We start from the raw sequence: 72,089 nt of genomic DNA, 5'->3' as shown, positions 1-72,089 counted from the left end.
GACAAGGAAGTTAAAAATAGTACAAATTCGAATCTGTCACAGAATGTGGAATAGAAAAGTACAAGAGGTCAGGGGGTCTGACCCCCCTCACCGACTGAGGAGCATGGGTGGGAGGAGAGGGAAGATGAGATGTGGCCAATGCCTCAGGACCAAAGCTTGTTAGTGTAGAGAGGAGACTGGCCCCCAGCAGCCCTGCGCTTTTCCCTCCACATGCCAGCACTGGTTTAAACAGCTCCTTCCTCCAATTCTGAGGTGAACCAGTTTTTAATAGGAGAAAGCACTTTGCAAATGACGTGCTCTTCACCCACTTTTAATGTACTTTAAGAAATTAATATCCACTTGACACACGTGTGACACATGTAACATGACACAACACCGTGTTCCATACGAATTAGGGAAGGGAGAAGAGAGCAAATTACCGTGCATGCTAACACTGGTGGTTGAGCCCGAGAAAGCAAACAGTTGTTCAACTGAGCCCACGCCGAGGGAAAACCACGGATGCAGGGGACACTGCAGCTCACCAAGCCCCATCCCTCCCGAACAACACGGAAGGATGGCTCAATCTCATCACCCCACTTCAGAAACGTAGCTCCATCCAGGTTAGACCACCACAAACATGAGCATCCGTATTATAATCCCTCTTTGCAAAACAGACTATTTGAAGGAAAACAAATCCAAATTGAAACTGTGTGGTTTCCAGAGCAATTTATTCATTAAAATCTATTCAATATGCCATCAACAGTTCTCCTGGGTGTATTGTGCAGATAAATAGACACTGAGAGAATTTAACAAGTTCGTCGTTTAATAAGTCTGAATTCATTTTCACCACATGGTATTGTACACGGTCATCTGTTGAAACAGATTTCTTTTTTAACAGATTAAGTTTAAAAAAGTCATAGATACTGTGAGTTCTGTATAAATTGGTGGATAGTAAGTTAGTTCCTTTGTTTTGACTTATAAGCCTCAACTTCACCGCAGAATAAAGAATGTAGGCCAAAGAAAGCATAATCGGTCACTCGTATAGAACAGTATTGTTTCTATAATTTGAAGCTTTCTGAATGGACGGGTTCAGGCCTGATGTAACTGTAAAAAGATTACTTAATGAATAGACTATATGGAAATTGTACAAAATGTTATTAACTTTAATCATTAATAGCTTAAACAGCACTATGTTACTAATTGCTATTCAAAACCAAAAACCTGTTTTTGAATCCCAAGTGTGGTGTGTGTACATAGCCACGCCACCTTGGACTTAGGGGGTGTGTCAGTACACATTTCAACAGAAACTTTGGCTTTAGGAAAGAGTCACAAACATTTAAAATAATGGCTTTAATTGTCATTTTGAGTATACGGTAGGGGAAAGTGTGCTTTAAATATACATCATACCAGTGATGCTGGCAAGGTTGAGTTAATCCTAATGACAGCTATAAAAACTAGTTTGTACACGACAAGACAATGAGAGAAAAAAGCAATCCCTTTGAAACAAAATTAAAAAAAAAATATGTTCACAGTGGTTTGTATCAACAGTATGCATTTTATGACAATAACATGTACAGACTGAGCACCCTAGGGCTCTCTTTATATTCTAAAGAAAACAAGCATTTACATAATTCATGGATTGAACTAAATTTTAAAAAGATCAATTGTACACTGACCCCTTAGACAGGATAAACTGTCCTGGGGTGTACAGCTTTAACACCATCATTAAAGTTGTTTGCAAAAGGAATAGACAATTAAAAAACAAAACATTTTTTCTTGGGAGTGGAGAGTCTTTCACTTGCTGTTATAACCAGCAAATGCCATTCATTAACTCAAAAAATGGAAGGGGGAGCCCACAAACACACTATTTGAGCAAGCTGACCAATACACATTACAGTTTTAAAAATGAAGGTTATATACTATATGTTACAAGTCCCAACTAGGCAATGTCAAAATGACATCTATTTCTTTGCTTGCTTTGTGATCATACCCCTTGGAGGTGTTACAGGTCTCGTGGCATTCGGCTTCTTTTTCTCTGCAGGCTTTAAAATCTGCAAAGATTCAAAATATGGTGCATTTTAGGAAATATTCTCAACCGCCAATCTTAAGATTTCTTAAATCTCACTCAAATCTTTGTTCAGAAACGTTTTTGGCCATTTAAAACTGCCCCCAAAACTTTGAAGGCCCCACTAACATATTAATATAAGCCAAGCTGACGTGAACATTTTGGTTAAAAATGTTATGATGAACACATTAAATGCATGGACAAATTATTTTGTCTCTGGATAAAATAACAATTTTCTGAAGTCAGACCTTGTAAGTACCTTCAGGCTATCCCTTCTCACACAAAGGAGGAAAGTTCTTTAGAGAGAGCAATGTTTGAGTCTCTCAATCTCTGGGAGCTGCAAGTTCTTCCAGTTAATTGGTAAAACAACATTATACTGCCACTTGACTTCAACGGCTTTATTTGTGTTAATGATTGGGCTAGGTTAGCTTGAAGCTGTATAAGTTTAATCGTAATCAGTGAATGAGAAAAAGATTCAGGCAGACTTTACATGTAAACGATGCTTTTGCGCCAAGTGAAGGCCAAATGATGTCATGGACAATCAACAGGTTTTGTAGAAATGAGAGCAGAGTGGTGGGAGAAGGGAGTAATCACACGGCACATCTGGCACCTGGCGGTTAGTTCTATTCTCACGTACAAGTGGTGATTAATTTTAGCTGAACACACTGATGTTATAGTTTCAGATTTATAGTAAAGAAGACAGGAAATTCTTTTTACCCCACTTAAATAATGCAAAAACAGTTAAATTCAACACTGCAGGAAAGGTTCTCTGATAATTTTTTTCCCTTAAAAGGGGTCCACTCATTACCGAGTTAGGACAAACACTGGTTACAGGAAAGTAAAAATTGAGTCTATTCAACATAGATGAACAGTAGGCAGAAAGTAGTCTCTTTAAATCAGTAAAATTCAGACATCATAATAAGAAGCAATGTTGAAAACATCCTCTACCTGAAAAGAACACATTAGAGTTTCGTCCACACTCATCATGGCACCTGCATTGTCAAATTCTCCACAATAATTGGGTGCAGAAAACAGAGTGACCAACTGCCTCTTTGCAAAAAATTCGTATCCATCTTCAACCACCTTGGAGAGAAAATGTTTTCAGTATAAGTAGGTGTAAATTGTAGGTGAGTAAAACCATTTTTCAGTTTCCCATTGAGTCTGATATCCTCTAGGTCACTTGCAGAGACATTTTGTATGAATAAGCAATACCTACCCACTAAAATCAACAAGGAGAATCTGTGCTCACACACATGCTGTTAAGTGTACATGTAAAATTCAAAATCAATACCTGATGGGCTCTACATATAAGATCCAAATCATGCTTATGGAGAAATTTTGCAACCACTTCAGCACCAAATGTGAAGGACACTCCTCTGTCATTTTCACCCCAGCCTAAGACATCTTTATCGGGGTCAGACCACAAAAGATCACAAAGAAGACCTTGATCTGGTACATCAGTTGGTCGCATAATTCGCCGAATCTGCTCCATAGATTGAAGATCTGGTGATAAACCTATTCAATGAGATGAAAATTGAAGGAAACAGAACTTTAAAAAGGATGTTTGCACTTTAACGGTTCCATTTACTTACATAGAGATGCAATGACTCTAACCTGGAAAGGTTAAATTAAATCCACGGTTAGTATTTTTTTCATGGCTATGCTTTTTTTTTTTTTTTTTTTTTTAAATTTTTTTTCAACGTTTATTTATTTTTGGGACAGAGAGAGACAGAGCATGAACGGGGGAGGGGCAGAGAGAGAGGGAGACACAGAATCGGAAACAGGCTCCAGGCTCCGAGCCATCAGCCCAGAGCCCGACGCGGGGCTCGAACTCACGGACCGCGAGATCGTGACCTGGCTGAAGTCGGACGCTTAACCGACTGCGCCACCCAGGCGATCATGGCTATGCTTTCTTATTTAGCTTTGGTTTAAGGAAAAAAAAAAAACAAAAAAAAAAACTCAACTGAAAAGGCACTAGAATTTATTATATGCACCAATCTGTGGGGCACATTATGTTTAAATGGTATAATAATTAAGATCCAGTGATTTAAAAACAACTAGTCTTCAACTCCTTTGATGATGGTAGTGAACAGTGTACATTCTAGATTTTACTACTGACCATTAGTAAGGACTGGGTGCAGAAGGTGCAGATACTCAGGGGTGATAAGCTTTCCAGGGAACCTGTGCTGTCCAAGGACCATTGAATATATCAGACCAATTCAGATGTAGCTGACTTTCATCTGAGTCTAAAATCACATGCCCAGGGGCTCCTAGCTAGCTCAGTGGATGGAGCAGGAGACTCTTGATCTAGGGTCGTGAGTTTGAGCCGCATCATGAGGATAGAGTTTACTTTAAAAAATAAAATTGAAAAATTTAAAAACCATATGTCCAGCTCTACCAAAACCAGTTAAAAGTATAGGGAGGGCAGGAATAATGGCTTTATTAAAATATATTGTTTTGGCTCTCTGATGGTTATCTAATTTCTGACTATAGATGAAAAGAAATTCTTCTTGCAATTACTACTTCACAGAGCACAACCACTGAGCAAAATCCTTTTAAAATCCAAATCAGGGCACATGGGTGGCTCAGTTGGCTAAGCATCCAAATCTTGATTTTGGCTCAGGTCATGATCTCATGATCTGTGAGACTGAGCCTTATATCAGGCTCTGAGCTCTCAGCACAGAGCCTGCTTGGGATTCTCTTTCTCTGCCCCTCCCTCAGCTTGCACTCTCTCTCAAAAATAAATAAACACTAAAATAGTAATAATAATAATAATAATAATAATAATAAAAAAATAAAAATCCAAGTCATAAAAATTTCTGGAGGATCAAAAACAGACCAAGGAAAGTCTACTCACATTTTCAGTATTCTAGAGGATCTATAGTACAGCATATTAATCGTACTTCATTTTATATTTAAAAACACTTTCTGCTCTATTTTCAAGTCAAACTGTTACAGAGCCTAGAATTCCCTGTAACAAATCAATTTCTTACTTTAGATTTCTAGCCAAATGATCCTGGATGTGCCAGACTGGACCCATGATACAACACATCAGTAAAGGAGAGTTCAGAGGAAGTCATCCCAATGACAACTCATAAATGTCAAAGTGTACACACACCCTTTAGAAGGGACAAAATCTATCTGGAACTAAAATCGGCCCACGAACCTCCATGACAGCAGAATATCTTCTCATCCACGATGGCTGCTATCGGTAAACAGTTAAAGCAGTCTGTGAAAGTTTTCCATAGTTTAATGTTATATCTTCTTTTACCTGTGAAAATTTTAGGATGGTTAAAAAGAGATTGGTGTTCTACAGGTTGATTCTCTCAGGACCATTTCTCCCAAAGCAAGGTGCTAATTACCTTTTAAGTAAACAAAAACCATGCTTTTATTAAAACCCCATTGGAGGTTTTTAGCAGAACTAGATATACTTTAAAATTCCATAGAAGTTTGAGATCAGAATCCCAGATGCAACGATTAAAGATCATTAACCCCCAATAATTATTTGGTAGCACCTACTCTGTTTGAAATCTAGTCTGTTTTGTCCAATCTCAACCCATAAGTAGCTCCTGTGTCTAAACGTAATTATGAACAGATCACACATGTGTCATTCATTACCATCTTCCTTCTGTGGAAGCTTCTGAGAATTAACACCCATCCTATCTCCCACTATCATCAATAGCCTACTGGTACCAGATAATTCCTAGTCCTACATACTCTAGTAGCAGGCACAAATGACTTATAGGGGAATACAGATTTACTGCAGGCACCCCAGGATAACCGTTCCTACAACTGCCACAAAAGCTCACGTTCCCCATAGACACGATGTTATAGGATGGTTATATTCCCTCTACCAGCCCTGTATTCCATACATACTGGAGTCACAGTGTGATCTAGACAGAGCATGTCTTTTAAGGCACTGTTCCCACAAGAAAATCATATTCTGAGTTAAAGACCTACTCATAAACCTTGGAAGCACAAATCTGTCAGAACTGGATTGAGAATGGCCCAATTGTTGGGTGCCTTTGTCTCCTGTACTCTCCATACCAGAAAGACCAAAGATCAAAGCACAATGTTCATTCCTAAAGCCAAGTTTGTCCTTCGTCTCTTTTTTCCTTTCTTATTCTAGGGACATCTACAGGTTTAAAGCTGAATGTTCTTTGAAAATTAGAGACTGGCCCAAGCAGCAGGTTCCTGAACCACACCTTCCACTCTAGTGCAAATCAAGTCGGGTATGGAATTTAGTAGAGTTTGGAATGTAATGTAAATTCAACAAATACTTGACTTCTCCCTCTACAGAGGAGGACTGTCCTTTTTTCTCATGATAGTCTATTTCTCTGCACCTGGGTATAACTCTCACTATGGTTTACCCTGTTTGTATTTCTTGGGAGGTCACTAATTCCCTATGCCTTATCCTCCTTCATTGGAGGTTTCCAAAAGCTGAATAGAATTCCTCTCTACAAAAGGCTGAAAGGGAACCTGTTCACAATCACCACCTCCGATTTCCAATAATGATAATAATGGAAGAACAAGGCTGGGCTGGTCCTGACCTCTATTCATAAAAGTGATTTGGTTCTATCTCCCATTTTCCACTGTATCTCTGAAGGACCATCCAATGGCTCACTTGGATTTTTCCTTTGCCCATATGCCGCATCTGCCAGTGCTGACGAACCCTCTCCCTTCTTAAAGTCTGCTCTGCTCCCTGATTTTTTATTCATGCAACACACTCCAGATTGTCTTGCAGAGTCCTTTGCTATCTTTGTTGCCTCTGAGCATCTTAACTAAGTCCCGGGGCCCTGTTTTCTCTTCTCTCTACATTTCCTCTCTCAAGCTACTTCACACCAGTAGGAACATCTGGCTCCAGAAAGGCTTAGCCTGGATAAATGCCAACGTCTCTTCAAGCTTCCAAATCTGGGGATTCTGAGCCAGAACCCCTAATGCAGTTTCCAATTACTACAGATCAGACCATTCTGGTATCAGAAAAGGGTAACACACATTCACATCTTATCTAACAACAGATACCAGGACTGCAGTCATAAAACTGGGGTGGGGGTCAGGGGGAGAAACCATAGTATAGAAGAACGCTTATTATACTTGTGAAATAAGCCTAGCACTTAAAGCAGTGGTTTTAAATTGTTCCATGAGAGTCTACATTTGAATAAAATTTTAATGAAATTATCGAGTTTTTTAAAAGTCTGCAAACCATGAATTGAAGGCCACCTATGCCAAGGACACTTTTGTGCCTGCAAGTAGACTAGATGGCAAGTTATACCTGCCTGATGGGGGACTGGGGGGAGCATGAGCACAGAGTCAATGAGTCTTGACCAAACAAGAATCAAAACTGATTCCAACCATCTAAAATAACTGTTAAAGTCCTCTGCATTAAATAGAAACTGAAAAGGACATAGCTAGTATCCTCACATTTGGATATATGTCACAACAAAGAGATCATCTGGATTTGAACTTCATCAATGAAAACATCAAAGTACTTGCTGAATAGTGTATAAAAGGAACCTTTTTTTTTTTTTTTTTTTTTTTAATTTGAGAGCGAGTGAGCGCGCGTGAGCAGGGGAAGGGCAGAGGGAGAGAGAATCTTAAGCAGGCTCTATGCCCAGGGCAGAGCTTGTGAGATCATGACCTGAGCTGAAACCAAGAGTGGGACGCTTAACTGACTGAGCCACTCAGGTGCCCCTAAAAGGAACCTTTTCTAAAAAGTAGCAACTATAGCAAATATCCAAAACACAATTTATAAAACTCGCTGCCTTTCATCTCACTACCTTAGGAGTAATAACTGCTTTACTAGTACTTCTCTGATAGACTCACTGTCAAAATTAAACACCTTTCTTGGGTACCTGGCTGCTTAGTCAGGAGAGCATCTGACTCTTGATCTTAGGGTGGTGAGTTCAAGCCCCATGTTGTGTGTAGAGATTACTTAAAATAACAACAATAAACCTTGCCACAGACTCAGTTGCCCTGGTCAGTTCAGAACCCACAAGATTTTTCTTTGGTGATCCCTCCCCACCTCATCTTACCAGATGGGTCTCAGGGCCTTAGACCACCAGGCAAGTATACAATTGTGGGAGAGGGTAGGCAGGAGTAGGAGAGCTAAGTCTAGAAACATAATCTTTCCAGCAGTGCACTTCTAACAAATGAGCTATGTGGAACTGAGATAGAAAAACACATTACAGGGGCGCCTGGGTGGCGCAGTCGGTTAAGCGTCCGACTTCAGCCAGGTCACGATCTCGCGGTCTGCGAGTTCGAGCCCCGCGTCAGGCTCTGGGCTGATGGCTCAGAGCCTGGAGCCTGTTTCCGATTCTGTGTCTCCCTCTCTCTCTGCCCCTCGCCTGTTCATGCTCTGTCTCTCTCTGTCCCAAAAATAAATAAACGTTGAAAAAAAAAAATTTAAAAAAAATAAAAAAAAAATAAAAAAAAATAAAAATAAAAAAAAATAAAAAAAAAGAAAAACACATTACAGGTTATGACTACAGTCTAGGGGAGGGCCACAGGGACAATTCTTCACTGATCTTGTTATCATCACTGGCAAATGCTAGTAACTCAAATTCCTCAACCACCTCTGTCGTCCAAGCCTGAAGCCTCTCCTAGCACAAATAAGCACAAATGGAGGATGGGGTAAGGACTCAACACATTTTTTAAAAAAACATTTTATACTTAACACTACAACAACAAAAACCTCCACCAAAACTGGCAATTTTTAAGGCTTTAAGAATCTTGGTTTTTGTCAATTACAACTCAAAGTGCACCTTCAATTAAACAATCCAAAATGGATAATATGTGTAAAATATTACACAAATAGATTTTTGTTTGTTTTCTAATTTTTCTTTCTCCTTTCAGCACATTTTAGGATAGTAACTGGCATTTCTCCTGGGTACGCATGTGCCAGAAGGAAAAAAAATACAATATCACAAAATTTAAAAAGCAATTATTTGGGGGCGCCTAGGTGGCTCCATTGGTTAAGTGTCCAACTCTTGGTTTTGGCTTGGGTCATGATTTCACGGTTTGTGAGTCTGAGCCCCACATTGGGCTTCACGCGGGTGGTACAGAGCCTTCTTGGGATTCTCTCTCTGCCCTTCTTCCCCCACTCTCAAAAATAAATAAACTTAAAAAAATAAAGATAAAAAGCAACTATTTGTGTATTTCAAGATACCATTTGTAAGAAATATCCAGAAAAGGCAAATCTATAGACAGAAAGCAGGTCAGTGCTTGCCTGAGGCTGTGCTGATAGTTGCACAACCTTATAAATTTACTACAAATCACTAGGACAGATTTTATGGAATGAAATTATATCTCAACAAAGTTGTTAAAAACAAAACTATCTATTTGGACAGGTTCTCAGAATTGTACTAAGAATTAAGTTATCTGTGAATTTTCACAAAAAATGATCTTAAAGAAGTCATCACTGAGACCATTACTTCTTAATCTAATAATCACATCATAAAAGAATCTAGGGCATTATTATACTGCAGCAGCAGTTATTTTTCTACCCCAAGAACGAAAAAACTATGATAAAAACAATTAATAGAAAACACGAGAGACTGTAACATTTCATCTAAACAGTCACAAATCCTAACAGAAGTTATGTGATAGTTCAATTTATGACCAAGTATCTCAGTTTAAGTAACTCTTCCTTAGAGGTAGAAAGTACTTACATTCATCATAAAATCCATAAATTCTATTGATGCTGGCACATTCATGGTTTCCTCTGAGAAGAAAAAAATTCTCGGGATATTTGATTTTGTAAGCCAGTAAGAGGCAGATAGTTTCCAATGACTGCTTCCCCCTGTCCACATAGTCCCCAAGAAACAGGTAGTTGCTTTCTGGCGGGAAACCACCGTACTCAAAAAGTCGAAGCAAATCATAGTATTGCCCATGGATATCACCTAGAAACAAGAATTGTGTTACACAGTAACTTCATACTTCTTGTTCAATCCACTAACAAGCTCTGGAGAGACCATCTTTAAACACTCCCTGCATAATGGGATTGATCTGTAATAATGAGAGTTAAATTTGATGGCTAACACTAATTCCCAATCTTGTATTATATTTCAGTTCATTTCAGTTCAAGTGAGCTTTACTGAAAATTTTAGGCATATGTATATGTCCAGAGTCTCACACAAAACTCAACTAATTAAGAATTAATTTTGTGGAAAGAATTATTAATGCCCAGACAGGCCTTTCTGCCAAGTAACATCGCTTTCCTTTCAGGTCGGCTGATCGATATCAGACCTCTGGCAACTCGGTCCGCAGGGACTGTGTCAGCAGAACTGCTGCACTGCTGCTGAGCCCTGGACTGGTGTGAGCAAAGGCACATACACAACACCCACCAGTTCATTCAGCTCTCAATTTCTCCCTGCTAGATAACGCCAAAGAGCATTTTACTTTAAAAACATCCATATAAGCTTTATCAATGTAGTCAAATATGCTAGAATATAGAACATTACTCAGATGAACTTCAGTTTTTATACAGATTATCTGCATCTATCATGTAGAAACAGATGACAAATGGCATCAAGGAAGGTCTATTTTTAAGCATAACCAGTCTTACTTTAAGCTTAAATAGAATTCCTATATATTCATATAGTTCAGACCTTTTCTTAGCTCTCTATTCAGTTTCATCTCCTTTCTGTTTATATTCCTTTAGTGAAATAGTTTTTAGAAAATCTGAAGCACATCTAAGTAAACTAAATCCATTAATGGTATTTATTCAAAAGCTAAAATTATTTATTTTAAGTAGTTCCAGGTTATTCATAAACAGCAAATGATTCTGCTGGGTAATACAAGCTCATCTCTATATCCTTGAGTCAATCAATCATATAACCAAAAGCTGTTCATGTGCCAAAACCTACCACATATTTTGAGTGGCGCTTCAAGTTCTAGTAGGATAGGCTGACTGAGAAAGATCTCTCGGGACTTTAAGCACAGTCCTCGGATTTCATTCTCCTGTAGCTGGACATTCTTACCAGGCTTGGACCCTCTCACTGCAGAGAAGAAAAACTCCAGTTAGTCAAATGAAGTCAAAATCCAATTTACCAGAAAAATTACAATGATCTGAAAAGGCACAAGTTTTAATGAGGAGTCAAAAACACAGTTTAACTGGCTTTCTGACTTGACTCTATTTTCTCAACACTTATAAAGAACATGGTTTTAATGACTAATTACAACTATAAAATCTTAGACAGGATTTCATCATTTAGTTACATCTTCTATACCAAGTTAAGACTTCTTATGCTGTCCTGAACAAGGAGCCACGCTCTGTATGAATACTGTTAGAAAAGGTCTTCCTTGCAGAAATCAGACTCCCTGTGGCACAGCTCGAGGCCTCCGTTTGCATCCAAGCCACACAATTGGCTTGTTCACCTGCAGCCTGCCCACCAGGCCATTGCTTTTTGCCTCCGATCTTGTCTTCTCTTCTCCAGCCTTATAAATGAATCAGTATGTGTACAGCAGGGGGTTTCAGAGATTGTCATGTTACTGAGTTGCTTCTAAGAATTTCTTGTTTTAAAATGTGAGATTGGGGGGCGCCTGGGTGGCGCAGTCGGTTAAGCGTCCGACTTCAGCCAGGTCATGATCTCATGGTCCGGGAGTTCGAGCCCCGCGTCAGGCTCTGGGCTGATGGCTCGGAGCCTGGAGCCTGTTTCCGATTCTGTGTCTCCCTCTCTCTCTGCCCCTCCCCCGTTCATGCTCTGTCTCTCTCTGTCCCAAAAATAAATAAACGTTGAAAAATGTGAGATTGGTAATGCTCAGAAGCCTGCCCCTATCAGTGCTTTTCAAAGGGTGATAGGTAATCTATTTTCTTAAGAGTTCTATGAAAAAATGTAGGTGTTGTTTGCATTTCACTGAAACACACTTTAATGTTCATTGTACATATTTTGCCATGCAACCTCGGAGTCTGCATCTGTGAATACAATCATGACCTTACAGGGCAAAGGATGTCCATGAATGATGTAAGGAAGGTTTCCTAGTAATCTGAACAAATAAAAAGAAAAGGGAGAAAAGAAAACATGGTATAGTACTAGGTGTTGCCCACATCCAGGCATTCTTGTTGGAGTTCTGTTCACTATCAAAGTTGAGCACTCCAGCTCCGTAACAGTTAATTTATCAGCAAGTGGGCAGGAAATGAAATTTTGTTTTGATTTCAGTTGTAACAGATTAGACAGTCACTAACTACAGATTAAAGAATTGCTAATTTTACCTTAACTTTACAGTTATCCAGTGGCCTGGTTAAATACAGGGATTGATTATCCTCAACTTGCAATCAGTCCTAATACTCGTTTTGCATAAAAGACTAATGAAAGCAGGCATTCTATGAACTACAAGCGAAGCAAAAACAAAGAACCAGACTAAATATAGAATGTTACGTCACATCCCTCCACCATTAAGCCCAGTATAAAATGATTTAGTTTTAGCAAAACCACAAAACCCATCAGATTACATTATTGTTGCTAATTTAGGGGTGCCTGGGTGGCTCAGTCAGTTAAGTGTCTGACTTCGGATCAGGTCATGATCTCACAGTTTATGTGAGAGATCAAGCCCCATGTCGGGCTTCCCACTGTTGGCTGGAGCCTGCTTCGGAGCCCCTATTTCTGTCTCTCTCTGCCACTGACACTCCCCCTCCGCTTTCTCTCTTAAAATAAACAATTATAAATAAATAAATAAAGGTTGCTAGTTTAAATTTCATCAGTTTTGGAGGCTTTATATTCCAATTACAAAATCATTCAGTCTAATAGCTGAATAAAAACAGTAAGTTTAACTGCTTTGTTCTGTAAATATCTGATGTTACAGAGTGATAAAAATTACAAGTAAAAAACCCGATTGTCTGTTGAGAACTTTTTTCCATTAAAAATGTCTGTGTTAATTGGGTGCTCAGTCGGTTGCGTCCAACTTTGGCTCAGGTCATGATCTCACGGTTGGTGAGTTTGAGCCCCGCAATGGGCTCTGCACTGCCAGTGCAGAGCCCACTGGGGATTCTCTCTCTCCCTCTATCAAAAATAAATAAATACACTTAAAAAAAGACTATGTCCAAGTTTGAGAAATCCTGTCCTAGGCAAAGCCATTCTTCAACCTGAATAGCCACTGAAACCCTGAGTTCTCTGAAGAAACAAGTTTGAGCAGAAATGGAACACTGTGTGGAGGGGGTTTTATTTTTTTCAATGAACGACAGTAAACAAGAAAAGATGACAAGAGGGAAGGGCCAAGCTCTTGAAGCACACAATGAAGAGAAAACGTTAAGGGTGAGCAATGGACTGGGAGCCGGCCCCAAGTTTCTGTATGTTCTAGAGCCTGAGCAAATCACTACTTTGAACCCCAAAATATGTAACTCAAGTAAACAACTGCCAGTCTCCTTCTGATACAAATATTACGAAATGAGAAGCAACGAAGAGGAAAGCTCAGTAATGATAACGTTTGAGGGAAGATATGGAATAGACACACATATAATACTACAGCAACTGAGCAACAAAAAATGGTTTTTCCAGGACCACAGTAATTTTCTCTCTAGATACACACAGTGAAGAACTCAAGAAACGCTCCTGATGGAAAGACGGTGGGATTCCTGTTTCACTGGCCAGAAAACCCCAATCATTAGCAATTATACCACAAGTCAGCCAGAAGTTTGGGCAGACAGCCCAGCAGGAAACTTTATTTTTGGCTAGGAGGGGACTCCTAGAAGCTTCTGGTTTTCAACCTCAATCTTTTCAGCAGAGCCCTTTAAGTCCTCCAGAAGAGTATGCAATAATAACTTACACCTATATGGAACAAAAGCTATACTTTTTATAGGAGAACGCTATAATAATAAATCAGTGCCATCAGATTAAATCAATCTTGCTAATATAAATTTTACTGGTTTTGAAGGCTTCCCACTACAACCTTCAGACATAGTTTAAGTTTTCTTGTTCTGTTTTCCTGTTTGTCCTATGAGTGGAGTGTATAGATAAGTAAAAAGCAATATTGCCAACATTTAAAAATTATCCTCTACGTGAATAAGGATTAACTGCAGTTTTTCCAGAACAGATCAAGAATTTATATCTGAAGGACAGTGCTCATTAAAAATAACATGGCCCTGTGGTGCCTGGGTGGCTCAGCTGGCTAAGCCAACTGAACTCATGGTTGGTGAGTTTGAGCCCCGCATCAGGCTCTGTGCTGACAGCTCAGAGCCTGGAGCCTGCTTCAGATGGTGTCTCCCTCTCTCTCTGCCACACCCCCCCCCCGCCCCCAACACACTCTGTCTCTCTCAAAAATAAATAAACATTTAAAAAAGATAACCTGGTCCCAAGGCTTCTTGAATTCCCTACAATTAGCTCAAGGAATAACATTATAAAAACGGAAACTCTGCAAAAACCACCATCTACCAATTGGCAAATACCTGTTCATCCTTCAAGGACCGCCCTGGAGAGCCTCTTCTGTCTACCTCCTCTCCCTTCATAAGCCTACTTGCTTTCTGAAATGCTCTCACGACACCTGGACACCACTCAGCACACGTCATACTTAGTACTTTGTACTGTGATTGCCATTTCGCTTTCACCTATTCATCTGAGCCTCCCGGCAGACTAGAAGCCCCAAGACCACACCACTTGCTCAGCAGTGTACATGCCACGGCCAGTATGTGGCAGGTGCTCAAAATTTGTTGTGTGAATGAAACCTGGATAAATCTCTAAGTGCTGATGACTTGTGGTATCAGAATTAAACACGCGTACCAGACTACATACTTTTGATTAGTTAAAAAAAAAACCAACAACCCGTGTCTGTTCTTTAAGTTAAAAATCAATAGTCATTTTCCTATCAGCCTTTAATAGAGCATTTTTCTAGTTGTAAAAATCCAGGATTACTCTTAAATTTCAAGTTGAAAATGATAACAATTAGAAGATAAAGATTTCAAAATGTGTTTTAGCAAACCAAACGCACACTGGATATTTCTTAAAAATGGCCATATGGCAGGGGGTGGGGGGCGCCCAGGGGGCTTAGTCAGTTGAGCTTCGACTTTGACTCAGGTCATGGTCTCGCAGTTTTTGAGGACTGGTTTTTGAGTTTGAGCCCCGTGTCAGGCTTGCTGCTGTAAGCGCAGAGCCCACTTTGGAGTTTCCCTCTCTCTCTGTCCCCTGCTCTCTCTCGCTCTCTCAAAAATAAAAGATTTTTTTTCAAAAATAAAAAAAAAGATGGCCATATCGACCAATAGCACATAAATCTACTTCATTATTTTCGACGTCCATCAAATAGAATTACTTACTAGTTGTAGATAACATTTACTAAGCACTCACCATGTGCTGGGCACTGCACTAAAGGGCTTTACGCTGCCATTTAATCCTCACAGCAATCCTATGAAGTTAGGCTCTCACTTCTGTTATAGCCTGGGAGAGGTTTAGTGACTTGGTCCAAGGTCACAAGAGCTTTTAAGCACAGCGGGCCCCAAAGAACTCTAGGTCTAGTGGTGCTTCTACCATACTACTTTCCTCCCAACTGAGGATTTGTTCTTCTTTAACTTCCAAACCAAAGGAGCTTTTATAGGACAAACTATCAAAACCCTAATATATGGTCACTGCTCCCTAAGAAAGTTCCAAGATGGGATATAAAATCATAAGGCATCCTTACAAATGAGAAGCATTAAATCAGAACTAAATTAGGCAATCTGTTAAAACTGTCAATACTTATTAACTATGCTTCAAACATTCAAGAGAATAGGTGTAGAGTATCTACTATGTGCCAGACCCTCTGGCGGATGCTGGGGATACCCTGGCAACAGGATGGACAGGAACCTTAGCCTTTCTCTTGTGGAGGACATGAAAAATAAGACCAACTAGGTAACTGCATCTTGTTATAAATGCTACAATGAGAACTCCCTCCCCCCCCCCATAAAGATTATAAAACTAAAAGGTTTACCTTAAGGGTGTCTTCAATATCATTAAAAACACAAAGGCTTTTTAAATAAAAATATCTCTATTTTATCACTAGTAGCTACAAAGAGAATTACAATGCAGCTCTACTCAATAAACATCAGTCGATACTTACCTTGAGGTTTAAAGCCCTCACTGTACTCTGTGCATAGTGGGAGAAAGGTTCATAAAAAAAGAGACCCTAGGTGGAAAATTCAAGACTTGTCACCCCATGTCACCTTAAGTAGTAGCCAAGGTAAGCTCAAGTAGTAAATATCAAATTATTTCAACAACTGCCAAAGGAATCCAAAATATTCCAACAAATAAGAATTCCACTTTCCAGATGGAGTGTTTCTCATAAAGACAGATGCTAGGTATTGCATGGAAATCAGTAGGTATTGTGAACATGTATAGGTTAGTGACCAAATACATTAATTTAGACCTTAAACATACAACTTTGTAAACACTTTTCCCTTTACCTGGCTAGAAAAAAAGAATTCTGAAAAATGCATCATGGCTGTTAACAGCAAAGGCTGTTCTGTAAAAACTTATCTATTTATCTGGCAAATCACTAACATGAGCATATGATAAAAACTTCCATGCAATTTTATCAAACTGACAAAAACTTGAAATAATAAAAAGAATGTTTTCGGTGATTATTTGCAACACCAGCTTTTTCTTACAAGTAACACTAACTTTTCTCACAGCTTGCCAACAAGCAAAGTAGAGATGAAAACTATGCAAGGAAATTTAAGACTACTTTGGGATTATTTATGAATAATAAAAAGTATTCTTCTTGCTCTTTAATTAGAAGTCCCTTAATTGTTGAGGGGTGCCTGGGTGGCTCAGTCGGTTAAGCATCCGACTTAGCTCAGGTCATGATCTCACAGTCCGTGAGTTAGAACCCTGCGTCGGGCTCTGTGCTGACAGCTCAGAGCCTGGAGCCTGCTTCAGATTCTGTGTCTCGCTCTCTCTCTCTGCCCCTCCCCTGCTCATGCTCTGTCTCTCTCTGCCTCAAAAATAAATAAAAACATTAAAAAGAAAAGAAGTCCCTTAATTCAAAGTCTTACTGAAGGAATGGCATACACAAAAAAAGCCCCAGATGCATTACAATGAAGTTTTAGAATCTATGAATGACACAACCAGCAGAAAAATAAGCCAACACAGATTTTGCTGTTTTAAGATAATCTTATTAAAGCAGGTGGTAATCATATTCACTGCAGTGCAGAATCAATAACTTCACTAAATAGAAGACAGATTTAGGAAAGGAAGACTTCAAACCAAGACAAACAGGGAATATTTGCAACATTAAAACTTTCCCACAAACAACTGAATTCTTTTCTGCAAAAAATAGAAAAGACAAAAATGTTATCAAGAATCCTTTGGTTTTATTGCAAAGTCACCAGGAGGAAGACTTCCCACTTTCGGGCCATCTTAAAACTGTTTCCTCACTATACCCTCCCCTCATTGACTTTCCTAACTGCTGCCCTTATACTTTGGCCATTTTTAAAAAAAATTATTTTATTGAAGTATAGGTGACACACAATGTTACATTAGTATATACTTTGGGCATTTAGCGGTGATACCAATTTTCTCAAAATAATCAGGATATAGTTGCAAAACACTTATCTACTTGCTCTCAAAATATTTTGAGTTTTCTACACCTAGAGTGAGCCCAGTTTATTGAAAAGCATTTATCTTTTCAGTCTAACAACCCATCTTGATAAAACACTACTAACTGGACTCGAGGTCTGACCCTACATTTTATGAGTGGTTTTCATTTTCATAAGCCTTAATATCAGTGACACCCATTCCACTCTACACAAGGGATGCCTGCAAATCTTAGAGCAGTGGAGAATTTGGGAGATTTCAGGTAAATCAAGACCACTAAGTAAATCATCTGTTCCTACATGCTTTGGATACAGGGGTCTGATCCTAAAACTTAATAATTCATCCCAGAGTTCCATAAAGTCCAAAATTATGAAATCTTTCCTTATTCATCATGAATAAGATTTTTCCACAGTTTTGAAGCAATTCACATCAGAATATGGTCTCCTTCACATATCAATCTTTAAGGTCTCCTAATAGCCCTGATTTGTAAATGAAGTGAATGAAATGGTCAAGTTGGTATAAAATCAGTACCAACCACTGCCTTGCTTCAGGATCGGTAATCCTCACCTACCTCAAGTAAACTGGCATTGGCACACATTTTTGCAGAACAGGTCAAAGATTATTATAGGACTGCAGCGTCAAAGACATAAAACAATCTCACCAACTAAACTCTACTTCGGCAACAGATTACTAATGCGTGGCCCAGCACTGTTTCCACCTCACCAGCTTGGGAGAAGGAAAGCCTGGCCTTTGCTCCCGTGGCTAACATTCCCTCAAACACAACATCATGACGCACACCATCCTGTTAAGATTTCACTGATGCCTCCTGCTACTGACAAACAAGGGGACACTTCAGGCATAAGGAGAGCAATCCTTTCCATGCTGTGGGTTAGGACTGGTGCAAGCTTCAGTTCGTGTCTCCAAGAGATCTTTCCTCTCCTGCCTCACAGGAGAGGGTGAGGCTTACTGCAGACACGCAGTAGCGGGGACAGCAGGGAAGAGCAGAGGTCTCACAACACAGACTTCTTGTAAATTAGGGAGTTAGTGACACAAACTTGGGTATCACTGTCTTTATCAACAAAACGCCCTATGGTAACTGCTTCCAAGAAAAACCTGTATCGTTAAAAGCATGACCTATTAAAAAATAATAAATGCAGAGGTCTCATTAGAAAAGATTACTTTTGTTTTCTTTGATCAGAATTTTACTAACTGTATAAACATGTTTCATATTACACCAAAGAGCTAAACACATGGGGCACTGAATTTTAGAGAGTATCTGAACACTCATTATTTTCAGATGAACTCTTACACATCAGAGGATTAAAGTAGTAGGTGCTTTCTGAGGGCTGGGGCAGAAGTCATTATTTAAACACTAAAGTAAGTAGGACAATTATGCAAAGCCTGACAAAGTCTTGCAGTCTGACAATGGCCATCTTCAGAGCCAAGATGCTTTTTGCAAATCAAGATGTGAAATGTTACACTGCCTGCTATGTAAGAAAAGTACCAGCCATCACTGCTCCCTGAACCAGCTCACTTACAAAGTTAAAACTCTGCCCTCTCACTTTTCTCTAACATGGTAGGAATATCAGACCAAATCAACACCTGACTTATTTTCTCTCTAAATCTCCCAAGTTTTAAGGTACAGGCAATTAAATAATTGAACATTAGTTAAACTACGAGTTTCAAGTTTTATCACCAGCAAGGCAAACAGCCTGGATAAAGCTTCCGAGATGCATCACATAAATGATGCCTCAGCTAAGTAAAAACAACTTAAGAGTTTAGAGTAGAAAACAACTGCCAAGCTGTACTCTAAATCAACACGCTGTTTTTCTTAAATAAGACCTCGCTTTGAGTTGCCTTGTCAGTACTATTACTGAGCCACTTCTCAACTAAGCTTGCACAGTCTTTGACCTTTTTATTTTTTAAGTTTATTTATTTTGAGAAAGAGAGAGAGAACACGCAGGGGAGGGGCAGAGAGAGAAAGAGAGAATCCCACACAGACTCCACACTGCCAGTGCAGAGCCCGACCTGTGGCTCCATCTCAGGAACAGTGACATGAATGCTAGAGTCTAGAGTCGGAGGCCTAACTGAGCCACCCAAGCGCCCCCAATCTTCCACCTTACATGAACATACAAAAAGAGATCACAAAACTCCTATTCCATTGTCAGATATACTTACACCTTAATTAAAATTCTTAGGGGAAAATGTTTTGGGGGCATTACCCCCCAAAATCACAAAACTTATTATCAACTTCTAACATACATACATATATATATATATATATATTCACACACATATAATCTCCTCCCTCAATGGATCATCTTCAACCATTTCTCTGCCAAATTAACACTGATGAGAAAAAAGGGAATTTAAGCATATAGTACTGTGCAGGTAGCCCATTCTGAAGGCATTAAGATACAATGTTTTATATTAATTTCAATGAAAAATGAAATAGTAAAAAAAATCCAGTTTTCAAGTGCAACATAACATGTAAAGAGGAACTATTAAGAAATGATTGATCTCATTTTAGATGATCTAAGTTCATCAAGGTAAATTTCTTAGCATGATTTTAAAAATAAGATTGAAATGAGAAAATCTCTTATGTGAATAGAATTACAGGCAACATAGATCTTAAGTTAACAAGACTTAAATGGTTTTAAAGTTCTGATGATTCTAATCAACACAGATTCCAATTTTTGTTTCCTCAGTGAAATAAAGCCCATCTAATCTAGAGACACATAACCCTGCACAGACAGAAGTTAGATTTAAAATGAAAATATTTAATAAAAAGTTCCTTTCTTACTGCAAACAGTTTTAATTGGTTTCTGTGGCCTTATATAAATCAAAGGACTATATTAACTAGCATGAAAATACAGTTCTTATAATAAATGTCAAGTACTTAACGAGTGACAAGTTTTTCACACAATGCACTGACATTTCAGGGATCCTTATACACATTCAGTGAGGTTTTCCTTTAAGAAGGTATAAAAGTAAAAAAACAAAACAAAACAAAACAACAAACAAACAAAAAACCCCAGCACGGATTAAGATATTCCCAGGGGTTTCATTTTAAATGACTTATTTAAAAGACCTGCAAATCCTAGAACCAGAGTTACCCCAATTGTTCTTAGTCTGGACTCCATCCCTCAAGCATTTACAGTGCACTATTTTAAGAGGACAGTATAAAGGCAAAAAAGCAGTGAAAACTCAGCCAAACCTACATTATCCAGCGCCCAAATCAAGAAAGAGATTTGAATTCTCCCAAAGCCTCAGAAAAAGACATTAGCATTAGACCTGGAGGAGGTGGGGTGGGGGGATTCACTTCCACGACCCTCTTTGAAATCCAAACTTCATCGGTCTCCCAGGTCAGTATCAATCGACTGTCAGGCACCTCAGGAGTCTCAGGTCAACCAAAATCCAAGCTTTCTTTTAACCTCTGCCTAACCGCTGAGCAGCTCCTTCCTTCAGACACAAGGTGGGTTGAATGTAGCAAGTTCTAACTCCTGGCTGCCTGGGTTTGAAACCCGACTGTCACTAATGTGTGACCTTGGTCAAGTGACTTAATGTCTCTTGTGTTTTAGTTTCTTCTGAAAAACAGGAAAAAAGACCAGCACCCACCTCTCAAGGTTGTTGGGAGAATGAAACTGCTCTATGTCTGACACATAGTAAGCGCTTTAGAAACGCTGACTATTGCCATGAACGTAATTATGAGATGAATGCAAAGCCTCATTAATACAGAGCCTGGCACAACCGGAAAGATAACGAAACTGTCACCATCGCTGGTTTCAGGTTCAGTGGCACGTTCAGAAAAGAGCGCGGAGACCTCTTCAAGATAAGGATAACTTAAGAAGAGTATTTGGGAGGGCAGGAGGGGATGGGTTCCAAGATCCTCCGGAGATATGAACATTCGTCACCAAGTAATAAGAAATGGGCCGCCCGACACCAGCCCCACACAAAAATAAGCAAGACAGGAAAGAAGCCCCCATAGCCGTTGGAACCCACAGCCCCATCAAATTCCCTTCCGAGAGGACGAGTACCAGAAAGTAAGGAACACGCCGTCCTGCAGGTCGGACCGGGTCCCCCAGCCCTCTCGCCTCCAAAGACTGGTCCCGTTTGCGGGGCGCAAGGGGGTACGGACCGGAAACGTGGGGGTGGGGAGCGGAGTTTTCAAATCTCTGGGAAGAAGGCTGCACCTCTGAGCAATGAATGAACGGGGCCGGGAGGGTCTGCGGGGTGGGCCGAGTGCCGGACCCCGGCCGGCCTCCCTCGGGCTGCAAACCCTTGGCGCCACGAGCCAACTCGCGGGGCTCACTCCCCTCGGCGCTGCAAGCCCAACCGGCCTCCCAATTCCCCCTCCCCCGCGAGCCCCCGGGGCGCCCGCCTCCCCTCAGCCCGTCTGCCGACCCCTTCACCTTCCAGCAGCCGTTGGATGATGCTGTCGATGTTGAGTTTATCTATATCCGCCATCGCCTTCCCACCGCCGACCCTCCCGCAGCGGCGCCGCCGCCGGCTCGCGCCCGGGACTCACACCTCCTTTCCCACGCCACGAGCACAGAGGCGGCGGTGGCGGCGGTGGCAGCAGCCGCGGCGGGTCCCCCCCCCAACCGCCCCGCTCCCTGCTTCCTCCTTCTCTCCCCACTGGAACCACGAGAAGAACAAGATGGCCGCCGACTCCTTAGCCAGTCTCGGTCGGCGCACGGATGCGCGCGGCGGAGTGCAGCGGCCCGGCCGGGACTTCTTTATGGGCCATAGGGCGCGCGGGAGGGGGCGGGACCAGAGCGCGGGAAGGGGGCGGGGCCAGAACGCGGGAATCGGAGAGGACGGTTGAGCGTAACCGCGCTCCCGCGCGGGATCCCTCCGCCAAACGGGCCGAGCAAATAGGCCCCCTGGCGGGAGCGGGAGCTGCAAAGTTGCACGCGGGAGTTGGAGATGAGGCGGTAGACGCAGGTGTGCGTTCCTAGGTTTGCAGTCTCCGCCAGATACTGTTCATTAAGCTAGATGTTTGCAGACTTGGCCATGTGGAAGCCCACCGGGAGAAATCGGGGGTCCTGGGATTTACCTCCTAAGATAAATCTGGGGTGGAGGTGAAGACCGCATTAAAGAGAAGTAGGTTGATTTATTTTGGATTCAAATTTGATGGGATTTGGGGGCAAGGACAGGTTCATTTGGCCACTAATTTAAAAAGTCGTCTCCCAGATAAATCAAGAGGTTAACAGTTTTTCGTTCTGAGCGGTGGGATTATGGGTATTTGTATATTTTTGTGTATGTGTGCGCTCTGTAACTTTTACGTTTGGGAGAAAATGTTTTTTATCCACTCAAAAATTTTTCATCTTTCCTATCTTTGGATTATCTTTCTTGAACTCGGGAACTTATATAATCACCGGAACGATTACCCTGATGTAAACCAGAATGAAGGTGAACAAGCGTGTGCGAGCAGATAAAGGGAGAAGTTGCAGAATTCCCGCGTCGGAGCTCGAGGCCGGAAGAGAGGAGCGAGTTTGCAGAGGCCGGCAGTGCAGTCAGTCCTGTCCTCTGCAGACATCCTAGGAAACTTTGGCCCGTTCCCCTCGGCTTCCCAGTCTTTCCAAGTGCACCCCTCTCCAGGAAGCCCCCAAAATATGCCTCCTCCGAGGGCTCCGTGTCGCCTTTAGCTAGCTTTGGAAGTGCAGCCCACACTTAGCAAAACATACGCTCTTTCCTGACCTTTACACTTGCCTGTTTCCTCCCGCAGCATTTTACAGTTTGCAAAGCTCTTTCCCAACCCCTGAGAAATTAATTTTGTTTCCCAAGGCATTCGGGATGCACATCCCATCCCCAAATGCCACTGAGGTTATTGCACCACCTGGGCATCAATCCTTGCGGGTATGGGTGTCCTCCCTGGGCCGGCTTCTTGCACGTGGACTTGTGGTCCCATTGCTGCTGGCGGGGTGGGGGTGTGGGGGTGGAGGGTTGAAGTTCAGGGTTCCCCCTGCTTGACTCAGCTACCAACTCCACTTTCCCCAGTCTTAAGCTCATTCCCTCGTGCTGTAGCTCTGTCCACCAGAAGATACACAAGTGTCATTTTTCAGCCTAGGGCACAGGGCCCAGTTGGTGACATTCAGAGTCGATGCCCAGCACTGTTGTGAACAGCTGGCTGTTGAGGTCAGGGTGGCTCTTGCTGGATTCTAGGAGACTTTGGGCTCCTCCGGGGCAGGGTGCATCATGGCAATGGCAATTAGCACAAGAATATGAAAGACAGCGATTCATTCATCAGACAAATATTTATGGAGCACCTACTCTGTGCCAGGCATTGTTCTAGGCTGGGAAGCAGGGGTGAGTAAGATAGACAAGGCCCTTCTCATGGAGAGTCATCTAGTAAGCCAGACAGACAATAAACAAAGATGCAAATAAAAATGTCAGCTTCTGATAAGTGCAGTAGAGAAAAAAAAACTAAACACTGCACTCATTTTCTTAGTATGTGCCAAAAATGATCTCATCAAATCCCCAGGACAATCATCCCCATTTTACAGATGAAGAAAGTGAGACACAGAGAGGCTAGGTTGTCTTCTGAAGGTCACACAGCTAGTAAGTTACAGAGCCAGGGCTGGGACTCAGGACAGCTAAAAACCAAAGCCCTTGTTCATATGGAAAAAGTCACCATTGTGAATGCACCACACCAAGCACAATCCTGACACGTCAATGGGGAACCCAGTGAAATGATCTAAACATGTCTCTACCACAACAAGAGTGCCATGATTTTCCACTCACAAAATGGCAGGTATGTTAATATCTGTTGACAGGCAGGAGGAGGACTTCAGACTGGACTGGGACATAGGGAGGGCCTCTATCCACGTGCCATTCTTCACTGGGCAACCCCCCTGGAGCCCAGTTTTGCTGGCATGTGTCTATGCAAATTAGCTGGCTTAGAGCCCAAGAGTGGCATCAGCTCACAAAATAGGTCTGAATGACTCCCAGAAACCAGCTCTTGGAGGAAAGAGCTGATTGGCCTTTTTCTGCCATTATCGATACTAATGGTCTCCCAAAGGACTAGCAGACAAGTATTTGCCTGAAAGGCTACTGTCTCATAGGTGGAGTCTCCTCTCTATGCCTCATTTTGCCTATCTAGAAAATGAAGACAGTGGATTAAAATGTGCTTTTTGTGTGTTCTTCCTTGGGTCCACAGAGCTTTTTTTATGGAGCTGCTGGAAATGATGGGGAACTGATGGGGTTCTGGTCCCTCATCCTTTGCATCAGCCAGAGCAGAACCACACTACACGCTAAACGATCAATGTTAAATATCACTACTATTATCTTTTATACATTGAGTTTCCCATGTAAGAGGGGCTGTGGCCAAAATGTTTGAAAACTCCAAGGTATTTCTAGGGATACTTTAGCTTCGAGGAGAATTCAGGCACCATGAAATAATTAAGCCCAGTGGATGGGGACCATGGTGAACTGGAGAGCCCATACCCCATCCACCTAAGGAGCAGCCACTTTCACTTTCAGTCTGTTGAGGCCATGTGGGAAGCATGCCCAGTGTGGCCAGATCCTCTGAGTTTTCAGGAGAATTTAGGCATATGGGTTTTTATGTGAGATGTTCCAATTTTTAAATTGGTTGGTCATAAACTCAAATCCTAAAACACTATATGAGACTGAGAAAACCTATCTGGACTACATTTGGCCCTTGGCCAATAATTTGGAACTCTGTTCTAGGATGTTGGGGGTGAACTCTTTTCCCTCCCTTATCCCAATTTAATGAGCATTAGGATTCTTGTTAAATGATACAAAGAAACAGTGTTGATGAGGTTTGCCAGTACATCTGGACCCCCCGCCTGGATATTCTGGAGGTTTTGTGCAAAGTCGAGAACCATAGGAAAAAATATGGGTGAAAACCTTTGACAAAGTCCACAGTTTTGTCTCAATATCCTGTGGTATTACCAATAGACACTGGTATTCTTTTTGGCAAATGTTCACTGGGGCCTTACTCTGTGTCAGGCACCGTGTGAGAAGCAGGGGGACACAGCAGTAAGCAATCCAACATAGTCTCTGCCCTCATGGAATTCTCAGTCTAATGGAGAAGATAGACGGGAACAGAGAAACCAATCAAAGAAGGTAATTTCAGAGAGTGGTGAATTTTGTGAAATAATTAGAAGAAGTCATGTCACTACATAAGAGAGGGACTCTTGGGATTTGACATTTGAATCAAGATCTGAAGGATAAGAGAGAGAGTCATGGAAAGAACTACACAGGGAAAGAGAGCTTTCTCAACAGAGGGAACAGCAAGTACAAAGGTCCTGAGGCAGGAACAATCTTCCAGCTTTGGAAGATTGAAAGATGGTCAAAGGGTCTGGAGGATAGTGTGAGGGGCGAATGTTGGGAGGGAGGTTGAAGAAATGGGCAAAGGCCAGACCACTCAGGGCTTAGAAAGCCATGGAAAGAAACTCAGATTTTATTCCAAGCCTAGTGAGAAATCACTGTAGAGTTTTAGTGAGAGCAGTAACATGATCTAATTCATTTTTAAAAATAAGCTTTTTATTTTGAAATAATTTGGAATTTACTGAGAGTTGCCAAGATGGTACACAGTTCGTGTATACCTTTCACTCAGTTTCCCCTTAATGTTAACATCTAACCCAACCATGGCATTGCTCTTAATTTTTTAAGACACCTATATCATAAAGAAATGTTGGATCAGGGGCGCCTGGGTGGCGCAGTCGGTTAAGCGTCCGACTTCAGCCAGGTCACGATCTCGCGGTCCGGGAGTTCGAGCCCCGCGTCAGACTCTGGGCTGATGGCTCAGAGCCTGGAGCCTGTTTCCAATTCTGTGTCTCCCTCTCTCTCTGTCCCTCCCCCGTTCATGCTCTGTCTCTCTCTGTCCCAAAAATAAATAAATGTTGAAAAAAAAAATTAAAAAAAAAAAAGAAATGTTGGATCAGAAAATACATAACAGGGGTGCCTGGCTGGCTCAGTCGGTAGAGCATGTGACTCTTGATCTTGGGGTTGTAAGTTCAAGCCCCACGTTGGGATGTAGAGATTACTTAAAAATAAAATCCGTAAAAAAATATTGCATACATTATTACCCAGAGAGCATTTTCTCCTAAATATGATCTGACTTCGTTTGAAAAAGACCCCTTTGGTGTCTGGGAGGATAATGGACTAGTGGGGTAAGGGTGGGCGCTGCAAATCAGGGAGGGGGCTGATGAAAAATATGGAATCACTGCTCTGAGCCTCCTTTTCCTCATCTGCAAGATGGGGACAATATCACACATCTCAGAAGGTTGTTGTGAGAATGTACCTTCAAATGTACTTGGGGAGACAATAGTTACAAGATGGCAATGAAGATGCTGATAATAATAGCATATTTTTTGAGTACTTTGTGCTAGTCCCTGTGCTCGGGGCCTTTCACGCATGATTAGGGAGAGCAGATTCTTTGGGATATTCCCACAAGCCTCCGGTGAGGGGGATTTACATGGGTCTTTCAAAATCTCTCGAACCATCCTTGGCCCTCATGGAGTTTATGCGGACGTTGGGTGATGTACTTCCATCTGGACTTACTCCACAGGGAAATTAGGATGATCATCACCTGTTAAACATTCCTTAGCTTCACAAAATAGCAACCTATTCCGGTATCTGGAGAGTGGACTGCACCGTCATCTGGAACTAAGTCTGGCAAAAGAAGGCTCACTTGAGAGTAGGGTCTTGCAACCTGGGCACTATTGACATTTTGGGCCAGATCATTCTCTGCTGCGGGGGCTGCCCTGTGCAGCATCCCTGACCTCTACCTGTTAGATGCCAGAAACATGCCCCCCTCCCCAATAGTGACATTCGAGAATGTCTCCAGGTACCACCGTGTGTCCCCTGCAAAGTCAAAATCACTCCCTCTCCCATCCCCCTCATAGGGGACCACTGCTTTCAAGCATTTCGAAGCCTGTGACAAAGTGGCTTTGAAATTGTTTTGTTATTCTGTAACTTTTAACCCTATGTGTCACGTGCCTTGCCAGACGAGCTTCTTTGACTACTAACGGCCATCAGCTATTCAGAATTTACTACGTATTAGGCATTGACCTAACTTTTGCGTTATACGTATCTTCTGGTTTCATTCCCACTTAATCCATAGAATAAGTCATTATTTCCATTTGATACATGGAGAAATCAAGGATCAGAGGGGTTAGATGGCTCACCCAAAGACACGCAGCTAAGAAATGACAGAGCCTGGATTTGAACCCAGACTTGTCCAACTTGAAGGGCCACAATCTCTAACCACTCTGTCACGCTGGGCCTCTGAAGACAGGGTGTTCGAAAATCACGTGGAGAAAAATATTTTTTAAACAATAAAATGTCATGCTAGTATCAAGGCGGAGAAGCAGAATGGAGAGAACTTGTTGGACTCAGGGATTGGAAAAGCCAAGTTCTAGGGCAAAGTGCACATGTGTGCGGCTTTGGGCAAGTCACTAGCTTGACTTCCTTGGTGAGACATGCTCCGTCAGCCCAGTCCCACCTTCCCCCACGTGGCGAGATGGCCCTTTGAGGACCAGGCAGTGCCGGGCCCTTGCATACAAGTTCATGTTTACTTCCAGCCTCGATAATGCTGGGAGCCACAGCCCTCCCTCCTTTTTCAATTGAGATGAAGTTCACATAAAATGAACCATCTTAAAGTGTACAATTCAGTGGCCTTTTGTACATTCATTGGGTTGTACAAACATCACATCACCTCTATCTGGTTCCAAAACGTTTCCATCACCCCAAAGAGAAAGCCCGTACCTGTTAGCAGTCATTCCCCATTTCTCCTTCCTCCCAACTCCTGGCCACCATGAGTCTGCTTCCTGTCTCTCTGTTTTTGCCCATCATGGACATTGCATCTAAGTGGAATCCAGTGCTATGTAACCTTTTGTGTCTGGCTTCTTTCACCGAGCATCGTGTTGTTGAGGCTCATTGACATTGTAGCAGATGTCAGTACTGAATAATGTTCCCTTGTACGGATATGCCAACTTTTGTTTATCCACTCCTCCATTGACAGACTTTTGGGTTGTCACAGCCCTCTTTTTTCAGATGAGGGACATGAGGCCCAGGAAAGTTAAATGACTTCACCAAGATCACAGAGTAAACAGAGAAGCTGGCAGGTCTGGATTTTATTTTATATTTTTAAAGTTTTTAATGTTTATTTCTGAGAAAGAGAGAGAGAGAGAGAGAGAGAGAGAGAGAGAGAGAGAGAGAGCACGAGAAGGGGAGGGGCAGTGAGAGATGGAGACACAGAATCTGAAGCAGGCTGTCAGCACAGAGCCAGATGCAGGGTTCGAACTCACGAACCACGAGAACATGACCTAACCGACTGAGCCACCCAGGTGCCCCTGACAGGTCTGGATTTTAAACCATGGAGACCAAACTGTCTTTTACCTGTTTTACCTGTATTGTACATTTTCTAACTCTGGTTGATGATGAAATATTTTTAAAGAACTATTTAAAGCTTAGAGAAAGTACAATTTGGTGATAAACTTTTTTTTGTTTTGTTTTGTTTTTTGGTGGGTTTTTTGTTTTTGTTTTCTTTTTGTTTTCGTTTTAGTGAACTATTTAAAGCCTAGAGCAAAGGTTGGGTGACTCTGTTCACACTCTGTAGTTCATGAAAGTTAACATTTGGCCATTTTTGATTTGGACTTGTTTTTAGGTAACAAAAGAAACGAAACATTACAGTTGAGACTCCTTTGGAACCCCTTCTCCATTCTTCTCAATCCTTCTTCCTCTCCCCAGAAGTAGCTAGCCCAAGATGGTTGTGTATGTAGGTGACTATGTTTTTACCAGTTTACAATGTGCAAACTAACAGTCAACAAGGAAGAAAAACAATAATTTTGACTCCAGGGCAAGTGGAATGTATTTTCATAAAGCCAGATTTATTCCATTTAAAAGATTGCCTTTGATTCGGAGTATAGGGCTTTCCAACTTTATTTATATTAGAATGTCCTTCCCAGTATGAAATGTCCTTCCCAGTATGAAATGGTGACGGTGACAGATAGCTATTTTTTAAATGTCCCATTTGGCAAAAGAAAGAAAATCCAATACTGGGAGGGGGGGAGAAATAACTTGGGCATGTTTATGCAGTGGTGGAAATGAATGAAAGCAAGCTACATGGATCAACATGGATCTATTTGGAAAGTAATGTCAAGAGAGCAAAAGCCAGTTGGGGTAGGATTAGGCTACTATTTACGCAAAAGTTTAAAATGACAAAACTGGGGCGCCTGGGCGGCCCAGTCGGTTGAGCGTCCTACTTCAGCTCAGGTCATGATCAGACGGTTCGTAAGTTCAAGCCCCGCGTCGGGCTCTGTGCTGACAGCTCACAGCCTGGAGTCCGCTTCTGATTCTGTGTCTCCCCTTCTCTCTGCCCCTCCCCGGCTCGCACTCCGTCTCTCTGTCTCTCCCCGACCCCCACCCCCTTCTCTGCTCAAAAATAAACATTAAAAAAAAATAAAATGACAAAACGATATTGTACATTTAGGACAGTGTTTTTCAAACTTTTGGGGGGGGGGCCCACATTGTGCTATAAGAAAGGTATTTTATGACCCAATCCAGTACACATACACACAGATGTAAAACTGGAAGAAAAGTTTCACAAGACAATAATACTCGCCTTAGTACATATGATACAGTCTTATTATTTTTAATCCTGTCTTATCCTAGCCTATCCTAATTTTTAAAATGCTGAATTGATTTTACAATCTACTAAAGGGTTGCAACCTGCAGTTTGAAAACAGTGGTTTAGGAATTTACAACACGATGTGGTAAAGATACATGAGAAGGATACATATATTCAGGAAAGTGTTACCATGTAGTAAAACCATAAAGACCCGTTCATGAAACGCATCATATTTAGGAGGAAAGGAGAAAGGAAGGAATTGGGGATGGGCCCACATTGGGTGCAATTTTCTCTCTAATGTTTTCTTTCCTAAATGGGAAGATGGTACATGGGGGCTTGTTATATTACTGTGTTTATTTTATTTTTTTATATATTACTATTTACAATCAACTTCATTTAGGGACAACTTATGTACAGTAAAATGCACCCATTTTTAAGTGTATAGTTCCATGAATTTTGACCGGTGAATACACCCATGTAACCACCACCCAGTAAGATATAAAATATTTCCATTGCCCCTGAAATTTTCTCCGTGTCCTTTTGTGGTCAATCTGCCTCCACCCCTGAACTCCGGTTCCTGGCAAGGACTGATTTGCTTTCTACCATATAGATTAGATTTATCTTTTCTAGCATTTCAGCTGAATGGGATCACACAGAGTGAGCTCTTTTTGTGGCTGGTTTCTTTCACTCGGCATAATGGTTTTAAGATTCATACTTGTTGTGTGTGTCAATAGTCCATTTCTTTTTAGTTCTGAGTGGTATCCCTAGTATGAATAGATAAGAATATGTTTATCCATTCACCTGTTGGGAGGCACCTGGGTTGTTTCCAGTCTGGGGACTTAATATCATTTTTTAAATGCCTGAGATGGTTCATTAAAATATTTATTTATTTATTTATTTATTTATTTATTTATTTATTTATAAGTAGGCTTCATGCCCAGCACGGAGCCCCCCATTAGACTTGGATTCACGACCCTGAGATTAAGACCTGAGCTGAGATCAAGAGTCGGACGCTTTACCAACTAACCCACTCAGGCACCCCAAAAATAAATATACAATTTGAGATACTTTAAAAAAAATTTTTTTTTGTAACATTTACTTATTTTTGAGAGACAGAGAGAGATAGAGCACAAGTGGGGGAGGGGTGGAGAGGGAGGGAGACACAGAATCCGAAGCAGGCTCCAGGCTCCAGCTGTCAGCACAGAGCCTGTCGCAAGCCTTGAACCCACAAACCGTGAGATCATGACCTGAGCCGAAGTCAGACACCCAATCGACTGAACTGCAGTTACTTCATAATTCCCTGATCACTAAATCTTTTTTATTTTTTATTTTATTTTTATTTTTATTTATTTATTTTTTCAACGTTTATTTATTTTTGGGACAGAGAGAGACAGAGCATGAACGGGGGAAGGGCAGAGAGAGAGGGAGACACAGAATCGGAAACAGGCTCCAGGCTCTGAGCCATCAGCCCAGAGCCCGACGCGGGGCTCGAACTCACGGACCGCGAGATTGTGACCTGGCTGAAGTCGGACGCTCAACCGACTGCGCTACCCAGGCGCCCCACTAAATCTTTTTTATTTTTTTAAAAATTTTTTTTTCAACGTTTTTTATTTATTTTTGGGACAGAGAGAGACAGAGCATGAACGGGGGAGGGGCAGAGAGAGAGGGAGACACAGAATCGGAAACAGGCTCCAGGCTCCGAGCCATCAGCCCAGAGCCTGACGCGGGGCTCGAACTCACGGACCGCGAGATCGTGACCTGGCTGAAGTCGGACGCTTAACCGACTGCGCCACCCAGGCGCCCCACCACTAAATCTTTTTTAAAACAAACAAACAAACAAACAAACAAACAAACAAACAAAAACAAACAGGGTTGCCTGCCTGGGTGGCTCAGTTGGTTGGGTGTCTGACTTCGGCTCCTGAGAAAGCTTTTACGAAAGAAAAAGAGGGGCATCTGGGTGGCTCAGATGCGTCCGACTTCAGCTCGGGTCATAATCTTGCAGTTCATGGACTCGAGCCCCACATCAGGCTCTGTGCTGACAGCTCGGAGCCCGGAGCCTGCTTCGGAGACTGTGTCTCCCTCTCTCTCTGCCCCTCCCTCGCTCATGTTCTGTCTGTCTCTATCTAGAAAATAAACACTAAAAAAAAAATTTTTTTTTAAGGAAAAAGGAAATGCAAAGAACAAAAAATCATGATAAACTCTGTGACATCCCCTCCCCCTCATATTATTCTGGCAATTTTTCTGGTGTCCAACCCCAGGTCCAGCAGCAAGCCAATGCTTCCCTGCCAGCATGCTGGAAAACCACTGGACGCAGCCCATTGTGGGAGTTGAAGATGGGGCCCTGGGCAAAGAAACCAGTGCTCCCGAGAGACCGTGTTGGTTTCAGCACCAACCTGGCTTCTTCTCCTAAAAAATATCGACTGCAGTTAAGGGGCTGCTGGCTTAGCTTAGAGAGCCTTCTGTGGATCTCGAATTTGTGTGGCCTGGTATGCCTGGCCCTCTAGCTCCCTTGATGAGAAGCTGAGCCACACATTGATGGTTTCTGGAATAAGTGCTTTCCGCTAGCCTTTCCATCTGCCCACACGTTGGCCTCCACCCAGCCTGGCCAGGAAGCTCTGTCCAGATTTTGGGGCCCTCCAGAGCCAAACCAGAGCAGGCTCCCAGGGCCTGCCCCAGAGCAAATTGTCTTTTCTGCCTTTGTGTGTTCCAAGCTTATCTCCTCTCACACCACAGCCCTGTAATTAGAGGAACACTGTGGCCTCAGAGCCATTTGGGAAACAGAGGCCAACCTTGGGGAGGCCAGAGGGGCTGTAAGGAGGTGCAACACAGCCAGTTCCCCAACGTTGGCCACACTGTCCCTGAGTTCCCCTCCAAAGGCTCTTTCTTCCCTGCCATTCCGAAGTCGGCTTGGCTGGTGCTTGCCTATTACCTAGAGTCAAACCCCAGTCTGTCCCCTTAGTAGCTGGGTGACCTCGGGCAAGTGACATCTCTGAGCCTCAGTTGTGTCATCTGTGAAGTGAGAATAGTGCCAGATTGGATGAAATTATGTATGTGGGCTGCATCTCATGGCACCTGAAACACAACATGATGGGCTGTATTTTCCAAAATTGGCCATGACAATATTTCCAGTCCCACTTGCTCTTCTAGAACCTTACCACTCCCCTACCAAGAGATGGAATCCAGGTTCCGGCCCCTTGAGTCTGGGTGTGACCATGACCACATCAGAAGTCGCTACGCGGCTCCCCAGGCCGTGTCTCAGAAGGTAGGATAGTCCATCTCGCTGTCTCCTGGCCTGAAATAAGTCAGACAGAGAAGGACAAAGACTGTATGTTCTCATTTACATGCTGAATCTAAAAAAGTGGAACACAGAGGGAGTAGAATGGTGATTGCCTGGGGCTGGGGGGAGTGGGGGAAGTGGGAGATGTTGGTCAAAGAGCACGAACACCCAGCTCTGAGATAAGTCAGATCCGGACATTGAACGCACAGCATGGTGAGTACGGTTAACAATGCTGTATTGTATCCTTGAAAGTTGCTGAGAGAGTAGGTCTTTAATATTATCACTATACACACACACACACAATTATGTGAGGGGATAGAGGTGATAACTAACCTAATTATGGTCATCATGTTGCAATATATACACGTATCTAATCACTTCTCCACCTTAAACTTTTGTATGTTATATCTCAATAATATCTCAGTCAAGCTGGGGAGAAAAAGGTAGTAGGGCTTCCCATGACTCTCTCTTTCTCTTGGGACACCTGTTTTGGGAACACTGCCACTGTGCTGTGAGGAAGCCAGGCCACATGCGGAGGGCCCGAGTAGGTGTTCTGGCCACAGCCCCAGGTGAGGTCCCAGTGAACGGCCAGCACCAACCATCACGCATGTGGGTGAAGGGTTTTCAGATGATTCTAGCATCCAAGTGGCCCTCTGAGCTCTCCCCTCCCCCCGGTTGATGCCAAGTAGAGCAGAGAGGAGCTGTCCTCATGGAACGCTGCCCAAATTGAGGATTTGTGAGCTGAATAAATGATCGCGTGATTGTTTTAAGCCACTATGTTTCAGGGTGTTTTGTTATACAGAAATAAACAACCAGAATACAACAGCCACGATAAACCTCATTATTGACGTCTCTCTTTTGCTCACACTTCCCACTCCTCATTCATCAGCAAATGCAAACACATCCCAGATTCAAGCCCAAGCCACCATCATCTCTTGCCTCCGTGCTCTCCGTCACATCTCCAGCCTAGGTCCCCGCCACCTTCCCCCTTGCCATCGGCAGACCTTCTGGCCTCCTTGCGATGCCTCAGACATCTCAAGCATGTTCCCGTCTTAGAGCTGTTCCTTAGACAGAAATGCTTTCCCCCCAGATGATTGTTCCCTCGCTCCATTCAAGTCTCTGCTCAGCTGTCACCCTGTCAGAGAGACCTTTTCTAATCACCCTGCCCCAAATTGCCCTCCTTTGCCAACCCTTCCATCTTGTTTCTCCCCTTACCTAGCTCTATTTTTCTCCATGTCACTCTTCATCATCTGTCATTGTATTGTGTCTTTGTCTGCTTATTTTTTGTCGCTGTTTCTGTCTGCAGGGGTTTTTGTCTGCTTGGTTCACTGCTGATTTCCCAGTGCCTGGCATACACCAGGTGCTCACTAAAAATCTGTTGAATACACAAATGAATGGAAACTACTAACATTATAGTTGCAAAATGGGGATAATAATAGTTGGGGGCAGGAATCAGTGAAATGATACAGGTGAGTGCTTAACACTGCACTTGGCTCTGAGTGGGTGTGCATTGGAAGGTTGCTATTTACCACTTGTCACAGGTGGGGGTGAGGCCTAGGGGACAGCATGTGGGGACAGTGAGGAGCAGCGGCCATCTGTGGTGCATCCCATGGAGTGAAGCAGGCCTCTGCCTTGCCCTGAAGTGTCCATCACTGCAGGATAAGAAAGCGATCCCTGGGGTCTGGGGTACTCTGGCCTCGCTGCTTTACAGGCTAAGGAAAGGAGAGCACCGAAGGGCTATTCGGGGCCTGTAAACCTTGTTTATTTTGATGGTAGGAATGGGACTAGGGGACAAATGGCTCTTTACTGATTTTATTTTCCAAAGCCCCAAATCAGCATTACAATATCAGCAACAAAATTACAAATTAAAACCACCACCCATATTCTTTCTCTGGTTTTTGTTTGTTTAGTAGTGATGTTCAAAAATAAAATCGGAGCACCTGGGTGGCTCAGGTGGCTAAGCGTCCAACTCTTGATTTCAGCTCCGGTCGTGATCTCACGGTTTGTGGTTTCAAGCCTCGAGACGGGCTCTTTGCTGACAGCTGGGAGCCTGGAGCCTGCTTCAGATTCTGTGTCTCCCTCTCTCTCTGCCCCTCCCCCGCCTGCACTCTTTCCCTCTCTCTCTCAAAAATAAACAAACATTAAAAAAAAAAAAAAAAAAGAGGAGGAGGAGGAGGAGATTTGGACACAGATGGGTGCAGAAGGAAGACTTGGAGAAGACACAGAGAGAAGACGGCCATCTATAAGCCAAAGGGAGAGACCTCAGAAGAAACCAACCCCACAGACACCTTGAGCTTGATCTTCTGGGCCTCAGAACTGTGAGAAAATGAACGTCTGTTGTTTAAGCCACGCAGTCGCTGGTACTTTGCTATGGCAGCCTGAGGAAACTAACACAACATGGTAAATATTTGGAAAATACAGAAAAGTGGAAAGAATAAACTCACACATAATTCTACCACCCAGCAAGCCCCCAGGAAACAAGGGGCACTGACCACTCTTCCTACCTCCTCACTCGGGATGGGGGAGACATTTCTGGCCTGTTGCCTTCAGAAAGCTGGGAGGGATTTTGTATTTGACGCAAACCGGCTGGCATTTGATGTTTTCAGCTTGCTTTGTGCTTTTTGTTAAAAGGAGATGCTTCTTCTAAAAGGTGATAAAATTCCACACCGCAGAATTTGAATGTGACCTGATTTAGAGTAAGGGTTGGCAAACTTTCTCTATAAAAGGCTAGATAGTACATATTTTTGACTTTCTGGGCCAGTCTCTGTCACAACTACGCAACTCTGCCATGGTAACAAAAGCAGTCACAGACAATATATATGAATGGGTGTTGCCAATAAAACTTTATTTGCAAAAGCATGTGCCAGAACCATGGCCTTTGCTGACAACCCCTGGTTTAGAGGAATGAGTTTTAATTTCAAATTTTAATTAGAAACAATTATCTTAAGGAGAAGGTCTCCATTGGTGCTTATAAGTCTTTAACAGTGTCCTAACCCTGATAATCTTTTTTTTTTAATGTTTATTTTTGAAAGAGAGAGGATGAGGAGAGGCAGCGAGAGAGGGAGACAGAATCTGAAGCAGGCTCCAGGCTCTGAGCTGTCAGCACAGAGTGTGATGCGGGGCTGGAACTCACGGACCTCGAGATCATAACCTAAGCTGAAGTCCGACACTTAACCGATTAAGCCACCCAGGTGCCCCGATAATCTCTTTTTAATAACGACAAATTAGACCTCAGGTCCAGTCCTCATGAGTGAAAATATTCTATTAGAACTTAAGGAAATTGTTTTGTCTTCGACCTATATGTACAGTTATCTTCTGTTTATGGCGAGTGACACTGGATTTCCATTTATGAAATCTTTCTTTTTTTTAAATATTTATTTATTTTGAGAGAGAGAGAGAGAGAGGAGAAGCATGAACAGTGGAGGGGCAGAAAGAGAGAGGAGTGGGGAGAGAATCCCAAGCAGACTCCGAGCTGTCAGCCCAGAGACTGACACGGGGCTTGATTTCACAAACTGTGAAATCATGACCTGAGCCAGACACTTAACCAATTGAGCCACCCAGGCGCCCCTCCCCTTTCTCTCTCTCTCTCAAACAAACAAGCAAACAAACAAAAAGCTTTAAAATAGATTTTCAGGGGCGCCTGGGTGGCGCAGTCGGTTAAGCGTCCGACTTCAGCCAGGTCACGATCTCGCGGTCCGTGAGTTCGAGCCCCGCGTCAGGCTCTGGGCTGATGGCTCAGAGCCTGGAGCCTGTTTCCGATTCTGTGTCTCCCTCTCTCTCTGCCCCTCCCCCGTTCATGCTCTGTCTCTCTCTGTCCCAAAAATAAATAAACGTTGAAAATTAAAAAAAAAAATAAAATAAAAAAAAAATAAAATAGATTTTCAATACAAAACTTTCAAGTTGATTAAATATGCTTGATATGTAATAGTCCAGAGGGCATAAAGATATGGCAAACATTGTGAAGAAATTCGGAAAACACTGGCCTTTGACATACCCGATACTTTTATTGTATTTGCTCTGCCTAAATTTCAGTCTTTTGATCTACTATTCTGACTAGGTAAACAAGTATCTTAGTCCAGTTGGGCTACTAGAACAAAAATATCATGGACTGACTGACATATAGACAACAAATACATATTTCTCATCAATCTGGAGGCCAGGAAGTTCAAGATCAAGGTGTCAGCAGGTTGGGTGTCTGGTGAGAGCCTGCTTCCTGGTTCACAGGTGGCTGTTTCCTTGCTGTGTCCTCACATAGCATAAGGGTTGACGGAGCTCTGTGGGATGTCTTATTAGAGCACTAATCTCATTTAAGAACCTCCGTTTCTTTATCTGTAAACTGGGATAATACTGGCACATGCTTTGGTGGAGAGTGGAGAGTTAGATTCAGTAAGGCAATTCATGCAGAGGGTTCAGAGTTTGCCTGGAAGCAGCAAGAGTTCAGTAAAGGGTAGCTGTCACGATAACTATGTTGTTTCAGAAAGATAAAAGGAAGTTCAGTGCAATAATGTAAGAGTAGTGGACTTTGAGCCAGAAAGATTTGGTGTAAATATGAGATTGTCCATTAATTAGGCCAGTCACTCTGGACACATTAAACTTCTCAGCCTCAGTTTTCCTTATCTGAAAAATGGGAACAAGGTCCAAATGAGGTTATATATATGATATCTCCTATTTAGGACTATTCAGGACTCTTCATTCTCTATTCAAAAATAAATATTTAAGGGGCACCCGGGTGGCCCAGTCGGTCGAGTGTCTGACTTCAGCTAAGGTCATGATTTTGCAGTTTGTAAGTTTGAGCCCCACATCGGGCTCACTGCTGTTAGCCTGTCAGGGTAGAGTCCGATTCAGATCCTCTGTCCCCCTCTCTCTCTGCCCCTTCCCCCCTCAAAAAAGAACGCATTAGAAAAAAATCTCTTTAGAGACACCTGGGTGGCTGAGTTGGTTAAGCATCTAACCCTTGGTTTCGCTCAGGTCATGATCTCATAGTTGGTGAGTTTGAGCCCCACATCAGGCTCTGTGCTAACAGCTTGGAGCCTGCTTGAGATTCTCTCCCTCCCTCTCTCTCTGCCCTTCCCCTGCTCCCTTTCTCTCTTAAAATAAATAAGTAAATTTTTTAAAAAGTTAGAAAATATTTATTGGGGCACCTGGGTGGCTGAGTTGGTTAAGCATCTGACCCTTGACTTTGGCTCAGGTCTTGATCTCACAGTCTGTGAGTTCAGGCCCCACATTGGGCTCTGTACTGACAGTGCAGAGACTGGTTGGAACTCTCTCTCTCTCTTTCTCTCTCTCTCTGTGCCTCTCCTGCTCGTCCTCTCTCTCTCTCTCTCTCTCAATCTCAAAATAAATAAATAAATAAATAAATAAATAAATAAATAAATAAATCTTCAAAAAAATATTTATTGGGCATCAGCTATGTCTGCTGTTTTGGATTCTAGGGCCATGGCTGGCAGTAAGCAAAACAGAACCCCTTCCCCATTCCAAAAAGATATAAATTATTACCTTTAGGCAGCACTTGGGGGAAGGTTGGGGACAATAGACAAGGTAAGTAAACTATATAGAATGTTATAGAGTGATGTAATGAAGGAAGGGGGATAGACAATTGGGACTTTTATTTGAAGAATCCAAAAACCCAAGTCAAGTGGCTTAAGTAAAAAAGTTAAATGCTTACATGAATGAAGAGTGCACGCATAATTAAAAACCATTCAGGAGAGGCCTGGGTGGCTCAGTCGGTTGAGCGACCGACTTCAGATCAGGTCATGATCTCACATTAGTGGGCTCAAGCCCCACGTCGGGCTCTGTGCTGACAGCTCAGAGCCTGAAGCCTGCTTTGGATTCTGTGTCTCCCTCTGTCTCTGCCCCTTTCCTGCTCACGCTGTCTCAAAAGATAAAATAAATAAAACGTTAAAAAAAAAGAAAAAGAAAACATGCAGATGTGGCTTGATCCAGGAGCTCAAATGATGCTAACAGGGCTGGTCTCCCTACGCACTCCATCTCATCTACGCACTCTCATCTATGCACTCAGTTTAGCTTCTTTTCGTGCTAACTCCACTCCCTTCATCAGATGCTGCCCAGTGGGTGGAAAGATGGCTGCTACCAGCTCCCACTCTCACAAGTCCAAGACCAGTGGAGAAGGGAGCCAACTCTCAGTCAACAGATGGAACCAAAGTCTTCCTCTGACTTTTCAGTGATCCAAACTGGGTTGGCAATCACTGTGGCCAGTGGCATGTGAGGCTGTGATTGGCCAGGGTTGGGTCACATGACCAGCCTGGGCCCTGGAAGTGCAGTTGCCAGCATGTAGAAAAAATGGACCACTGGTAGGAGGAGGGGGATGTCCTGCAGAAAATCGAGGTGTCCTTCCCTAAAGAAGGGTGAAAAGATGGGAGGGGGTGGGTGAGGTGATCAGTAAATGGTGGTCGAATTTGAAGATAGTGGTTGGCCTCCTTTCTCCCAAGTTCTAACCCGGTTGTCCTTGGCTGAGTCAGAAAATTATTTCTGAAAATTGTCCAGCAGTTTCTGACGTCTCTTGCCAAAAAAATGCAACAGTCGGAATATAAAGGCCCAGCTGCTCAATTAATGGGCCTGGCAGGAAGATGGACAGGTGTGTGTGCTGGTGAGCACAGGGAAGAGAAGAGAGGGAAGAAGGCCGAGTTGGTGGGGGGGGGCGGGCAGTTCCAACCCCTGTTCATCTTCGGCAGCCTCAGGGGTGATCTGACATTGACGGATGTATCCGCTGCTTGTTTTTAGAGAAGGCAGGAGGCACCCGGGTTAGAGCAGAACAGGGGTGGAGGCCTCTGACAGGTGACAGAGATAAGAGGAGGGCTGGACTCCAGGAGCCCAGCAGGACAGCCAAACTCATCAGGAGTCAGCCTGGTAACTGTCTCCTCCTTGCAAGGCTTGAGAACTTTCTCCGGTGACCTCCAGGTAACACAGTTTCCCCCCTCTCCCCCATGTGCCCAGAGCATAAAAAATAAAAGACAAAGAAAGATGGGTACCATAGAATTCATTGTGGCTGCATAGAACAGAAACTCAAGCATATACTACTTTGTCTCTCATATAAAACCAGGTTCACGGGTGGGCAGCTCAGGGCTTGTGGGGGAGATCCGCAAAGTCATCAGAGACCAAGCTTTTCTGGCTTTTCCCTCTGTCCTCTTCTGAATTGGCTTAAGATCTCAAGGCTGCTGGAAAGTTTACTTTGCCCGTTCGAGGAAGGAACAAAGCAAAGGGCATGAATGTGTGATTCTATTAAAGTAGGAGCACAGATACTCCAGTGCACCAAAAGGGCCAAGATGGAGTGTTAACACTTCTTTCTACTAGCCTCACTTCCCATCTTAGTGTCTTGCAACTGGCAGGTGTGCAGTAAATATTGCTGAGTGAATTGTGTCTTCCACAGCAGCAACTTCCTGCTTGTATGGAAAACTGAACATGCAACAACCACACCTGAGATTTATCGCACCCTTGACTTCAAATCAGGCACAATGCTTACGGAAGCACCTTGCATGCATCTTTTTATTTATTAGAATTGTTTTTTAGTTGTGGTAAAGTGTGCTATTTTTTAGTAATGATTTTAATGTTTATTTATTTTTGAGAGAGAGGGAGACAGAGCGTGAGCCAGGGAGGGGCAGAGAGAGAGGGAGACACAGAATAGGAAGCAGGCTCCAGACTCTGCGCTGTCAGCACAGAGCCCAACACGGGGATCGGACCCACGAATTGCGAGATCGTGACCTGGGCCGAAGTCGGATGCTTAACCAACTGCGCCCCCCAGGTGCCCCATTAGTAATGATTTTAAACATCTGGGCTCTGAGGCCCAGAGAGGTTAAGTGACTTGCCTGAAGTCACACAGGAAGTGGTGGACCATGGACTTGAACCCTCGTTTGCTTGACTCAAAAGGTCCTTTTCTTAACTATTAGGTGATCTTGCTTCCTTGATTCTGAAGAAGCTATGTCAGGAACTGTGTGCTGGAATATTCATTGCAACGTTATCAGATATCACGCTTACGAGAGGCTTATTTTGTGCCCAACTCTGTTCTACGCGTTTTATGTGCATTATCCTGTGTAATCCTCCCCAACAGTCCTACGAGGTAAGTACTGTAATTATCCCAGTTTACAGATGTGGAAGCTGACTCACAGGGAAGTTAAGTACGTAGCCCTTGAGTGGCTGAGCTGGGATTCAAACCCAGGCAGTCTGGCTGCTGAGCCCGTAGGACACGCTGTCCGTGCGTCCCCGATATCCTTTCAGCAGCCACCTTTCTGTGCAAGCCCATCTGATTCTTCAAACCTCCCGTGCCACACTTGCACAACCCCAAGAGTGAGGACATTTTGCAACCTTGTCACCTCACCCGCCTCCCTGGAGTCCCGGACCTCCTAACCGCCCATACTTGGACTTGGCTCTGTCCACCAGGGCTGGCTCGGCAAGTGTGGGGGCGAACCAGAAGTGCCAGGGGGTTCACGTTTTCTGGGAGCATCCCTCAACGGATGACTGACGGGAGTTCTTGCTCTGGAAGATAAATACCCAGCTCCCTTGCCTCCAGGACAACTCGGAGGTATGTTCTATGGTTCCCAGTCCTCCCCAGCAGGAGTGAGCTCCAGCTGCCCACGGTGGTAATTTGCTTGGTAAAGTGTCCCTTTGTATTAACTTCCCTCCTCTCCCTGTCTCCCTTTCCTACTCCCTCCCTCATATGTCCTGGAATCACCTCTCAAATAAGTCATTTGCAGTAGAGCCCTTGTCTCTGAGTCTCTTTACAGGAAACTCAAACCAAGTAGTATCTAAAGTCCTAACCATTACACGCTGCCTGGACATATCGATGTTGTTTGTAAGTGCGAACAAGACCAGCAACTTAGAAAAAAACCCGGAAGTCGCCTAAACAGGGAACTGGCTAAATCAAAATCAATCCTATCCCACTTTGTATTTTATTTTATTATTATTTTTTAAACGGTTCTTTATTTTGAGACACTGGGAGAGCAGGGGAGGGGCAGAGAGAGAGGGAGAGACAGAACCCCAAGCAGGCTTTGCCCCGTCAGCACGTAGCCTCACACAGAGCTCGGTATCTCACAAACCATGAGATCATAACCGGAGCTGAAATCAAGAGTTGGACGCATAACCGACGGAGCCACCCAGGAGCCCCTTACTTTATTACTTTTGACGCTCTGGGCATGGTGTGGGGAGAGAATGGTGTTAACTGGGAGTTGCCAAGGGAAGCTCTCAAGTGCAAGTGTGTATGTTGTCATGTATGCATGTGCGAATGTCTGCCTGAGTGCGATGTTACATGGGCACAGACCTCTCAGATGAGCCGCTACCACACCATAAAAACTCGCCTGAAACTTCAAGGTCATACAGTCCAGCCAAGAGCAGGCAAACGTTGACTAGTGGACCAATTTCTCTTTCCAGACAGCCTAACAGGAAGGGCATCTATTGATAAGATCAGCACAAACGAATTTGCCATTTGATGTGAATTTGCAGAGTTCAAGCCAGAGTACCTCCGGCTCTGGGTTTTCTGTTTTTGTGGGTTTTGAGGGGGAGGGTTTCTTTCAAAAGGCTGGAGGCTGGAAGAGGAGTGTGTGGAGGAAGGAAACGGAGGCAGCTTAAACTAGAGACTGTTGTGGGGTTCTTGTCAACGAAAATTTTGCATATGTTTTTAAAAAATGTTTCTTTTTTATTTTTGAGAGAGAGAGAGGGAGGGCACGTGTGAGCTGGGGAGGAGGAGAGAGGCGGGCAGAGGGTTTGAAGCAGGCTCTGTGCTGACAGCAGCGAGCGCCATGTGGGGCTCGAACTCACGAACCGTGAGATCATGATCTGAGTAGAAGTTGGATACTTAACCAACTGAGCCACCCAAGTGCCCCTAAATTTTACATGGTTTTTTTGCCAAGTTATTTAGGGGTACTTTGCCAGAGCCTGACTCAGAGAGGTTACTATCCCAGTCTGAGGTCCAGGATCAGGCATTGGTCAGGCCTGGGATCTGAAATGTCAGCTGAGCTCAGGCAGTTAGGCATCAGACTCTTGATCTCAGCTCAGGTCTTGATCCCAGTGTTTTTATTTATTATCTTAAAAATAAATAAATAAGTGAAAGTTCAGCTGAACTGGTCCTTCCACCTGAGATAAAAGACCACGCCTCAGACCTTTCTCTCTCCTCTGAACAGAGCCCTTTCTCAACACCAAGTCCTTAGTGTACCTCATGTCATCTTATCCTCACCACAACCCTATGAAGTATAAGCACTCTTATTATTTTCCTATTACGGATGAGGAAAATGGGGCCCTAAGAAGCCAAGTGACTTATTTGTTCAACGACACCCAGCCTTAGATATTTGGCAGAGCTGGGATTTGAGGCAAAGTCTACCTTCCTCCCAAGCTCTCGACACTTCTTAGCAGCTGAGGGAGAATGTGTGAGTCAGCACTGCTGCATAACAAATAGCCCCAAGATTTCGGCGGCTTGCAACACACACACATTTCTTGTTCTCATTAATGTTTGTGCTTCTGCTGGGCTCTGCCCCATGGGCCTTCTTGTTCTGTGCCCTAAAGGACATGTCCATTCCTGGGGCGGAAGGGAAGTACAAGAAAGAAGGAGAAAACTCTAGCAATGCCCTTTAAAACTCTCTCTTGGAGGTGATGTGCAGCAGTCCCCCTCAAATCCAATTGGCCAAGTCAGTGGGGGCAGTGACGGGCAATCCTTTTATAGGGAAAGTGGGAAGGGGTGAAAAGTGGAGAACAATAATACAATCTCCTGCCTTTTTGGTCACCAATATTAACTTCTCTCCCATCACTTAAAATACCATCCAACCCCCTCAAGAAAGACACCTCAAAAAGTCACATACAGCCATGATGGAAGGCTTGGAGCATAGGACGTGATGGTCTCTGCTTCATGTGTTAAGAGAATGTTGTCTTTGAAAACCTCTTCTGCAGGGCCTTGTACCACCTGGGAGGGATGAATAGGCTGTCACTGTTTCAACCTCCTGTCGGACAAGCTGGGGAAAGGCATTTCAGCAGCGGGAGAGCTAGAAGACCAGCCAGGCCGGTCGTAGCAAGAAATAACAACAGCAACAAACATATATTGTGCACTTCCTATGGGCCGGGCAGCATGTTAAGGACTGTGTTTCATTATATCCCCACAGCAATACCTTTTTATGATTTGATCCCATTCATTCGCATTATCAACTCATTTTACAGATAAGAAGGCCAAGGCTTGGAGAGCTTGAGCCCAGTTTATAGAACCACTTGCTTAACCATTGAGATAACTCCTCTCATTGCTTAGTCTACATGGTGGCTTACGGTCCTGAGATATTAACCCTTCAATTTCTATAGGTGCCATCTCACTTGTAACGCCTTTAGTGGCATCTGAGGCAGTCGAACACTCCCACCAAGCTCTCCCAACAGTCCCACTGGTCTACAAGTTTAGTTGCTTTCATAATGAGATACCAACTAGTAGTTACTGAAATAATATAGGAATGTATTTCTCTTTTATATAAATGTACAAATAGGCAGCCTTGGGCTAAGTGGCAGCTCTATAATCATTAGGTACCCAGGCTCCTTCCATCTTGTTTTTCTTCTGTTTCCAGCACGTACCTCCCTTTTCGTGATACAGTATGGCTGCTATAGCACCTGCCATAACATCTGCATTCTAACCATGGAGACCTTATAAAGGGGAAATGAAAGGTATGTCTCATACTTTTAAGCATACTTCCTAGAACTTATACACACAACTTCTATTTGCATCCTATTGGCTGGAAGGTAATCATATGGTTATATCTTGCTGCAATGAGGCTATGATGAAGTATAATCTCTATTCTGGTTGGCCTTGTGCGGTCTTATTACTAAAGGAAGAAGGGAGCACAACATCGGGGAAAACTTTTTTCTTTAAGTTTATTTATTTATTTTGAGAGACAGAGAGAGAGAGAGCACACGCAAGCAGGGGAAAGACAGAGAGAGAAGGAGAGAGAAAATCCCAAGCAGGCCCCACACTGTCAGTCCAGAGCCCAATGCGAGGCTCGAGCTCATGGACTGTGAGATCATGACCTGAGTGGAAATCAAGAGTCAGATGCTTAACTGACTGAGCCACCCAAGTGCCCCTTGGGGAAAACTTTCTAAAGAGGGGCTCACCAAGTCTGTTGGTGAGGTGCCCCAAACTGGTTAATAAATCAAACCACTACTCTTCCAATATATGCCCCAGATTAATTTAAAGCTGGGGCTGGGCCTTGCAATGGGTAGAGCAGAGAAAGGGGTGTGGTCTGGCCGGTTTCTCCTCTGGCTCCCAAATTCATTACACAAAATCCCTCTTTAAAAGGCTGTTTATGAGACGGGCTTGCATTTCTCTTGGGGCATTTGCCCTTTACCCGATGCCAGCAAACTTTTCAAAGTCTCCTCTGACCACACTTGACAATGAGGTGAGTCCCCATGAATGGCTTTTTGATCTGTCGCTGTACAGGGTTAATCCCGTAAGTGATGGGTTCAGATGGCTGCTTTGCTGCTTGCTTGCTGCCCATGTGACCTTGGGCGAATAACTTCACCTCTCTGAGCCTCAGTTTTTCCCTCTGTAAAATGAAAGTCACAGTAGTGCTTGCTGTATACGGCTATGTCAGGGGATGGATGAGATGACGACGGGAAGTGTTTAGCCTGCTGCTTGGCCCTGAGCACTCAATACAATTGAATGATTATTACTTTTCTCAGCGAATTTTTAAAAAATAGAGTGTCTACGGGGCGCCTGGGTGGCGCAGTCGGCTAAGCGTCCGACTTCAGCCAGGTCACGATCTCGCGGTCCGTGAGTTCGAGCCCCGCGTCGGGCTCTGGGCTGATGGCTCAGAGCCTGGAGCCTGTTTCCGATTCTGTGTCTCCCTCTCTCTCTGCCCCTCCCCCGTTCATGCTCTGTCTCTCTCTGTCCCAAAAATAAATAAACGTTAAAAAAAAATTTTTTTTAAAGTTTTTATTTATTTATTTATTCATTTAAGTAAGCTCTACACCCAATGTGGGGCTCAAACTCATAACCCTGAGATCAAAAGTCACATGGTCTTCCTCCCAAGCCAGCCGGGAGTCCCAAGAACAAGTGAAATTAATTTTAATTTAGCCCAATATATCCAAAGTGTCATTTCAGCATGTAATCAATATAAAGAAAAATATTCATGAAATATTTTTTACCCCCCCCCCATTTTTTAATGCATTAGGCTTCAAAATCCATTGTGTATTTTATACTGACAGCACACCTCGGTTTGGACCAGCCACATTCAAGGGCTCAGAACCACATGTGGAGAGTGGCCTCGGTATGAACAAGATAAACTTATCCTTCCCTGGTTTTGTCTCTGTGCATAGCCAAAGAAACATTATTGTACATCCAAATTGCTGGGACCTTGGCTGAGTCTATCTGCTGGAAGCTTTCAGCATATTCTTAGGTCACCGATCTCTAGAAAACAGAAAGTGAGGACATCTCCAGCCCCCACCAGCTTCCTCCAATCTCAGGGTTGCTGCCTCAACTACTGTCTTCTAGAGGCCCAGCAGAAAGGGTTTGATGCAGCAGCAAGTGCATATGTAAATGTACAGGAAAACGTCTGTAAGATTCTTACCAAATTGTTGAGAGGAACGTCAAAGCAGACTTTGTAGTAATGCCCCTGAATTTTTCCATTGAGAATGCATTCATGTGTTACTTATTTAAGCAAAAAATGAGAGAGAAAGAAAGGTAAAGGAGTGTAACCATGATTTGGAGTAAGTCTCCAAGAACTTGAACAGAAAACAGGGCAAGCGTGGAGACGACAAGATGGACCTTGGTACCAGCTGCCTGCATTTGCAGCCAGTCCTGCCATCTACCCGCTGGGTGACCTGGGGCAAGTTTCTTTCTTTTCTTTTCTTTTCTTTTCTTTTCTTTTCTTTTCTTTTCTTTTCTTTCTTTCTTTCTTTCTTTCTTCTTTCTTTTAATATTTATTTGGGGGGGAGGGGCAGAGAGAGAGGGAGACACAGAATCCGAAGCAGGCTCCAGGCTCTGAGCTGTCAGCACAGAGCCCGATATGGGGCTCGAACCCATGAGCCATGAGATCGTGACCCGAGCCGAAGTTGGAGGCCCAACTGACTGAGCCACCCAGGCACCCCTGGGGCACGTTTCTTATGCTCTCTGGGCCTCAGTGTCTTAATAAAATGGGGAAAATCAGGGGACATATGCCCCTGGGTCGTTTTGAGGATTAAATGCGTGAACACGGTAGGGTGTTGTGATCATGCCTGACAGAGAAAGTACTCAAAAAATGTTTTTGTGGTTTTTGGTTGGGAGAAGGTAGCAGGAAACTCTCTCAGTGAAGACACACTGAAGGGGGATCTGGATGAGGAGTCTGGATCTGCCGTTACCTAGTTTGTGTGAACTTGGGTCTCAGTTTTATGCTAATACTAATTCTAATATTAACAACAGCAATGTACGTGTTTGCGTACTTACTATCACCCAGGAACCTCACGTGTTTTATTTCGTTGGCTATTCACAACATCTCTCTGAGGCAGATGCTATTATTATTTCCCTTCTCCAAATGAGGAAACAGAGGCTAAGAGGTGTGAAGCAGCTTCCCCGAGGCCACACGGCTACTAAGGCCCAGAGGAGGGATTTGAATTCAGGGCTGTCTGCCAGATAGAAGAGCCTGAGGCGATGCCCACTGCACCACCCTGCCCCATCTGTAAGGTCTTTCCCAGTTTTGCTGGTCTGTGATGCTGGGAGGTGAGTTGCATGCTGGGAGCTAAGAGTTCTGGTTTCAAGTGCTAGTTCTGTTGAGTTTCTGGACCCCAGAGTGGGCCTGTCAGTTTTGTCATCTGTAAACTGGGGCCAAGAAAATGCAGCACCCTGCATTTGAAGGTTGTCTTGCCAGCTTCCTTTAGACCTTTGCTACCTCTTTTTATCTTCCCAAACACCTCACTCATGAGGTCACGATGAAGATCACAGGATGTAGGTGGAAGGTCTTTGAGATGCTTAAATAGCACCAGGCTTCTAAGCCAGACTACCCAAGAGGAGGGGGAAGGAGGAAGTTGTAGGGAGAGAAATCCAAACCTGATTACATTAAAGGATGCATGTGGGGTTTTGAGAGAACAGTGACTTTTGCACAGAATCTCCGGAGGGAACGCACGGGCGCACACACGCATATGTCCTCATGTAGGCACACGTCTGAGACACCCTGGAAGCTGACATTTGGGGGATGGGGAACAAGGAAGTTGTTAAATTATCCAGCTGTTCTGTCTAAATATGTTGTACATCTGGCGGCCTGGAAACCTCTGGGTGACTTTTCACTTTACAGTCACCGTCTTGCTGTTTGGACTCAACCTTAGGGCTCTAGAGGAGGAAATAGGAAAGATGAAAAGAGAAACATGGGTAGGTTGGAGGCAAGGGGGAGGGGGGGGAAGCACAGAGAGAGAGAGAGAGAGAGAGAGAGAGAGAGACAGACTGAGAGATAGATTTAGACACAAACATACAGAGACAGACAGAAAGACAACAGGAGAGAAGCAGACAGGGGGAAGTGGGGGGAAAGAGAGTGAGGGAGAGGAGACCCAAGCAGAGAGACGGAGAGAGATAAACACAGAGACAGAGAAATTCACACAGAGGCAGAGACACAAACACAGGAAGAGATAGAAAGATAGATGAGATAGAGAGACTCACTCAGAGAAAGTCAGACCCGGACGTACAGGGTAAGAGAGAGAAAGAGACAAAGATTGGGAGCAGAGAGACCCACACACAGAGATGGAAGCAACACGGACACAGACACTCAGACATACTCCAAATGACAGATTCGCGTGAAGAGTTGGGCTGCCTGTCCAAGGAGGAAGTAGGGACAGAGCTGGAGAGGGACAAAGAGATTGAGATGGCGAGAGACAAACGCACAAATGGAGCAGAGAATAGAAAGAGACAGAGAATAAGAGAAACGCTGAGAAAAAGGCAAAGAAACAGAGATCCACAAAGAGAAGAAAATAAACCATTCGAACAAAAAGAGCCGTCAGGATCTGTTCTGCCAAAAAATCTTGGGAGTCAGAATGTGTTGTGTTAGGGCCTTAATGCAAAACATTAATCTCTTCAGAGGAAAGAGTGGGCTTTAAAATATGGTTTTCATGCAAGTAATTGCTCCCCAAACAGGAAATTATTTTATTCATTTTTTCCTTTTCTTCTTAGAACACCAGGACCTTCTGAGGAGCAACCAAAGACAGCATTTGAGTGTTTATCTACTTTCCGCAAACATCTCGCGTCAGCGGTTTCTTTTTAACAGGAGGAAAAAGTTTCTGGACAAGAATGAGGCCTCTTGATGAATGCTGTGGGGGCACAGAGTAGACTGCCATGTAGAAAGTGCTAGAACAGGGAAAGAAATCCTCCTGCACTTCTCAGGCTGATGGGGGATGAGTAGTGGCTTCTTAAAGTGCTCTCTGTGAAAAGGAGTTCTGAGGCCACATCTCAGGAAGGAGGATTGCTGTGATCCACAACTGATGTCTGTCACGCTCAGGGTGGCCATATCTCGGGAACATGGTCCAAGATATTGACTGGGTGAATTGAGATGGCCACCTTTAAACTGAAGCAGCCACTTTATCCTCAATGCTGCCTTCATGTCTAATGCATGGTTTTCTCAGTAACTGTTTTTTTTTTTTTTAACGAATTCTTTAATTTATACTTCTTTGGATGTGAGTTCATTTGAGTCTGTCAGGTCCTACAGCTCAGTGATCCCTCCCAGAAGTGAGTGGCCAGGGAGTGCTGTGAGGAAGGCAGTGCTGTTTCTGTTTCATACACGCGGTCAGCAAAGAACTCACTGGCAGGGTGACATTTGAGCCAAGACTGAGGCAAGTGAGGGAGCAAACCATGAGGATATCTGGGGGACGATGTTCCAGGCAGTGGAAACAGCCAGTTCAAAAGCCCTGAGGCAGGACTGTGCTTGACATGTTTGAAGAACAGTGAAGAGGCTGGGATGGCTGGAATGAAGGGAGTGAGAGCCAGAGCAGTGGATGTTGTGGTGAGAGGTGCCTGAGACTAATTCCTGTAGGGCTGCACGGTCGTATTACAGGCTTTGGCTTTGACCCTGAGCAAGATATGGGCCATCAAAGGATTTAGAGCCTAGAATTGACTTACGTTTTAAGAGGATCCCTCTGGCTTCTGGGCTAAGAACAGACCAGGTAGAAGGAGTGAGGAGGTCACAGCGTTTCCAGATGAGAGGTGATGGTGGCTGGGTCAAGGGAAAAGGAAGGGTCCGAGAGGGACCCTTCTCCCGATAGGGAGAAGTGGTCCGATTCTGGATATGTGTTGGAGGCAAGAGATGGCAGAATTTGCTAACGGATTGGATTAGGTGTGGGATGTGAGCGAATAAGAGAGTCAAGGGTGATCCAAGAGGACAAGAGAGTCAGGATGATCCCAAGTTTTGGCCTGAGCAATTTAAAGGATGGAGCTGCTACCACTCCCTGAGTCTGGGAGGGGCTAGTATAAGGCAACAGATCAGGAGCTCAAGGTCAGACATGGATTCTGGGGTGAGATCATGGAATTCAACTGAAGGCGTACTGGCTGCATCAGGAGATTGCCCTTTCTTTTTTGCTCCTTCTATGGCCTCTTGGCATGTCTATATTTTGATTCTTCCTCTTCTCTTTTCAAACAAGTTTTCTCTGATTATTTTTTCAACATCCCTCAGCATGAAAACATTTGACTCTACCCTGATCTGACTGGCTACTGCCTCTCTTAGTGTATGGTTTAGAGCAGCAATTTTCAAATTGTGTGCCAAGGCACCTGGGGGTTCTGCAGCAAACTCATAGGGGCACCATGTAATATTTTACATTTTCAAGGCAAATACAGTGATAGTTGACATCTCCCCGATGCCTCTTGAACTACTAGCTCAAGGTAGCTCAATGCAGTTTCAGCATTAGATTGCACGACATTCCTTTCCATGCCGCCATATCTTTGTAAGGTGGGTTTTCCGTGGTTGTTGTAATAAAAAGCAATTGTTACTTGAAAGTCAACCTGGAACGGGAAAGAAGGTGTTGCCCAATCTGCTGCCAAGGTTTGAGAATTCACGCAGTGCCCCAACATCCCATTGACAGCAATTGTGATTAAGAATGAAATAAAAAAATTTTCTTTCAATTTATCTTTTCAGAGTCTAAGTTCTTAGGCCATAAATTCTTATGAAATTGTTTGGATCTAGCTACTTAATACATGGAACTGTTACCCATTTCTTTCCACTTAGCGCTTCCCCGAAAAAATGATGGAGAAAATAGATGCTTGCAGGGGAAGCTTGGGAGCGCCTGCTCGGGACAGAGTCTCTAATCGGTTACTGGCCAGCCAATGGGTTGTCTAGCTTTGGATCAGGTGACCATGACTGATCCAATCAGGTGTCCAGTTGGTCTAGGGCCCGCGTCCTGAGGAGGGGAGTGTGGGCGGGCAGGTGGGTAAATCACTTCCCTTAACCACATCCCTGACGCCAACTCGCGTGTAAACTGCAGAAACCTTACTCTAAGTCTCAGCCTGAGCCCTGCTGGTGTGGGGGAATTGTAAGATCCCAGAACTTGGTCACCTTTAAGACTCTTTCGATCCTTGAGGATCCATTTTGGCGCCCATCCCTCGTCTCTGACACGCCTGGCACACATTGTGGTAATTTCTATTTTTCAGCTGCTGAGCCTTCCTGAATTTGGGACTTGCCCCGATAATGGCTCTCACAGGGGCAGGCGGCGCCCACTCCCAAGGAAGCAGAGGTTGGCGAGTCCTATCTGAGCCTCGCCTGCAGCTGGCTCGACCCGTCAGATGCCCGCACTGAGGGTTTTGACCGTGGAGTCGGCAAAGCGGCAGGGACAGGGAGAAATTGAGGGGGGCTGTGTGGGTGGTGTCGAAGCGGCAACACCGTCTATGTTCCGGGGCCAGCAGCGAGGTTGGCAGGAGCGTCGGTCCCTTGGCCGGCCTGGCCGGGTGGGCAGCACCAGCCGCAGTGGGAGGAGCTGTGTGTCCTCAGCGGCCTGGTCCGGGCAAGTTTCTGGCCGTGGGCCCTGCTGTGTGCCTGCCTTCTGTTTGTGCCTATTTTCTGACCTCGTTCTCCAGCCTTCCTGGCAATTGTGTGAGCTCAGCGCTCTCCCTGTCATAAATTCCCTTTCTGCTGAATTTAGTCAAGAGTCTGCTTCTGTATCTGGAGTTGCTACTAAAAACTGAACTGATTCTGGAACCCACTTTATTCATTTGTTGGTTGAAAGAAAAAATGATTCTGGCATATATATAATATATTTGTCCCGTCTAAAGGCACTAATAAAACAAATTCCCATGTCTGCACCCACCAGCCATGAAAGAATAGCTTATGTGTCTCAGAAGTAGGGTGATCTTTGTTTTTTGAGTTTATTTATTTATTTTGAGAGAGAACGCGCATGAACGCGTGTGTGCGTGTGTGCGCAAGTGGGGAAGGGGCAGAAAGAGAGGGAGAGAGAGAATCCTAAGTAGGCTTGGGGCTGTCGACACAGGATCCAAGGTGGGGCTGGATCCCACCAACCGATCTCAGATCATGACCTGAAATCAAGAGTCCAGTGCTTAACCAACTGAGACACCCAGGCGCCCCAGAAATAGGGTGATCTTATGTTCCGGTTTGTTTGGGACAGTTTTGGTTTGTACCTGTGATATGCCATAATTATAACTAGCATCCTCCCTTTCATCCCCAAAGTATGCCAGTTAGGCAACAGAATACGTGGTCACCTTACCCAGATGCCTCCTGTGTGTCTCCAGGATAGTCCCCATCCTAGACTCTTCCTTCCCTCAAATAACCACCATCTGGAGGTTTGCTTTAATTATTCTCCCCTTTTCTTTACAGGTTAAGCACCAAAGCAAGAGCGCCTGGGGTGGCTCAGTCGGTTAAGCGTCTGAATTCGGCTCAGGTCATGATCTCATGGCTGGTAAGTTCAAGACCTGTGTTGGGCTTTGTAATGTCAGCTCAGAGCCTGGAGCCTGCTTCAGATTCTGTGTGTGTGTGTGTGTGTCTGTCTGTCTCTCTGTCCCCCACCCCCACTCGTGCTCTCTCTGTCTCTCAAAAATAAATACACATTAAAAAAAAAACAACACCAAAACAATGCACTGTTTAGTTTTACCTGTTTTTGAGCTTTATATAAACAGAATCATACTGCTCATTTTTTGTGTGTGACTTGCTTCTTCCACTTAGCGTTAGGCATGTGAGATTTATGCTTGTTGCAAATTGCTGTCGTTTGTTTATTTTCCTGCTGCATAATATTCCATTACGTGAATATGCCACAGTTTATCCTTTTTCCTGTGGAAGAGCATGTAACCTGTTTCCAGGCTTTGTCATTATAAACAACACTGTGAGGAATGTTCTTGCATGTGTCTTTTGGTGGACACCAGCAAGGGTTTCTTCAGGGCTTACCCCAAGGGAAGTTGCTGGCTCATTATTGTGTACATAACCAACTTTATAATTTGTTTTTGCCAAACTGTTTTCTAGAAAGGAGGTTATCAATTATATTAGTTTCCTAAAGCTGTTGTAACAAATTTCCGCAACTTTGGCGGCTTAAAACAACAGAAATGTATTCTCTTACTTCTGGAAGCCAGAAGTCTGAAATCTGTATTATCAGGCTGAAATCGAAGCATGAGAGGGACCCTACTCCCTCTGGAGTCTCTAGGGCAGGATCCTTCCTTGCCTTCTCCAGCTTTTGGTGGCTCCAGATGTTCCGTGGCTTGTGACCCCATCACTCCAATCTCTGCCTCCATGAGTTCACGGTTGGATGGTGAGATGGACATTAGTCAAATGTTGTGACAGAGGCAACTCTTAGGTGTTTCTAGAGCATTTGACCCAGCAGGGGGAGGTCAAGGGAGGCTTCCTGGAGGAGGTGACATTTCAGCTGAGACTTAAATGACTAGAAGAAGTTAGGTAGGTGGGAGGAGTCAAGGAAGTGGGAGAGGGTGTCTCAGGAAGAGAGAGCAGCAAAGGTAAAGGCTTGGAGTAAGAAACAGCATGACATATTGAGAAGGTGAATAGTTTAATGTGGTCAGAATGAAGACGAAGGCAGCAGAAGTGGGAAGCTTTGCAGTCTAAGTTAAGGAATCTGAAATGAAATATGAATTAAAAGGTATATATTTCAAAGGATTCATAATTATGTGCTTGAGGTAAAATATTCAGCCCTACATTGGAAATCAAAAGCCCCCTGACCATCCCAACTGTCCCAGGAGATGGTATCTAATAATGTTTGGGGGTACATCTTTTTTTTCCTTTTATTTTTTTAATGTTTCTTTATTTTATTTACTTATTTATTTATTTATTTATTTATTTATTTTAATGTTTCTTTCTTAGAGAGAGATAGAGTGTCAGAGTGTGAGTGGGGGAGGGGCAGAGAGAGAGGGAAACACAGAATCAGAAGCAGGCTTCAGGCTCTGAGCTGTCAGCGTGGAGCCCTATGTGGGGCTCGAATTCACAAACCACGAGATCATAACCTGAGCGGAAGTCGGACGCTCAACCGACTGAGCCACCCAGGCGCCACAATTTTTTCCTCTTAAAAATTGAGCTATAGCTATATATAGGAAAATGTCCAACTGTTAAATACAGATGGGTGAATTTTTACCCACATTTTTATTCACATAATTATACTAAGATCAAGATAACAAACCAGCAAGTTTGGGGTCTTTCTAGATTTTTTTCTTTTTATGAACCAATAATCATGTACATGTACCTGAATACACTAATAGGTATGAATTTATACTGAGTATACTAATACGCAATATAATTTTATGAATATGCAATTATCTTATTTTTCAAGAATGGGATCATCCTTAACTTAATATTCTGCAGTATTCTTTTTTCACTTAACATGGACTTCCCCCTATCAATATGTAAAAATTAAGAGACAAAAGGCGATTGGTTCATTTATTTACCCGTTCACTCAACAAATACTTTTTTTGAGGTTGTACAGTATGTTCAGCTGTCTGTCATTGAAGGGCTTTAAACAGAGGAGTAACATAAAGAGGAACAATAGAATCAGTTTTACTTTGTAGATGGATCATTCTGGAAGTATGCTCTCCCTCAGTCCCTTGGGTGAAAGAGGAGGGGTAAAGCAATTCCCCACCGTGAGTGGCAGCTGCATTTTTCTTTTCATATTTTAAGTAGTTTTGAATAAGTACTACATTCAAGGGCTTCAACATTCAAAAGAGGCGAAGGGGCATTTAGTGCAGTCTTCCCTCTATCCCATCCCCCAACCACTCATTTCGGTGCCCAGAGACAGCTGCCGTCACTAACTTTCTTATGCATTTTTCCAGAGGTAGTGAAGGCGCACATGAGCAAACATGGCATATGTTATTGTTTTCTTTTAGTCTTTTTCAAATTTGCCTCTTCCTACTCGACAACAGCTCTCGAGATCGCTCCTATCAGTGCATACAGAGCATCCCCCAGGGTGCCAAGCCGGCTCAGTTGGTAGAGCATCTGATTCTTAAGCTCAGGATCATGAGTTTGAGCCCCATATTGGGTGTAGAGATTACTTTAAAAAAAAATAATAAAGCTTTTTTTTTTTTTTTTAAAGCATCCTCATGCTTTTGGTGGCTGCATAGTTGTTTTCTACTCAGTGGAAGGACAACTCCTATTGTCAAACCTTGCCCAGAAGCCTGGTATCTTTTATCCCCTGCCAGACGTCTCTGTGCCCCCAGCTGGCGGACACCTAGGTGGGCTGGGCTCTGAGAACTGGGAATATTCCTTGGCCTGACTGGGGAGTAAGGGGTGCTAGTGCCAGGGGGCCCCCGGGAGACTTTCAGTGTCCCACTCTCTCTGTTACGTTGAGAAGCCACCCTGGCTCGTGTATAGTCTTTGCCCCTCATTCCTGTGTCCAGGTGCATCACCAGTTGACCTGCGTGTTATCTTGCCCACGTGATGTCCCTCCCACGTAAGCAGCTGTTCCGTGGCCGTCTTAGAGCCCCAGGCCTGTGCCCACATATTCTGCCAGATAAGATCACCCTTGGTCGTGGATGAAATACTTATTTAATGAGTGCCTATGTGCCAGGCTGCCTGGTAGCCTTTTACAAGCTAATTCTCATAACAGTCATGCCTAATAGGTACTGTTGTTCCCATTTTACGGATGAGGAAATAGAGTCCTCTTCCATATGGACAGGGAAAGCCAGAGCTGGGTAATGGTGAAGACTGAATTCGAACTCACTGATGCCAGACATGTTGGTTATCCTTGGTTATCCATCAAGCAGTAAGTACTCAATATGTATGTGCTGACTGAATGAGTGAATTTGAGAAATGTTTCCTGAGCAGGTCCTTTGTGTCAAACATTGGTCTAAGCTCCAGGGACTGAGCAGTGAAGTAGACAGCTTTCTCAGAGCTGAAATTCTAGTGGGGAAGACAATCTAAACAAGTAAGCAAATGAAAATAAGATAATTAGATAGCAATAAGAATTGTGGAGGAAATATAGTATGAGATACTAGGCAGTGGCTGGGGGAGTGAGGGCAGGTGGGTCATCTTTAGATAGGGACACAGTCTGTAAGGAAGTGAACTTTGGACTTAATCTGAGTGGCGAGAAGGAGTGAGGTGCACAAATATGTGGTGGAGAGGGGAGGATTCCAGGCGGAGGGAACAACACGTGCAAAGGGCCTGAGGTTGGCTCAAGCTTGGTGTGTTTAGGGAACAGAAAGAATACCAGTGTGGCCAGAGCAGGATATAAGGGACAGTGGTCGGAGTTGAAATTCAAGATGCAGACAGGGGCCAGATCATGCAGGGGCTTGTCAGCCACATAAAGTCTTGGATGGCTTTAGTAGAGGGATGATATGTCCTCAGGTTGCTGTGTGGCGAATAGGCTGCGGGGTGGCAAGAGAGGAAGCAGGGGGCATGTTGAGGAGGTTGCTGCCGTCCCCTGGCCTGGGAGGGTGGTGACCTGGACCAATGCGGGAGCCATGGAAACCAACAGAATGGGGATGCATTTTGAAAGGAGAGCTGACAAAGTCTGCTGATGAATTATAGTTGGATGATGGGAGAAAAAGAAGAACCAAGGATAACTCCTTGGTTTCTGGCTCCAGCAGCTGGGTGGATGGTGATGGAGCCGTTTATTGAGATGGGAGGACGGGGATTAGTAGGTTGCGGTGGGGGCAGTTGGGGAGAGGGGAGGAGGAAATGGAACTCCGCTTCAGACCCAGGAAGTGCGCCCTGCCCATTAGACATCCCAGTGGACGTATCGGTTAGCAGCTGCGGGTAATGAGTCTGGGACTCAGGGGAGGAGGCAGGGCAGGAGGCTGATGAGTCATCACATTGATGGTGTGAAAAGCCACAAGACTGGATGAGATTGTGTGGGAGTGAGTGAAGACAGATCCCTCCTCAAGAGACAGGAGGGTGATGAGGATGCACATTACCCAGGGTGGGGGACTAGCTTCTGGAATGGTGATGGAACGCCCAGCAAGCAGCTCAGCCTCAGACCCAGGGGGGCCCTGAGGGGCTCTGGCTGGGGTGTTCTGGAGGTAGATCTTAGCTGCCATCCACAGGGTCTTTGACCCTGTGTCCCAACGCCCTCATTCTGAAGGCCCTCAGACAGCATTACCCAGATTTGCTGTTTACCTAACGCTTCTTCCAAGGGCTTCAAAAGCTGGAGTCCCCGGGGAGACGCCGTTCTTCCCTTAGGGCCTTTGGTAGAATGCAGGCCAGGAAACTGGGACAGCAAGTACCTCATTCAAGGTCTCAAGGGTGGAGCTGTCTGCAGAACCATGAGGCAAACCCCTTATCCACCCACATCCATATTGGTTTGGTTTCTCATGAGGCTTCTATTTTGCCAAGAGGGGCATGAAAATAAAATAGAGCTTCCCAGAATAATTAAGATGTTTAGCAGTGGTGGAGTGGGAGAAGACTTCCCGAACAATAGAGCATGAGGAGAGAGAAGTGTAGTAGAGAAGTTTGGTAACGTTTGGCCTGTAATATGTAATATAACACTGTCCTTGGTCTCTACTTGGAACTTCAGCAAAATCTCTTGTACATAATGCCTTGGGGTTGAATTTGCCTTTTGGGGGTGGAACAATGTGCTTAAATGGGTTTCTGGAAAGTCCTGGGGTCTGAACCACATAAGAGTTATATTGGGAGTAATCTTAATGGGGCTGAGGAATACAATGGAATGGTTCCTGCTCCAGACTGGAGCTCCTGCAAGTCAGGGAACACACAAGACTCACTTCTGCATCCCCCTCAACCAGTACTGGGTGTGAACACAGCAGGGTCCCCATCAACCAGGACTGTGTGTGAACACAGCAGGGGATCAGGAATTGTTTGCAGAATGAATGAATCAACAGAGGAGTAGGTGAGTGAATGAGTGAAGTGTAAAGAAGGTTGTGCATAGGAAAGAGAGAGAAGAAAAGTGGGTGGTCACCGACAAGACAGGCAAAAGTTAAAAGGTCTGACAATATCGAGTTTTGGTAGTCAGTCCCCAGGATGGCCCCCAATAGTTCTTGCCTCCTGATATTCACAGTGGTATGAGTTTCCTACGGCTGTGTGACAAATTGCCATGAATCGAGCAGCTCGAAACAACACTGGTTTATTCTCAGGTTTTGTAGGCAAGAAGTCCTTTGTTCAGGGTCTCCCAAGGCTGAAATCAAGGTGTCAGTGGGGATTATGATTCCCCTGAGGGTCAGAGATCTCTTCAAAGCATGGGGGCTGTTGGGAGCACCCCTTCCCTTCTGGCTGTATGTGTGGAGGCCCCGGTTCTCTCCCTAGTTATCGGCAGGGCAGCACTCTCAGCTCCTAGAGGCTGTTCTCACGTCCTGGCTACACAGCCTCCTTGACAGGCAGTTCATACATAGCTATTGGCTTCTTCAAGAGTCTCTTGGATCTCTTTGAAGGCCTCACCTGATTAGTTCAGCCCCTCCCAGGGCATTCCCCCTTTGATTAAGTCAAAATCAACTGATTAGGGACCTTAATTACATCTGCAAAATCTCCTCTGCCCTATGACCCAACATAATCATGAGTGACATCCACTGTATTCACAAGTCCTACCCACATTCAAGGAGAGGAGATTCTATGGCACATGCACACCAGTGGGGAGGAAGCTTGGGGGCTGTTTTCATTTTTTTTATGTTTGTTTGTTTACTTATTTAATGTTTATTTATTTTTGAGAGAGAGACAGAGTGCATGTGGGGGAGGACCAGAGATAGAGGGAGACATAGAATCTAAAGCAGGCTCCAGGCTCTGAGCTGACAGCACAGAGCCTGACGTGCGGCTCGAACTCACAAACTACGAGATCATGACCTGGACCAAAGTTAGGCACTTAACCGACTGAGCCACCCAGGCGCCCCGCTTGGGGTCTGTGTTAGAACTCTGCTACTATAGTACCTTTGTGTAAGATGCTCCCACACTGAATAGGGCTGACCTGTGTAATAACTAGAATGATATCTCAGAAATAATGGTGTGTGAACTCCACATCCAGGTCATAAAAGACACACATGGTGACTTCCACTTTTCTCTCTCTCTTTGATTCCTCATTGTGGGGGGAGGGATGGGGTTGGAATATAGCTGCCATGTTGTGAGGATGCTCAAGCAGCCCTGAATATTACAAACATACACACATGAAGGATGAATTTATTAAAAACACATGGGGCTTCTGTCACTCAGACTCTGGCACCCAAGGCTGTCACAGAACAGCTTGTAATCCTAAACTTCTCTCTCCTGATTCACATCATTCAGGCCCCAGGGAGAAGCTTCTCCGTATCTCTTAGGTCACGACCTCAAAATAACAGTCGTGTCCAAATGTAGTGTCATGGGTCGTACTGCTGCCTAATTGGAGATGGCCACTCCAGTTCTGGTTCTAGTGGAGGGATAATTGAGAGTTGCAAGCACTTAGATAAGAGCAAAGAGCAATGGATTAACTTGCAGATTCCTTCCTCTCTGATAGCGTAAATGCATAAGGAATTCAGGCTGCTTTTTATGTTCCATTTTGTCCTTCTGGAGGTGCTCACGCATTAGTGCAATTTTTTTAACAACTACACATGGCAATTGTAGGGAATAGATTCTAAAATGTCCCACAATGATTCTCACCCTCTGGCATTCATACTCCTGTGTAATCTCCCTTTAAGTGTGGATGGGACCCGTGACTCAATTTTAACGAATAGAATACAGCAACAGGGATAGGACTTCACATCTGTAATGACCTTGCATAGGATGTAACTACTGCTTGCTTGCGGATTCTCCCTATTGATGCTCTCCTTTGCTAGCTTTGTTGAAGTAAGCCACAATATGGAGAGGCCCCCACGGTACAAAACAAAACAAAACACAGCAAAACAAAAGGACTGGCGGGCAACCTCCAGCCAATAGCCAGAGAGGAGCTGAGACTGAGTCTGCCAGCCCATAAAGAATTGAATCCTGGACCACTACCTAGAAGCAGGTCCTTCCCCAGCTGAATCTCCGATGGGATCCCAGGCTTGGCCCACATCCTTTTTTTTTTTTAATGTTTATTTATTTGTGAGAGAGACAGAGCATAAGCAGGAGAGAAAGAGGGAACAGAGGGTCTGTAGCAGGCTCTGTACTGACAGCAGAGATCTGTGCTGACAGCTGAACTGTGAGATCATGACCCGAGCTGAAATCGGATGGTTAACTGACTGAGCCACCCTCCCCTTGCCTTTTGATTTTAAAAGGTAATTTTAATTTAATAGAGAATTTAATTTTCACAGAAGAAGTTAATAAAATATTCTAGGAGAAAAATAACTTAAAACAATTTTTTTAACGTTTATTTATTTTTGAGACAGACAGAGACAGAGCATGAACAGGGGAGGGGCAGAGAGAGAGGGAGACACAGAATCTGAAGCAGGCTCCAGGCTCTGTGCCGTCAGCCCAGAGCCCGACACGGGGCTCGAACTCATGGACCGCGAGATCGTGACCTGAGCTGAAGTGGGACGCTTAACCGACTGAGCCACCCAGGCACCCCAAAAAATAACTTTTAAAAACATAAAATATTTGGGGTGCCTGGGTGACTCAGTCGGTTAAGAATCCGACTTCGGCTCAGGTCATGATCTCATGGTTCATGAGTTCGAGCCCTGCATCGGGCTGTCTGCTGTCAGTGCAGAGCCTGCTTTGGATCCTGTCTTCCTCCCTCTGCCCTTCCTCCCCTGGATCTCAAAAATAAATAAAAATTAAAAATAAATAAAAGTAAAATATTTTAGTTTGTTAATTTTTTACATTTACTTTAATAATTCACATTTCTGGGGGCGCCTGGGTGGCTCAGTTGGTTAAGTGGCCGACTTCGGCTCAGGTCATGATCTCGCAGTCCGTGAGTTCGAGCCCCGCATCGGGCTCTGTGCTGACAGCTCAGAGCCTGGAGCCTGCTTCAGATTTTGTGTCCCTCTCTCTCTGACCCTCCCCCGTTCATGCTCTGTCTTTCTCTGTCTCAAAAATAAATAAACGTTAAAAAAAATTCACATGCTGATGAAAATATATTCAAGCTTTTATACTTCCATAGAATTTCATTTTATTTTTTATTCCTTTAGATCATCACGGTCAATAGCACAAACATTATGTAAAAACTTTTACTATAACAACATAATGAGCAATTTTGCTAAAATGAAGGCAAGAAGCCGTGCCTGGGTGGCTCAGTCAATAAAGTGACCGATTCTGGTTTCAGTTCAGGTCATGAGCTCTCAGTTATTGGGTTCTGCACTGACAGTGTGGAGCCTGCTTGGGATTCTGCCTCTACCCTGCACGTTCTCTCTCTCAAAATAAGTAAACTTAAAAAAATAAAACAAAGGCAAGAAAAATTTTATGGAGTAAATGTATAATCCTTTATTAATTATGTATTTTTAAATTATTCATTTAGAGGAGTTCCTGGGTGTCTCAGTTGGTCAAGCATCTACCTGATTTTGGCTCTGATCATGGTCACCCTGTCCTGAGATGTTGTGCCCCTCCCCCACTTACGTGCACATGTGTATGTAGGCGCATGTGCACGCACTCTCTCTCAACACTGGCACATCAATACAATATCCAGGCACGTACAATCATCATTTAATTCGCTCATCATTGATATTTTGCCAATTTTAAGACATATAAAAACCATAGCTTTACACATATTCCTTCACTTTGTTATAATGAACAAACTTCGTTTGTTAAAATAGGAGGTTAAAACGTATTTTATTTGACAATTTGTAAACTTGTTTATACCATGAAGACTTTTAGACACACGGCCTGCAGGCCTCCGTTTGTACGCTTGTCCTGGGCCCTGTGGATGTCGGGGCAGGTCAGCCCAAGGTTACTCAGCTGGTAAACGGAGCCAAGATGCACACTCCCATCTGCTTGGACTCCCAGGTCCAAGCTGTGTAAGATGTGACCTTCTCTGATTCAGCTCCCGGTGGAAGAGCTGTCACCTTGGGAAGCCCACAGAAGCTGGGACATTCAGTGGTCCTGGGCAAGGGTGACTACAGAATTCACAGGGCCTGGTGCAAAATGAAAATACGTTGTAGTTCTAATTAACAAGTTACTGAGAGTTTCCAAATGCTTACAGTAGATCGCTAACGTAAGCAAGAGGTCCTTGTGAGTGCAGGGTCCCGTGCAACTGCATGGGTTGTGTGCCATTGGTCCGGGAGCTTCCTGGAGCTGGCGACTGGATACTCCACCCTCACGTGGAATGGGTAGGATTGGGTGTGGCCAGAAGAAGAGGCAAGAGCAAATGGGAAATGAGGACCATCTATTTGTAGCACTTTCCTTTAAAAACAAATTTATTTAAATAAAAATGTTAAGTCATTTAAAGAAAAAATTAAGGAAATAAAAGCATATGTTACATGCAGATATGGAAAAATTGTAACGACTCATTTGAATAACTGGAGCTTGGGAAGTTGCTACCTGTGTGTGAGTGTACAAGCATGTAATTGTTTTTTTTTTTTTTATTTTTTTTTTTTATTTTTAAAAAAATTTTTTTTTCAACGTTTTTTATTTATTTTGGGACAGAGAGAGACAGAGCATGAACGGGGGAGGGGCAGAGAGAGAGGGAGACACAGAATCGGAAACAGGCTCCAGGCTCCGAGCCATCAGCCCAGAGCCTGACGCGGGGCTCGAACTCACGGACCGCGAGATCGTGACCTGGCTGAAGTCGGACGCTTAACCGACTGCGCCACCCAGGCGCCCCTACAAGCATGTAATTGTCAGTGTGTGCACATAAGTCTTGTATGTGAATCTTTGCATCGGTGAAGACGAGCGTGTCTTTGAGTGTTGGTGTATTTGTGTAAAGTGAAAGTGTCTGAGCTTATGTGTACTGTCGTGTCAATGTGTGTAGGGAGATCTGGGTGGATGTGTGCATGTAAAGTTTTCTTACTCTGAACTACAAGGAGAATGTAAAACTGTCAACCTCTTGGGGTGCCTGGCTGACTCAGTCAGTAGAGCGTGTGAGTCTTGATCTCTGGGTCATGTGTTCAAGCCCCATTTTGGGCATAGGGATTACTTAAAAATATTTTTTTAAATATGTTTTAATGTTTATTTATTTTTTAAAAAAAAATTTTTTTTTTCAACGTTTATTTATTTTTGGGACAGAGAGAGACAGAGCATGAACGGGGGAGGGGCAGAGAGAGAGGGAGACACAGAATCGGAAACAGGCTCCAGGCTCCGAGCGGTCAGCACAGAGCCCGATGCGGGGCTCGAACTCACGGACCGCGAGATCGTGACCTGGCTGAAGTCGGACGCTTAACCGACTGCGCCACCCAGGCGCCCCAATGTTTATTTATTTTTGAGAAAGAGAGAGACGGAGTGTGAGTAGAGGAGGGGCAGAGAGAGAGGGAGACACAGAATCCGAAGCGGGATCCAGGCTCTGAGCTGTCAGCACAGAGCTGGACGCAGGGCTCCAACTCACGAACCGGGAGATCATGACCTGAGCCGAAGTCAGATGCTTAATAGACTGAGCCACCCAGGCACCCCCCCCACAAATTTTTTTAATTAAAAAAATTGTGGACTTGTTTACACTAGATCCATTTCTGATACCTGTGTGTCAGCTATTGCCCCAGTAACACTGTGCACAACCACAAACAGGGAAATGGGGGAACACTGCTAAATGCGACGGGTATGAGTTTTCCTTTTAGGAGAATGAAAATGTTCTAAAACTGATTGTAGTGATGGTTGCACAACTGTGAACTTGCTAAAGAAAACATTGAATTGTACTATTTAAAAGGCTGAATTTTATCATAGTGGATTATGTCTTAATTAGGTGGTTAAACAACCACCGCAAACATTAATTTTCTTTTTTCTTTTTTTTAATGTTTATTTTTGGGAAAGACAGAATGTGAGTGGGGGAGGGACAGAGAGAGAGGGAGACACAGAATCCAAAGCAGGCTCCAGGCTCTGAGCTGTCAGCACAGAGCCTGACACGGGGCTCGAACTCACCAACCACGAGATCATGACCTGAACCAAAGTCGGACGCTTAACCGACTGAGTGACCCAGGTGCCCCAAACATTGATTTTCTTGCTCATTGGTCTACAGGTGCAGGACAGCTCTTCTGAAACCGCTGGGCTTGGCTCCTGGCTGCAGATGAGTTCAGGTGTATGTTCCACATGTTTTATCTACGTGTCATCCTGTTCGGATGAACAACTGCTCAGGCATGTTCCTTTCGTGGTGAATAGCAGAAGTGCAAGGGAGCGAGTAGACACAAGTAAAGTTTCCTAACACCTTGGCTCAGAACTAGCACTAGAACTAGTCACTCCTGCCCACGTTGCATTGGCTGGAAAAAAAGTCACATGTCCAAGTCCATCATCAACAGGACAGGGAAATATATTTGCCTCTCTCTCTCTCTCTCTCTCTCTCTCTCTCTCTCTCTCTCTCTCGTACTTCAAGGCCATACAGGGGAAGAGAATAAAGAATCGAGAGTGGAAATCCAATGTGCCTCGTGTGTGTAGCATGTTGATCTTTCTCCTTTAGAGATTCGGTTAAAACAGACCGGACCACCCAGCTTCCGGGTCGGGCAGCCTAAGGTCTCCCCACAATTTCTGCCTGTTCCTGTATTTTGTTTCTTCTTGCTTCCCTCTTCCCCAAGCGTCAGCCGGTCTCAGAGCTCCTGTGCCTGAGTGAGCTACCTCGCCTCCCCCCTGAGCCAGACCGAGGTGAGAAGCCCAGCGTCGTCACTAATGTTGAGAAGAAATGCAGTCTCGCTCAGCACTTAGTGCATTTAGGAACTTAGCTGAAGATTTCAAGGCTCACGGAGAAGACTTGCACGGCACATTGCACAACCTTCTGCTGTGTGTACGGCTCTACCATTCTCCCGTCTCTGCCCGGAGACCGCAGGGAAGACTTCCTAGAGGAGGTGACATTTGACCAGATCTTGAAGGCTGAGGAGTTGGGTGCGAGACAAGGACGGGAAGGAACATTCCGGAGAGTGAGAACAGCAGAGATAAAGTGAGGAAACATCTGGAAGGGTTGAGAAGATGTAAATAGCTGGCATGGCAACGGTGGACGTTACGCTCGAGAGTGGAGGGAGTCGTGGAGGATGAGGCCAGAGCGTTCCGCAGGTCCACGACCAGTACCGCTTGCACTGTGTTCAACTAGGCTAGAAATCATTTTCCAGGATTGTCTTCCCTGTATGGTTCTGGGTTGGCACTGGCCACGAGAAAGATCTGAAAGATCTGTGTGAGAATATGGAAGGTGGAAGTGAAACTGAAGCCGTGTGTGTGTGTGTGTGTGTGTGTTTTAATATTTTATTTTTTTAAGTTTTGAAAGAGGGAAAGAGCGTGCGTGAGTGGAGGAGGGGCAGAGAGAGGGGGACAGAGGATCCGAAGCAGGCTGCGCACGGTCAGCAGAGAGCCCGATGCAGGGCTCGAACTCATGAATTGTGAGATCACGACCTGAGCCGAAGTCGAACGCTTAACGGACTGAGCCACCCAGGCGCCCCCAAAGCCATTTAAAAAAAAAAAAAATTTTTTTAACGTTTATTTATTTTTTGGGGGACAGAGAGAGACAGAGCATGAACTGGGGAGGGGCAGAGAGAGAGGGAGACACAGAATCGGAAGCAGGCCCCAGGCTCCGAGCCATCAGCCCAGAGCCTGACGCGGGGCTCGAACTCCCGGACCGTGAGATCGTGACCTGAGCTGAAGTCGGACGCTTAACCAACTGAGCCACCCAGGCGCCCCTCAAAGCCATTTTTTTTAATGCTCTGAAGGTCGAGGCAAGGTCCCAGGCACTGTGAACACAGGTTCCAGCTGTTCCTCTCCGTTGTCCTCGTGGCTCCAAGCTCATCCTTCCAGGTTCCAGTTTGGCCTTGCTCCAGTTCATGCCCAGCCCTCCCCCTTGACAGCTGATCCACACAAGATCATTGCCTAGGCTCCTCTACCGGCTTCCACAACTGTGTACCAGCTAATCCCTGTAATTCTGTCTTCTTCTTTTTTTAAGTTTACTTATTTATTTCGAAAGAGAGAGAGAGAGAGAGAGAGAGTGTGCAGGGGAGGTGGAGAGAGAGAGGGAGACAGAGAATCCCAAACAGGCTGCACACTGTCAGCACAGAGCCCGGCGTGGGGCTCGAACCCACTAATCGTGAGATTCTGACATGAGCTGAAATCAAGAGTCGGACACCCAACCGACAGAGCCACCCAGGCGCCCCCATAATCCTGTCTTCTATGCTGTTCGTAGTGATTCTCTGGGGGCACCCTGACTAAAAAAGCCAGGATCACAGAGACTACTGTGTGCCACACCGAGGAGTTTGGGGTCATCTTTTAGCATTTTTTCCCCTCGACTTTCATCTGAGGGCTGCTGTGACAGAGGTAACGCTAACTGTCCGCCATAGCCCTTCTTCCTGAGCATGTGGTTACATCTCCAGCCTCCTTTGCGTCTAGATGAAGTTCTAGCTGGTAGAATGTGGGCTGAAGTGAAGTGTGCACGTCCGGGCCTGGCACCCAGATCCTTCCATGTGACACTGTGGACTTGACCTCACTTCCCCAGTCTGCTGGCTGAATGACGAAGTCCAAGTGGACCCCAAGGCCTGGAGGGTTACAGGGCCATTAGCCGCAGAGAACCTGGGTCCTTGAATGCTTCCACAGAGCCAGAGAGCCCCCACTGCCCTGCCTCAGCTGTGACTTGAGAACTAGAATTTTACTGAGTAAAGCCAGTAAGATGTGCAATTGCTACAGTGGGTACCCCAACTTACTGAAAGCAACCACCTTCACAGTCCTCTCTGTAACTTTTACCACCGTACCTTTGTTGCTTTAATCACTTAAAAGAAACCCAATGCACTCTCTATATAACCTTGAATGTATTTAAAAAGAGAAACTTGTGGGGCGCCCTCGAGCCTCAGTTGGTTACGCATCTGACTCTTGATCTCAGTCTAGGTCTTGATCTCAGGGTTGTGAGTTCAAGCCCCGTGTTGGGCTCTGCCCTGAGCGTGAAGCCTACTTTAAAAAAATAAGATAAATCAAAGAAAGAGCACTTCGTGTTATTATCCATGAACAGAAAAGCAGCATCACTCATAGTAGAGAGACGGTAACAGTAAAAAATAAACACTGAGGGGCGCCTGGGTGGCTCAGTCGGTTGAGCGTCTGACTTCAGCTCAGGTCACGATCTCGTGGTCCGTGAGTTCGAGCCCCGCATCGGGCTCTGGGCTGATAGCTCGGAGCCTGGAGCCTGCTTCCGATTCTGTGTCTCCCTCTCTCTCTGCCCCTCCCCCATTCATGCTCTGTCTCAAAAATAAATAAACGTTAAAAAAATTTTTTTAAAAACACACTGAAAAATCAAACAATGATGCGAAATTCTTGCTGTATCCTGGACCCAACAAGGGCTCTGGAACCTGAGACCTGCTCACACTTTGTCATGAAGGGAGATTAATGTGCATTTGATAAGTGTTAAGGACAGGCTAGTACCAAACTGAGACTTTCTCTTTAAATGTTCCTCAACCACCAGTGATGATCACACCACACTCTATGAAACTATCTGAGCGAAAGAAAGCTGAACAATTTTAAAACATGTTTTATTGCAGAAGATTGCAAAGGCATATACATAAATGTATGTCATACACGTGTATGATGCCCATGTGTACATTACCCAGTTTCAACAGCTGTCAACTTTTTGCCATTCTGATACTTCTACTATCCATACAGCCCCACCCACCCCTCACTTCTTTTTCTTTGCTGGATTTTTTTCTAATTTTTTTTTTTTTTTTAAAGATACAGAAGAATCTTTTTTTTTTTTTTTTTAATTTTTTTTTTTCAACGTTTATTTATTTCTGGGACAGAGAGAGACAGAGCATGAACAGGGGAGGGGCAGAGAGAGGGAGACACAGAATCGGAAACAGGCTCCAGGCTCTGAGCCATCAGCCCAGAGCCTGACGCGGGGCTCGAACTCACGGACCGCGAGATCGTGACCTGGCTGAAGTCGGACGCTTAACCGACTGCGCCACCCAGGCGCCCCTCTAATTTTTTTAAATGTTCATTTCTGAGAGAGACAGAGCATGAGAAGGGGAGGGGCAGAGCGAGAAGGGGACACAGAATCTGAAGCAGGCTCCAGGCTCCGAGCTGTCAGCACACAGCCCGATGTGGGGCTCAACCTCATGAACCACGAGATCCTGACCTGAGCCGAAGTCGGACGCTTAACCGACTGAACCACCCAGGTGCCCCTTTCCTGAATTATTTTAAAATAAAACCCAAACATATAATTTCACCTACAAATACTTCAGTACATAGCTCTACTAATAAGGACATTTAAAAAATAAATAAGGACAATTAAAAAGCAATGCCATATTGTACTGAATACTCAGTCTGTGTTCAATATCCCTAATTACCGCACAAATGAGATTTTATACCCGATTTGTTTAAATCTGGACACAGCACATATTGCATTTGGTTGGTAGGCACGTAGTCTCTTCGAACCCCCTGTTTGATTGGTTGCAGTAACTGGCCTCTCTCCACACCCAGCAATGTGACTTTGCAGCCTCTCCTACTGAGAGATGGGGATCTATTTCCCCACCTTGGAATCGGGGCTTGATCATGGGACTTGCTTTGGCCAACAGGATGCAGAAGTGATGCCGCACGATTTCTGGGTCCGGGCGGTGAGATGATCCCACATATTCTCTTGGGCCCCTGCCTCGGCCAGAGAACAAGCTCAGACAGCTTGCTGTGGGTAAGAGAATTTGTGGAGGAGGACTTTCCCGGCGAGGACCTTCCAGATGAGCTGGTCCCCACCTGACCTGCCTGCTGACCGTAGATTCATGAACACACCCAGCCTAGATCAGCTCAACTTGGCCCAGACCGAAAGAACTGCCCACCTGACCACAGACTCATGAGAAATAATAAATTGTTATTTTAAATCACTACATTCTAGTGTGATATTTTAACTTATTGTGGCAAACAAAGAACTGATACAAATCTACAAAAGCAAACAAGTTTGTACAAATATCATTAACTTAAGACAGTAGGTCATTGGTTCTTTAGTTCTTGACATTCTAAGACTTCTTCTAATTGCATTCTATGTGTCATTTAATGTTAGTCCTCTTATTTCTTGTACGCTGGTGGTTAATCTTGAGCATGGATTCAATTAAGATTGGTTTTTGGCAAGAATACTTTCTAGAGATACATCCTCTGCACTACCCAGTAGGTACACAATGTCCGGTTATCCCACTTTGAATAATGTTAAGATCTATCAGTGGTTTCAATCAATAATTTCAGACAAGGTTGGAATATCCAGGGAGACTTCCTGGAGGAGTCAGGCTTGAGTCGGACCCCTCTGAAGGACAAGTGGGATTTAGACAGGCCAACAGAAGTTGGAAATACTCCAAATGAGGAGGGAAGGGTGGTTAGTATGAGTCAGTGTCCTGAAAACGTGGAACAAGTGAAAAAGCGGTTAATTCTCCCTCACATCATTTTCCACTGTTATCCTCTGGTCTAGAGTCCAGAGTAGGAACCAGATCTTATCTCATGTTTTAATTCTAATAAGTTGGTAATGGGTACATGGAGTACTTTGTTGGGACACATTGTGAAATTGCATTCCTACTTAGTGGCAAAGATTGCTGTGATTGACTGTTGTTGTCTCTCAAGGGCCTGGGATGCGGCATGGTGTTATGACTGCTGTGAATCTGCCCGAGATCAATGACTGTGTCCTCATTTCAGGGTCTTTGACATTGGATCCTAGAAAGAAATAAGGGCTAAGGAATACCTGGCATGACTTGTGGTAGACTTTCTGGTTGCTTACCAACCTTCATTCACCTTTTTGTCTTTCCTAACAGAACCTTAGGTATTAGATGGAAGAGACTAATTAAGACATAAACAGGGGCGCCCGGGTGGCTCAGTCAGTTAAGCATCTGACTTTGGCTCAGGTCATGATATCACCGTTGGTGGGTTCGAGCCCCGCGTCGGGCTCTGTGCTGACAGCTCAGAGCCTGCAGCCTGCTTTGGATTCTGTGTCTCCCTCTCTCCCTGCCCCTCCCCCACTCTCTCTCTCTCTCTCCCCAAAACAAATAAACATGAAAAAAAAAGACATAAACAATGACCTAGTTCTGGCCAGTAAGAAACAAGGGGATGGCTCCTCATTGGGCTTCTTTAGAATATTTTTCTTCCTGAATTAAAAGAAATGTTTGAAGAGATGCTTCCCAGCCTAACTTCCTTTGGGGGTGATTGCATGAGGACATGATGCCTAGAGCAGTGGCAGCCATTTTGTGACCATGGGGAGATATGGCCAACACATTAAGGATGGTGGGACAAAAAAAAAGAAAGAATCTGGGTCTTTGATGAAGTTGTTGAGTTATGAACAAACTCTGGAACCTATTGCCAAATCTGTTGTTATGTAAAAAGTAAACTTCTATTATTTAATCCATGTTACACAAGCATTCTTTTACTTGTAGCCGAAGAAAACTCAAAGGACACGCTGACCATCTCCATGCTTCATGGGTGTGGTTTGGGCTAGCCTTTGCAAACTGGGTGTAGTCCAGGCTAGCATTTTCATGGCTGAGTCATGAAATCAATTTAGTGGGTCATGACCAACATTTAAAAAATGAGACACAATATATAATACGAGAATGCACGGCACACAGAAAGGATAAATATTGTTTTCGCAGAACCCTTCTTTTAATTATGTGTGTTCCAGGTTAGGTTCTCCAAGGAAGTAGATCCTGTGACAGAATTTAATGTTTGGGAGGTTTATTAGGTACTGTTGTTGAGATCAACGCCTGTGGAAGGGAGAGGAAGGAAGCAGGAGTGTGCAGTGGGGAGAGGTCAAGCTGGGAGGGAGGTCCTGCGATGACCTTGACTAACCCCACAGGGAACAACATAGCAGTTAAAATGGCTCTTCAGAATTGTCCTGAGTCGGGCCAAGATAGCCAGGCCCGTATCTCCCCACCCGCCCTATCAATCACCGGACCTGAGCGACCCCTGGAAAAGGGTATGACCTTGGCCAAGGTGGCTCCCTTCAGTTGAGGCAGGGACTCAGCCCAAGGGCTTGACAGCTAGAGACTTTCTGCAGACAGCACTCCCAAAAGTTAACAAAGTCCTCCTTGGAGGAGGATGGAGCGCTTCCCGTCCATCTGTGTGTGTGTGTGTGTGTGTGTGTGTGTGTGTGTGTGTGTAAGAGTGAACCAGGTTGTAATGCAAATGGATTGCTGACTGTGTGTCCCGGTCAGAGTAGTCTGCAGGCCTCCAGCTGGGCTGTGTTGCACTTTGACCTGAGTTGTTTTCCTTCTAATTATCTTTTGGGGTGTAGTCACTTTTCCCAAGGCTCCATTTGCGAGAGTCAGCGCTGTCTTGGTGAGACAGCCCCCTGGCATATGTGAACACCAGGGCAAAGCCCAGCTGCTGGTGCCTCCCATGCATTAAGAAATGGCAGCTGCTGCCAATGTCCCCAAATGAAAAA

At 44.3% G+C, this 72,089-nt stretch overlaps 1 protein-coding gene and 1 long non-coding RNA gene across 3 annotated transcripts in view; one reads left to right on the top strand and one right to left on the bottom strand.

The window, feature by feature from the left end:
* PPP1CC (protein phosphatase 1 catalytic subunit gamma) overlaps window positions 1–22,194 on the bottom strand; it is a 25,799-nt gene extending 3,605 nt beyond the window's left edge. The window contains exons 1-8 of one of the 2 annotated variants that reach the window (XM_030336410.1): window positions 21,951–22,194; window positions 10,909–11,040; window positions 9,712–9,942; window positions 5,211–5,315; window positions 3,336–3,559; window positions 2,993–3,127; window positions 1,970–2,030; window positions 689–1,083 (exon numbers count right to left, since the gene is read on the bottom strand). In XM_030336410.1, coding sequence (XP_030192270.1) covers window positions 1,013–1,083; window positions 1,970–2,030; window positions 2,993–3,127; window positions 3,336–3,559; window positions 5,211–5,315; window positions 9,712–9,942; window positions 10,909–11,040; window positions 21,951–22,005 — 1,014 coding nt within the window. In that variant the 5' untranslated portion in view covers window positions 22,006–22,194 and the 3' untranslated portion in view covers window positions 689–1,012. Of the gene's footprint in view, window positions 1–688; window positions 1,084–1,969; window positions 2,031–2,992; window positions 3,128–3,335; window positions 3,560–5,210; window positions 5,316–9,711; window positions 9,943–10,908; window positions 11,041–21,950 lie in introns of those variants that run through there. The other variant, XM_030336411.1, reaches the window with a different exon arrangement.
* Window positions 22,195–41,792: 19,598 nt separating this feature from the next.
* LOC115498676 lies at window positions 41,793–69,561 on the top strand. Its single transcript, XR_003963908.1, has 4 exons — window positions 41,793–41,952; window positions 44,960–45,056; window positions 53,159–53,240; window positions 69,259–69,561. It is a non-coding gene; the product is annotated as an uncharacterized LOC115498676 (long non-coding RNA).
* The last annotated feature ends 2,528 nt before the right edge of the window (window positions 69,562–72,089 follow it).

The sequence above is a fragment of the Lynx canadensis genome, chromosome D3, assembly GCF_007474595.2.
Source record: "Lynx canadensis isolate LIC74 chromosome D3, mLynCan4.pri.v2, whole genome shotgun sequence".
NCBI lineage: Eukaryota > Metazoa > Chordata > Mammalia > Carnivora > Felidae > Lynx > Lynx canadensis.
The sequence above is the reverse complement of the archived record's forward strand: the minus strand, read 5'-3'. Positions and strand labels throughout refer to the sequence as shown.